General features: G+C 42.5%; 1 long non-coding RNA gene across 1 annotated transcript; it reads right to left on the bottom strand.

The window, feature by feature from the left end:
- Positions 1–16,034: 16,034 nt before the first annotated feature.
- LOC120018325 lies at positions 16,035–40,791 on the bottom strand. Its single transcript, XR_005472211.1, has 3 exons — positions 40,757–40,791; positions 40,343–40,597; positions 16,035–16,072 (listed from the first exon to the last, which is right to left on the bottom strand). It is a non-coding gene; the product is annotated as an uncharacterized LOC120018325 (long non-coding RNA).
- Between the last annotated feature and the right edge of the window lie 31,298 nt (positions 40,792–72,089).

Raw genomic sequence — 72,089 nt, 5'->3', positions numbered from 1 at the left:
TATCGAAAACTATTCATAAACTTGACTAAAAAAATACAAGTTGGACAGCAATTGAAAGACAAATTAGTTCTTAATGCAATCGCTGAATTACATTTTTAAAATTAACCTTACTGCGCAATACAGGGTGCGCTAAAGCGAAGCTACCCAAAAATTAATGGCGGCTTATGCGTTTAACATTTTTCAACAGAACAACGATTTATCAGCATAAATAGTTCTTACTATTAGCTGAGCTTCCATCAGAATCTTGGGCAATGTGTCCTTTCTCCGGTCTAATCGTCTTTTGGTCGAAAGATGTCCTCTTGTCCTGTCGAAATGGCCACTAACGTTTGGCATGTACCGGAAAAGTGTCCAACTCTTGAAAGTGCGTCACAAAGAAATGCCAGAAAATCGCAATAAACGGATATAAATTGCTATAAATCGGTTTAAATTAACTACCTTATGATGTCTTTAACACCTATAACGAATAAAAACATGACCGGGGATATAGAAGTGGCTAAACCAAAGCTTGGAAGGAGGCCAGTCCGACGTCCATTCTGCGTCGAGCGCAAGGCTGAAAAGAAAGGTACTTCCGCACCAGGGTCTAATATAAGGTCCCAGATTGTGCAATCGACTCCATTCAAATTGTCACCACTTACTGACATCTAGAGGAAGGCGTAGGCAGTGTTTGTAGCCCCACAGCGTTCACAGGGACTTATAAACTGACCTGGGAACAGAGGCCGAGATTTCTGAAATCTCACTCCCTGGCAGGAAAAGTGCTGCAGAATGAGTTCTGTTTCACTCAGAGACATAATTCAAACGGTTTTAGAAACTAGAGAGTGTTTTCTATCCAATAGTAATAATAATATGCATATTGTACGAGCAAGAATTGAGTACGAGGCAGTTTAATTTGGAAACACCAAGAAAAAAATAATGCTAACAGCTCCCCCTATTGACAAGAAGTTAATTATAATTGTTTTGCTACCTTACGATTCAAACACTGAGCTGTACTTTACTCACACTTCACATCCATGTTTATGGTCCTAGACCTGTCTGTTCCCATCTCATTCTGGGCCTCACAGTAGTACTCTCCAGTTTCAGATGACTGCTGTGGTCCTGTCATACTTTGATAGTGACCTCCATTCTTCTTGAACCACCAGATGTAACTCTGCACAGGTGGGTTGGCATCACTGCTGCAGGTCAGAGTCACTGAACTGCCCTCCACTATTTCACCAGAGGGACTGACTGACACTGTGGTCTTTGGTTTATCTGATGTAAAAGACCAAACATTTTGTCAAAGTAATATTATCAATGAGTAAAACAATGATTTTGTCTAAAATGATTGATAAAGTAAGACCTTTCTCTTTTGCTTGAATGCATGATTCTTGCTAAGTAGTATACTGTGCTATTGAACTGTACTCACACACTGCAGGAGAGTGGAGATCCTCATGGCCTTTCACAGCACAGAAGTAGCTGTCTACAGCATTAGGGAGGACTGCATAGAGGGACATCTTCTCAGTTACAACCTGTCCGTTCTTGTACCAGATGTAGGTGGGGTTGTCAGTCAGAGTACAGGTGGTGTCTTCTGTCCCTCTGCAGCAGGAGTCACATTCACCTGCAGACCTGAAACAATATGTATAAAACCACATACACCTCTGTGTTAACAGGATGGTCAATTTATTTCTCCTGTAATTCAATATGATATACACTTGTATCATACAGTGTAGTATTACCTATGACAGACAGAGTTGTTGTAACGATCGTCTACTTCGTCCTCCTCCTCAGACGAGGAGAGGGCGAGAAGGATCAGAGGACCAATGCGCAGCGTGATAGTTTGACATAATGATTTATTAATAACAAGACGAAACACTATGAACACTTGAACAAACTACAAAACAATAAACGAAGTCAACAGACCTGAACAAAACGAACTTACATAATAACACGAAGAACGCACGAACAGGAACAGACTACAATACACGAACGAAAGCGAAACAGTCCCGTGTGGTGCGACATACACAGACACGGAAGACAACCACCCACAAAACACACGTGAAATCCCGGCTGCCTTAGTATGATTCTCAATCAGGGACAAACGATCTACAGCTGCCTCTGATTGAGAATCATACCAGGCCGAACACAAAACCCCAACATAGAAAAACACACATAGACAACCCACCCCAACTCACGCCCTGACCAACTAAATAAATAAAAGAAAAAGGAACAATAGGTCAGGAACGTGACAGTTGTTCCTGGGAAACTATGACACCATTCAAAGTTGTCTGTTATAAAAGTGAAGTGATACTCAGCTGAGTCCTCCTCTCTCAGATCTGTGATTCTCAGGGTGAAGGGACCTTCGTCTGTTCCAGTGTACTCCACACGACCTCTATACCCTGGGTCTCTGGTTAGGTCTTCAGGGGTCGTCTTATCACTTCTAAACCAGAATGATGATGTGGTGTAATAATAACCAACATAAGTACAGGATATGTCCACTGTTGACCCCTTTAAGACACAGATTCCCCTCTTGGTGTAAGTCACTCTGTTGCAGCTCTGATCCTGAACACCTGAAACATAAAGAGGGCATTATTTTCACAGTGGAATTGTGAGCTTCAGTAATCCAAAGTAGTTATGCCATCCTGTCTTGTCAAAGTGTTGCAGTTTGGTTAGACAACTGTGAGTGCTGTTTAGCAGACAGAAGAGTTATACTTGAAAAGTTATACTAGAATACTGAGTTAAATTCACACTCACACACTGCAGGAGAGTGGAGATCCTCGTGGCCTTTTACAGCACAGGAGTAACTGTCTTCATAGTTACTGGAGACTGGGTCTTTGTACTGGGGGGAGGTGCTCTCATCTAGATGTTGTCCGTTCTTGTACCAGATGTAGGTGGGTTTGGGGTTACTCAGAGTACAGGTGGTGCTACAGGTAATTGTCACCGAATTTGGCCAAGTTCTAGAAGTTACCTTCACCTGCAGACCTGGAGTAGATCACAACATTAAAACCCTGAATCACCTGTCCTCTTGTTTAATCACATGATGCAAGACTTTCTCAAACTCATTTCATTCTTAAATTTGTTTCATATATACAAATCCAATTTCTAGACCTAAATGGACAGTAGATATCAATTTAACAGACCAGCAGTATAAAGCATGTAACTGTACCTGTTACAGACAGAATGACTCCAGGATCACCATAATATCTCCCTCTGGTCTGATCTGTTATAAATCTGAACTTGTACGTAGCTGAGTCTCTCTCTCAGGTCTGTGATTCTCAGTGTGTGACCATTCTTCTTATATCCATGATACTCCAGACGACCTGCATACTCTGGGTCCTGACCTATGTCTTCAGGTTCTACACCAGTCTCCAATTCAGTGAACCAGAAGGTTGTTGTGACTGTGTAACCTCTGGGATATGTGTAAGAGCAGGACAGCTCCACTGTTGACCCCTTCAAGGTACAGATACTCTGAGTGGTGTATGTCACACTCCAGCCAATCTGGCCCTGTACAACTGAAAATGTCACACAACACAATGGTATCAGAATGAAGACAAGGTCTATTGTCTCACACTGAAGGTAGGATTTGTCCACACTTTGTTGCCATAGTTCCTGATTTGAGTGTGAATGGAAACCACAGATAAGCATCACTCAGTGAGGTGTGAAAGATATAACTATTTAAGTGAAGTGGAAACTCCTAACAGAACACACCAGAATAACATTATGATTCTTATCCTTTTAGAAATGTCTGTAGATTGATAAACAGAGCAACTGAAAGATAAGAATGAGACCATACCTGCTACAGACCAGAGAAAGACCACCAACACACTTCCTGCTGTTCTCAAGGCCATTGCATCTCTCACCCTGCAGTCTTAGAAACATAAACAACAACTCACTCTATAGTTGGTGAATAACTACATACAAACCATCAGGGGCAGCAGGTAGGGCTCTAGTCAAAGTAGTGCACTCTATAGCTGGTGAATAACTACATACAAACCATCAGGGGCAGCAGGTAGGGCTCTAGTCAAAGTAGTGCACTCTATAGCTGGTGAATAACTACATACAAACCATCAGGGGCAGCAGGTAGGGCTCTAGTCAAAGTAGTGCACTCTATAGCTGGTGAATAACTACATACACACCATCAGGGGCAGCAGGTAGGGCTCTAGTCAAAGTAGTGCACTCTATAGCTGGTGAATAACTACATACAAACCATCAGGGGCAGCAGGTAGAGCTCTAGTCAAAGTAGTGCACTCTATAGCTGGTGAATAACTACATACACACCATCAGGGGCAGCAGGTAGGGCTCTAGTCAAAGTAGTGCACTCTATAGCTGGTGAATAACTACATACAAACCATCAGGGGCAGCAGGTAGAGCTCTAGTCAAAGTAGTGCACTCTATAGCTGGTGAATAACTACATACATACCATCAGGGGCAGCAGGTAGGGCTCTAGTCAAAGTAGTGCACTCTATAGCTGGTGAATAACTACATACAAACCATCAGGGGCAGCAGGTAGGGCTCTAGTCAAAGTAGTGCACTCTATAGCTGGTGAATAACTACATACAAACCATCAGGGGCAGCAGGTAGGGCTCTAGTCAAAGTAGTGCACTCTATAGCTGGTGAATAACTACATACAAACCATCAGGGGCAGCAGGTAGGGCTCTAGTCAATGTAGTGCACTCTATAGCTGGTGAATAACTACATACAAACCATCAGGGGTTAGCAGGTAGGGCTCTAGTCAAAGTAGTGCACTCTGTAGCTGGTGAATAACTACATACATACCATCAGGGGCAGCAGGTAGGGCTCTAGTCAAAGTAGTGCACTCTATAGCTGGTGAATAACTACATACAAACCATCAGGGGCAGCAGGTAGGGCTCTAGTCAAAGTAGTGCACTCTACAGCTGGTGAATAACTACATACAAACCATCAGGAGCAGCAGGTAGGGCTCTAGTCAAAGTAGTGCACTCTATAGCTGGTGAATAACTACATACATACCATCAGGGGCAGCAGGTAGGGCTCTAGTCAAAGTAGTGCACTCTATAGCTGGTGAATAACTACATACAAACCATCAGGGGCAGCAGGTAGGGCTCTAGTCAAAGTAGTGCACTCTATAGCAGGTGAATAACTACATACATACCATCAGGGGCAGCAGGTAGGGCTCTAGTCAAAGTAGTGCACTCTATAGCTGGTGAATAACTACATACAAACCATCAGGGGCAGCAGGTAGGGCTCTAGTCAAAGTAGTGCACTCTATAGCTGGTGAATAACTACATACAAACCATCAGGGGCAGCAGGTAGGGCTCTAGTCAAAGTAGTGCACTCTATAGCTGGTGAATAACTACATACAAACCATCAGGGGCAGCAGGTAGGGCTCTAGTCAAAGTAGTGCACTCTATAGCTGGTGAATAACTACATACAAACCATCAGGGGCAGCAGGTAGGGCTCTAGTCAAAGTAGTGCACTCTATAGGGAATATGGTGTCATTTGGGATGCAGATATAACAACACATCATCATCACAGCCTTGAGTGGATGGTGTGTAAATAACATCATAATAGTTTGGTAATATAGAGTGTCAGTGGTATCGGCAGGTAGCCTAGTGGTTAAGAACGTTGGGCCAGTAGGTGAAACATTACTGGTTCAAATCCCAGAGCTGGCAAGGTGAAAAAATCTGCCAATATGAGCAAGGCAGTTACCACCAGCTTGAATGATAACTCCTATCCCCAAGCTGTGAGGACAAACAACACGTCACACATACCTTTTATATCATCATTATATGATAGTGTCTGTATTCACCAAGTGTCTCAAATAGGATCTAGGATTAGTTTTCCCATTTAGATCCTAATTATATGGACCAGGAGGACCTGATCCTAGATCAGCACTCCAAGTCTGAGACCCTTGAGTACATGACTTGTGGCTAAAAACTAAAAACCATATTTCAAGATATCAAGAGTACTTACAGACTGAAGAGGAGAGGTCTTGAACAGTGAGTAAACTGACTGGTAGTGAGTAGGAACTGCTAGTAAGTGTGTGTTCTGTGGTTGATACATATTTAAAGTAGTCAGGACACAAGTAGCTGATGCAGAACTGTCCTTTCCTTCCTCTTTAAGTCATTAACATGCATGACTATCAGAACAGCACATCAGAATAGTGTTTACTGTAGCCTACTATTTGGAATGTTTATAATATATTAGAATGCGTTTACTATAGCCTACGATGTGGAATGTTTATAGTATCTAAGAATGTGTTTACTATAGCCTACTATTTGGAATGTTTATCATATCTAAGAATGTGTTTACTATAGCCTACTATTTTGAATGTTTATCATTGTCACGCCCTGGCCTTAGTATTCTTTGTTTTCTTTATTATTTTAGTTAGGTCAGGGTGTGACATGGGGAATGTTTGTGTTTTGTCGTTTTGGGTGGTTATATGGTAAAGGGGGTGTTGGGTGTAGTGTATGAGTTTGTGTTGAGTGAATGTTTCTAGGTATGTCTATGCTTGAGTGAATGTGTCTAGGTATGTCTATGGTTGCCTGAGTGGTTCTCAATCAGAGACAGATGTCTTTCATTTGTCTCTGATTGGGAGCCATATTTAAGGCAGCCATGGGCATCATGCATTTGTGGGTAATTGTCTATGTCTAAGTGTTTAGTGTCTGCACTTATGTTGAATAGCTTCACGGTCGTCTATTTTGTTGTTTTGTTTAGTTGTATAGTGTTCGTGTCGTTTTCGTCTTCTTTCTTTAATAAAGAAGATGTACTTTCCACCCGCTGCATTTTGGTCCTCACTCTCTTCGCAAGACGATCGTGACAATCATATCTTAGAATGTGTTTACTATAGCCTACTATTTTGAATGTTTATCATATCTAAGAATGTGTTTACTATAGCCTGCTATTTGGAATGTTTATAATATCTTAGAATGTGTTTACTGTAGCCTACTATTTGGAATGTTTATAATATATTAGAATGTGTTTACTATAGCCTACGATGTGGAATGTTTATAGTATCTAAGAATGTGTTTACTATAGCCTACTATTTGGAATGTTTATCATATCTAAGAATGTGTTTACTATAGCCTACTATTTTGAATGTTTATCATATCTAAGAATGTGTTTACTATAGCCTGCTATTTGGAATGTTTATAATATCTTAGAATGTGTTTACTATAGCCTACTATTTGGAATGTTTATAATATCTTAGAATGTGTTTACTATAGCCTACTATTTAGAATGTTTATAATATCTTAGAATGTGTTTACTATAGCCTACTATTTAGAATGTTTATCATATCTAAGAATGTGTTTACTGTAGCCTACTATTTAGCATGTTTATCATATCTTAGAATGTGTTTACTATAGCCTACTATTTGGAACGTTTATCATATCTAAGAATGTGTTTACTATAGCCTTCTATTTGGAATGTTTATAATATCTTTGAATGTGTTTACTATAGCCTACTATTTGGAATGTTTATAATATCTTAGAATGTGTTTACTATAGCCTACTATTTGGAATGTTTATATTATCTAAGAATGTGTTTACTATAGCCTACAATTTAGAATGTTTATAATATCTTAGAACGTGTTGCCTTGCCCCTCTCAGTTCTACATGGAACAGGTCAACGTTCTATATATATATTTATTATTATTTATCAAGCCTTATTTTACCAGGTAAGTTGACTGAGAACACATTCTCATTTACAGCAACAACCTGGGGAATATTTAAAAGGGCGGTGAATGAGTCAATTCAAATCTGGGGATGATTAGGTGGCATGAGGGCCAGATTGTGAATTTTAGCAGTGGACACCAGGGTTAACACCCCTACTCTTACAATAAGTGCCATGTGATCTTTAGTGACCACAGAGAGTCAGGACACCCGTTTAACATCCCATCCAAAAGACAGCACCCTACACAGGGCAATGTCCCCAATCACTACAATGCGGCATTGGGATGTATATTTTTTTAGACCAGAGGAAAGAGTGCCTCCTTCTGGCTCACCAACACCACTTCCAGTAGCTTCTGGTCTCCCATCCAGGGACTGACCAGGTGAACACTGCTTAGCTTCAGAAGCAAGCTAGCAGTGGGATGCAGGGTGGTATGCTGCTAACAGTTGGACAGTTCCATGGACTTGTAAGTAAGCATTTCATGGTAAGGTCTACACCTTCCATTAGATTTCCCCTCTATTCTACAAACCCATTCAATGTACACTCTTTGTCAGCTGCATCAAAGTAGTACTGAAGGTTCCAGTGTTCTAGACTAGAGCTCCACCTACTGGCATCTCAACATTACTGCACCATCCTCATAATAATGTCCTCAATAATGTTGGACTAATAACAACATTACAAACTGACAATACATCAGATAGAATGGTGAAACACAACACTGGCTACTACTTGACAAAGTCACATTTAATCACACAAACACTGATGTCTGTAGTATTACAACATGCCACTATCATATTATGTTACACTGACACCTTAATCCCAATATAGTGCACTACCTTTGACCAGAGCCCTATGGGCCTGGTATGACGTTTGCGTTTGCGTGCCCTCTACTCGTGATTGTTCATCCAACCAATCAGGGCACTTGGATGCGCTGCAGGACACCGCCTCCCCTCACCTTTAGTTAGTGCATGGCATCTTCAGTCTTGAGTTGAAGTGTTGTGTTGCTGACAGACTTTTGACATGCAGTTCCTTACTGAAGTGTGAGACCAGTGAATATAACCACACAATAATATAAAACATCTTCAAATGGAAACAGCTGTGTCTGCATGTATGTGGTGGTGACCATCAAGAGTAGAGTGACGAGCCTCAACACCATGTTCTGACCAGACAGCGCTATAGTGGGCAGCGGGTCTCGGCATTGTCAGCTAACCGCTCAGACGAGATCCAGCTGTTTACACATGTAAAAACGGTCTGGATGACCTCTACTAATCCCTAGGTAGTGACTCAGGAATGTGTGAAGGACCACAGGGACGTCAGAGCAAAGGGTTGTTATTGTGACCACAACAAGTCACTCCGGTTCACTTTGGGTTCTTATACAACAGGGTTTCTAGGAGGAAAGAGATACATGGAAATAGAATGAAACCTTCTCTCCAGCTGCTTCTTACCCGTTGTGCTTTTTGTCCCTTCCTGCCTCCCGTCCAGGATGAGAACATCATGCAGTCCATGCATCTGTTCAACAACGTCATTTAGTGACACTTCCTCTGGGTGTGGCCTATCAGAAGGGACGCCCATATTTACCCCCACTGCCCCCGCCCCATGTTCTATCCCATAATCAGACTCAATGGGGCTGTCAGGAGGGTAAACGATACCTCTCCATTGGATCTCCACTCTCCCATCCACCCCTAACCCCTCTCTTCCTACCTGGGAAAGTTTGACACTAGTTAGGGGGTCAAGAAACATATGACATCACATTCTCACTAAACAATGATGTATTCTATTCTCTAACTACTAGTTGGACAAAATGGTGGATATTCATCTAAGGACAAAGGCTTTAAATCAAGAAATAATCTGAACTTGTTAACTGTGAGATGTAATATTATCAATCATGGAACATTCCGGTATGTTCCATCTTTCTGTGTTCCGGAGTGGAACGCCCTCGCTGGTGGAACTACCTTCAACACTCCAAACATCCATGATATCATATTGTGTCTGCATGATGTGTTTTAAAATGGCAATACATAATATTTCATGTAACAGGACATTGCTCCGTCTGAAAGTGTCTGTGTTTATTTTGTACAGGTGATGATGATGATGATGATGATGATGATGAAGGTGAATAAACGACTATTGCTATACAACCCAATGTAAATGTATTATTTGTAGTTACTATATATACTGTAAAGTACAAGAGGTGAGATGTTGAAAGATTTCCATTTTCTCTCCACTGAAGATACTGTTATAACAAGGTGAAACAATGACAATGAAGTTTATTGTTAAAAGTATATTTTAAAAAATGTCACAACACAGTTTACAAAAAAATATTTGATAAAAGCATTAAGAAACGTTGCATCAAGCAGAACTCTTTCCTGGACATTGAGGCAAAAGTCTCCCAAAGTTTGATGATTGTTTCAGAAACATAAAAAAATACATAACATAACATAAAAAAATACATAATTATATAAAATGCATTCGGAAAGTATTCAGACCCCCTGACTTTTTCAAATTTTGTTACATTATAGCCCTCTTCTAAAATAGATTAAATAAAAATGTATTCTCTATCAACCACACTCTCCACATAATCACAAAAAACAAATAAAGGGTTTTTAGAAAGGTTTGCAAATTTATTAAAAATAAAAAAACAGAAATATCTTTAGATAAGTATTCAGACAATTTTCTTAGAGACCCAAAATTGAACTCAGCTGCATCTTGTTTCTATAAATCATCCTTGAGATGTTTCTACAGCTTGATTGGAGTCCACCTGTGGTAAATTCAATTGACTGGACATGATTTGGTAAAGCACACACCTATCTATATACGGTCCCACAGTTGACAGTGCATGTCAGAGCAAAAATCATGAGGTCGATGGAATTGTTTCTAGAACTCAGAGACAGGGTTGTACTGAGGCACAGATCTGGGGAAGGGTACCAAAACATTTCTGCAGTTTTGAAGGTCCAAGAACACAGTGGCCTCCATCATTCTTAAATAGAAGATGTTTGGAACCACCAAGACTCTTCCTAGACCTGGCCGCCCGGCAAAACTGATCAATCGGGGGAGAAGATCCATGGTCAGCGAGGTGACCAAGAACCCGATGGTGACTCTGACAGAGCTCCAGAGTTCCTCTGTGGAGATGGGAGAGCCTTCCAGAAGGACAGCCAACTTTGCAGCACTCCACCAATCAGGCCTTTATGGTAGAGTGGCCAGACGAAAGCCACTCCTCAGTAGATGGCACATGAAAGCTTGCTTGGAGTTTGCCAAAAGGCACCTAAAGACTCTCAGACCATGAGAAACAAGATTATCTGGTCTGATGAAATCAAGATTAAACTCTTTGGCCTGAATGCCAAGCGTCACGTCTGAAGGAAACCTGGCACCATCCCTACGGTGAAGCACGGTGGTGGCAGCATCATGCTGTGGGGATGTTTTTCAGCGGCAGGGACTGGGAGACTAGTCAGGATAGAGGGAAAGATGAACGGAGAAAAGTACAGAGAGATCCTTGATGAAAACCAGCTCCAGAGGGCTCAGGACCTCAGACTGGGGTGAAGGTTCAACCTTCCAATAGGACAAGGACCCTAAGCACACAGCCAAGACAACGCAGGAGTGGATTTCAGGAGAAATCTCTGAATGTCCTTGAGTGGCCCAGCTAGAGCCCAGACCTGAAAATATCTGTGCAGCGACACTCCCCATCCAACATGACCAAGCTTGAGAGGATCTGCAGATAAGAATGGGAGAAACTCCCTAAATACATGTGTGCCAAGCTTGTAGCATCATACCCAAGAAGACTCAAGGCTGTATTCGCTGCCAAAGGTGCTTTGACAAAGTTCTGATTAACCTCTAGAGGGGGTGGGACGCTAGCATACCACTCGGCCAACATCCAGTGAAATTGCAGAGCTCCAAATTCAAAAACAGAAATACTCATTATAAAAATTACTGAAACATACAAGTGTTATACATTGGTTTAAAGATAAACTTCTTGTTAATTCAACCACGGTGTCAGATTTCAAAAAGACTTTACGGCGAAAGCAAACCATGCGATTATCTGAGAACAGCGCCCAGCAGACAAATCATTACAAACAGTAACCAGCCAAGTAGACGAGTAACACAAGTCAGAAATAGAGATAAAATGAATCACTTACCTTTGATGATCTTCATATGGTTACATTCACAAAACTCCCAGTTACCCAATAAATGTTTGTTTTGTTCGATCATGTCCCTATTTATATCCAAAAACCTCAGTTTTGCTGGTGCGTTTTGTTCAGTAAAACACTGTCTCAAACAACATCCGGTGAAATTGCAGAGCGTGAATCTCAACAAAACAGAAATTCTCATAATAAACATACATAAAAGATACAAATGTTATACACCAGCTTAAAGATAAATTTATTGTTAATCCAACCGCTGTGTCCGATTTCAAAAAGGCTTTATGGTGAAAGCAAACCATGCGATGATCTGAGAACAGCGTCCAGCAGACAAATCATTACAAACAGTTAGCAGCCAAGAAGAGGAGTAACAAAAGTCAGAAATAGTGTTAAAATGTATCACTTACCTTTGATGATCTTCATATGGTTGCCCTCCGAAGACTCCATGTTACACAATAAATGTTCGTTTTGTTCGATAATGTCCCTCTTTATGTCCAAAAACCTCAGTTTTGCTGGTGCGTTTTGTTCAGTATTCCATTGGAACAAAGCGCGGTCACAAAAGACAGACGAAAAATCTAAAAAATACCATAAAGGTTCGTAGAAACATGTCAAACAATGTTTATAATCAATCCTCAAGTTGTTTTTGTCATAAATAATCGATAATATTTCAACCCTACACAAGCTTCATCAATAGAAAAGGAGAAACAAGAAAGGCACGCTCACGGTCATGCGCTGGCTTCATGTCTGGAAATGTCCAATGTCCACTCATTGAAAGTGCTGTTTCTCCTTCATTTTTCAGAGTAAAAGCCTGAAACAATGCCTAAAGACTGGCCACATGTTGTGGAAGACATAGAGATCATGAACTGCATCATAAGTCTTTGTATGGTGGATAGGCTTTCAATGGAAAAACAGGCATTTCAAAATAAAGGCACTTCTTGGATTGATTTTTCTCAGGTTTTTGCCTGCCATATCAGTTCTGTTATACTCACAGACATTATTTTAACAGTTTTGGAAACTTTTGAATGTTTTCTAATTATATGTGTATCCCAGCTTCTAGACCTGAGTAGCAGGCAGTTTACTTTGGCACGCTTTTCATCCAAAATTCCGAATGCTGCCCCCTACCCTAGTGAGGTTAAAGGCTCTGAATATTTATGTAAATGTGATATTGCAGTTTTTTGTATTTATACATTAGCAAAATTTTCTAATAACCTTTTTTGCTTCATCATTATTGGGTTTTGTGTGGAGATTGATGACGAAAGAAAACTACTTCGTCAATTTGAGAATAAGCTTGTCACATCACAAAATGTGGATAAAGTCAAGGGGTCTGAATACTTTACGAATGCACTATAAAATATAACTGGAACTTAAGGTTGCCTACATCAGAAATACAACATTTTTCAACTGAAAAATATATTTAAAAAATGTTAAGGTCCCATTCTTATTCATCATTGTTTCAAAGTCATAACTGACCCTAGATCAGAACTCCTACTCTAAGTTTGAATAGAGTAGTCCTGTGACTCAGTTGGTAGAGCATGGTGCATGGGTTCCATTCCTGCTGGGACTTCCCATACAAAAAGTGTATTCAACCATGACTGTAATGACAGTGAATTTGGATAAAAGTGTCTACTAGATGGCATATATTATTATATACTGTTATAAACTGGGTAGTTTGGTTCATGGATGCTGATTGGCTGAAACAGCATTTCAGAAGTCTATACTGTATATCAGGCAATATACCACGGGTATGACATAAAAATACTTGTTTACTGTTCTATTTATGTTGTTAACCAGTTTAAAATAAGCCGTGGTACAGTATATTGGCCACATACCACAAACCCAGAGGTGCCTTATTTTAAACTGGTTACCAATGTACCAGTAAATAAAAATTTAAATACCCATGGTATACGGTCTGGTATACCACGCCTTTCAGCTAATCAGCATTCACGGTTCAAACAACCCGGTTAATAATGGTCAATATTCCACACCTCCACAGGCATTATATCACTTCTTTTAAATATACAGGTCCAGATATACAAGGTTTTTGTCAAACGTGTTCTGTTCAGGTCTTCTTCTTTCTGGGTTTGTTGTGTTCAGGTCTTCTTGGTTCTGGGTTTGTTGTGTTCAGGTCTTGTTGGTTCAGGGTTTGTTGACTGTACTGTAGAGAACAGAGGAGCCCTCCTCAGCTGCTTGTGCTGCTGAAGAGAGAAACAAAAATGGAACAAAGACAGCGTCCCAAATGGTGGCACCCTATAGGGCTCTGTTTAAAGTAGTGCACTAAATAGGGAATAGGGTGCCAATTGGAACAGAATAACAGTTCCTCAAAACCATCATCACATCACTCCTTCATTATATACATGTCATAGTAATTGTCCAAAGATGTCAATTTTTGGGTTCATAGTTTGGGTTCATAGTGGTCACTTACATGCTGACCAGACCGGACACTTCGCGTGCGCGAGCATCGCAAAATACATTTTGAAATCCATGTTATTCAATTATTGCACCCACACTGCTCGCGCGCACCAACGAGCGTCTGCGATGCCAAGGGCTAAAATAGAACTCCTTTCTATTTCTGACACAGATCGCGCTGAAAGTCCTGCCTCTCCCATCTCCTCATTGGTTTATAGAAGCAGGTATCCACGTGCCATCTCCTCATTGGTTATACCCACGTGGGTGATTGAAAGACGAACTGTTTTGCCGGTCGTCGTGGCAATACTATGAAAGTTTAGATGCAGATCACCATATAAGTTCAAAGATGAAAAAGCCTGGAAGGAGGAGAAATGACTAGAAACGATTCGGTTGGCCGTTTTATGTGTGGATTAATTGTCGGAGTAGAGGACCTTGTGCATTTCAGGTAAAATAACAACTCAATGTTTATATCCCAGGACAAATTAGCTAGCAACAGCAAGCTAGCTAAATAGGACAAATTAGCTAGCAAGTGCAAGCTAACTAGCTAAATTTCCGTACATGTTTAATGCTTTTCGACCTGTTCCCAAATCAATGTAATTGGTTCAGAGTTTGTTTGCTATTTTAACCTGCGTGTCGTGATCATGTTTGGTGTAGTGGGACAAAATAAATGTATGCACGATAGCGCACGATGGCTCACGCGCGCAGCAGGTTTGGATTCCGTGTAATTGTATTGAGATGTCCATTGTTGGGTTCATAGTTTGGGTTCGTAGTGGTCACTAGGAGTCAACTGTTTTGCTTATTGATGACATCTCCTACAATAAACTGCAGCATATGAATGACCTTAATGCAGAATATGCTCACCAGGTGGCATCACTGGGAGGTTGAATTTCAGAGCGGCGTACTGGACATCCTCGTCCTCTTTCTGGGGCTGAGGCACTTGGACGGTGGAGTACAGAGGCACTTCCTGGTTTTTGGAACGAGAGAAGTGGACGCTGGCGTAGTGAACATCATCCTGGTCGTCTGTGGCTGCTGTCTGTGCTGCAGTAGAGGTCATGGCCATGCCTGAGATGTTGTCATACACTGGACTAGAGTCTCCCTGATGGAGGGAAAGGACAGACAACATGAGGAGTAGAAATGTTCCACAAAGCATACACGTTAATCACAGTCATCTTCTGATTCCAACAGACTCACCTGTCCATCGTCTGCTGTATCTTTTGTGTCAGAGGTGGATTTGGAGGCTTTCTTCCTGTTTTGTAAACAAATGAATGAATGAATGAATGAATTAATTAATTATTGAATCTTCTAAAGTGAAATAATAAACAACAAAAACACTCACCTGAACCACATGAAGCCAGAGAAACAGAGGATGAGAACCAGAACAACCACTATGATTCCTACAGCTGCAGTCAGAACTGAGGTCTGTTTCCCTGTAATAAAATATGGATGATATGAGTACACAGCATGTTCTAATGAACTGAATATTATTATAATAATAATATAGAATATCAATGTAATACTTGTTAATACTTGGGGATTTTATAAGCAAACCTGTAGTTATTAACAAAAGTGTAATAATCCAAAGTATAATTATTAATAAGATATATTTTGAAAAGTAATTTTGTATTGAGGTATTAAAGATTAAACTTTACCTGCTACAATGATCATCAGAGCTGTAGAGTTCATAGATCCTCTTCCATTCTGGGCCTCACAGTAATATTCTCCTCTGTCCTCAGAGCTGATGTTAGTGATGCTGTAACTCTGTCCTGATGCTTTTGGTGAGGTTACATTCTTCTTGTACCAGGTGTATTTGTCCACAGGTGGGTTGGCATCACTGCTGCAGGTCAGAGTCACTGAACTGCCCTCCACTATTTCACCAGAGGGACTGACTGACACTGAGGTGTTCTTTGGGCCATCTGGTGGACAATATGTAACACATTGTTCATGCAAAGTGCTTTACATGAGGAGCATCATGGAACTTGGACTTATGATTGAAATAAGTTAAATATGACTTTAAATATGTGTGATTCTCTGAACAAAAGAAGAGAAGGTTAGGTGTATTTACACTCAATGTCCACAGACACAGAAGAAGAGTTGAGACTCCCATATATACTCTCAGCCTCACAGTAGTATTCTCCACTGTCCTCAGAGATAATGTTGGTGATGAGGAAGGTGTTTTCAGATCCTTTCAGTGAAGCTCCATTCTTCTTGTACCAGGTGTATTTGTCCACAGGTGGGTTGGCATCACTGCTGCAGGTCAGAGTCACTGAACTGCCCTCCACTATTTCACCAGAGGGACTGACTGACACTGAGGTGTTCTTTGGAGCATCTAGTAAAGGAGAATATGTCAGAGGGTCAGGACTGTAGTATACTACCTCAAATGACGTCATGTCAAAAATAAATTATATCTAGAGTCAGAGAACTATCACTTACACAAAACATGAACAAGAATACATGTGGAGATACTTTAGGACTTGAGTGTCTACTAAACTATGCTTCAACTGTTTGAGGTACTGAACATTCTAACTATAGACATGCATACATCTGTGACATTGTCTGTAATTTCTATGTAATGATGAATATTGATAGATAAAGCAGTAATACTCTTCTCATTGATATTAAATGATTGATACTTTCTAAGTAGAATAGTAGTTTAATTCATACTCACACACTGCAGGAGAGTGGAGAGCCTCTTGGTGTTCTACAGTACAGGAGTAACTCTCCACAGAATGACCCAACACTACTTGGGTATTACTAGAGTATTGTTGGGAAGTGGGCTCATCTAGACGTTGTCCGTTCTTGTACCAGATGTAGGTGGGGTTGTCAGTCAGAGTACAGGTGGTGCTACAGGTCAGTGTCTTCTGTCCCTCTGCAGCAGGAGTCACCTTCACCTGCAGAACTGAAACAATATGTATAAAACCACAAACCTGTGTTAACAGGATGGTTAATTTATTTTCTCCTGTAATTCAATATGATTTACAGTTGTATCATACAGGGTAGTATTACCTGTGACAGACAGAGTTGTTCCTGGGAAACTATGACCCCATTCAAAGTTGTGAGTTTTAAAAGTGAAGCGATACTCAGCTGAGTCCTCCTCTCTCAGATCTGTGATTCTCAGGGTGAAGGGACCGTTGTATGTTCCAGTGTACTCCACACGACCTGGTTAGGTCTTCAGGGGTCAACTTATCACTTCTAAACCAGAATGTTGATGTGGTGGAATAATAACCAACATACGTACAGGATATGTCCACTGTTGACCCCTTCAAGACACAGATTCTCCTCTTGGTGTAAGTCACTCTGCTGCAGCTCTGACCCTGAACACCTGAAACACAGTGACATACTAAGAGGTCAACTGGATTATATTCTCAGTTCTTTCTAGAAATGCTAACAGTTCTCATATTACATAGTGAAACCAACACAGAAACACATTGTATACAGTTTTACAGTGATGTATTAGTGACAGATCTGTTTAGTTTTTGCTATGGGGAGGATTGTGTGGTTTTTTACATTCCGTCCAGGACCTCCACATCCGGCTTTTTCACCTGCGGGATCATCTGAGAACAGCCACCCAGACAGCTGATGAAACTGAGGAGTATTTCTGTCTGTGATAAAACCCTTTTGTTGGGAAAAACTCAGTCTGATTGGCTGGGCCTGGCTCCTCAGTGGTTGGGCCTATGCCCACCCAAGCCCACCTATGGTTGTGACCCTGCCCAGTCATGTGAAATCCATAGATTAGGGCCTAATGAATTTATTTCAACTGACTGATTTCCTTTTATGAACTGTAACTCAGTAAAATGGTTGAAATTGTTGCACGTTGCGTTTATATTTTTGTTCAGTATAATTGTATATGTATTTATGTAAAACATAGGGACCACAATGGAATTAAGTCCCTGACTTTATTGTACAATCCTTTAAAACAACAATCCTGTTCACTTAAAAAATATTGTTTATATTTGTATTTTTTTAACAGACAAATAAAATTAATCGGTCAATCAATCCAAACTGAGCTGCAAACATTTGATGAACGGAAAGAGACATCTGTTACAAAACACCAACAAGTTGACATTCAGAGATTGTCAAGCCTTCAATACTGGGTAAGACTACAAGGTAGGGAGGGATGTGTTCTCTGTCAAGCCTTCAATACTGGGTAAGACTACAAGGTAGGGAGGGATGTGTTCTCTGTCAAGCCTTCAATACTGGGTAAGACTACAAGGTAGGGAGGGATGTGTTCTCTGTCAAGCCTTCAATACTGGGTAAGACTACAAGGTAGGGAGGGATGTGTTCTCTGTCAAGCCTTCAATACTGGGTAAGACTACAAGGTAGGGCGGGATGTGTTCTCTGTCAAGCCTTCAATACTGGGTAAGACTACAAGGTAGGGAGGGATGTGTTCTCTGTCAAGCCTTCAATACTGGGTAAGACTACAAGGTAGGGAGGGATGTGTTCTCTGTCAAGCCTTCAATACTGGGTAAGACTACAAGGTAGGGAGGGATGTGTTCTCTGTCAAGCCTTCAATACTGGGTAAGACTACAAGGTAGGGAGGGATGTGTTCTCTGTCAAGCCTTCAATACTGGGTAAGACTACAAGGTAGGGAGGGATGTGTTCTCTGTCAAGCCTTCAATACTGGGTAAGACTACAAGGTAGGGAGGGATGTGTTCTCTGTCAAGCCTTCAATACTGGGTAAGACTACAAGGTAGGGAGGGATGTGTTCTCTGTCAAGCCTTCAATACTGGGTAAGACTACAAGGTAGGGAGGAATGTGTTCTCTGTCAAGCCTTCAATACTGGGTAAGACTACAAGGTAGGGAGGGATGTGTTCTCTGTCAAGCCTTCAATACTGGGTAAGACTACAAGGTAGGGAGGATGTGTTCTCTGTCAAGCCTTCAATACTGGGTAAGACTACAAGGTAGGGAGGGATGTGTTCTCTGTCAAGCCTTCAATACTGGGTAAGACTACAAGGTAGGGAGGGATATGTTCTCTGTCAAGCCTTCAATACTGGGTAAGACTACAAGGTAGGGAGGGATGTGTTCTCTGTCAAGCCTTCAATACTGGGTAAGACTACAAGGTAGGGAGGGATATGTTCTCTGTCAAGCCTTCAATACTGGGTAAGACTACAAGGTAAGGAGGGGTGTGTTCTCTGTCCAGATCTACATTGTCTGTTTATTGTGGTGTTGAAAACACAAACCATGACATTGAAGTGACCGAAGTTGGTCTGCTTTGTTTATTGGTTGTGTGCTGCATTGGCACAGAAACCTGTTGGTGGAAAATGTGTTTCATATATTTTGTATATTATCGTAGTGTAATGGAACAGGCAGGCAGGGCGAGCTTGTCTGTGGTGGTCGGGAACCCTCAAACGTCTGGCCCGTAGCCCTGCGTGGCATTGACTGTGCCACAAAAGCAGGCTGAAGTGACAAAGTCGTTATTCACATTTATAAAGGCAGGGTCGCTACAGTTATTCTTATTTGTGGTCGGTAACATTCTTTTGAGTTAATTTTATGAGGGGGGAGGGTGTTCAATTTATTTTACAGTACATGGGGAGGGTCATTCTGTCCCTTAATAAATAAACACTCACAAACTGCAGGAGAGTGGAGATCCTCATGGCCTTTTACAGCACAGGAGTAGCTGTCTACATAGTTACTGGACACTGGGTCTTTGTACTGGGGGGAGGTGCTCTCATCTAGATGTTGTCCGTTCTTGTACCAGATGTAGGTGGGGTTACCAGTCAGAGTACAGGTGGTGCTGCAGGTCAGTGTCTTCCTATTACTTGTGTATGTTACCTCAACCTGCAGTTCTGAATGCAGAGAGTGTATTAAAACACAACTGAACAATCCGCTCTAGATTAATACAATTGTACTGTTCTCATTGGGCCTAGTCCTAATTTGAGACAAACATGTGTAAATCTGTGTGCCATAAATCATGTAATCTATTGATTTAAGTTAACATATTACTGTGGATCTGTTGTGTCACAAGTTAAGATGAATCTTTTGTGGAGAATTAATATAATATGTGTAATTTGAAGTGGTGCGTTATTCTATGTACAATATCACAATACCTGTAATAATGAGAGTGACATAGTCATTGCGAGGAGTCCATGAGTTGGACGTTGTTGTAAACGTGAAATAATATGTTGCAGCATCACTCCATTTCAGGTCTGTGATTCTCAGGGTGCAGTCATTCTCCTTGTTCCCTCGGTACTCCATACGGCCCTCATTATTATCTTGGATGTCAGAAGTATACCCAGCATCACTCCATTTCAGGTCTGTGATTCTCAGGGTGCAGTCATTCTCCTTGTTCCCTCGGTACTCCATACAGACCTCATTCTTATCTTGGATGTCAGAAGTATACCCAACACCACTCCTCCAGGTATACCATGTGGTTGTTGTGACTTTACGACCTCTGGGATATGTGTAAGATCAGGACAGATCCACTGTTGACCCATTCAAGGCACAGATACTATTCTTGGTGTAGGTCACACTCCAGTCATAGTGACATAGTACCACTGAAACAGTCACACCACACAACGGTATCAGAATTAGGAAAGGTCTATTGGCTCGCACTGACAGTAGGGTTTATCCACACTTTGTTGCCATAGTTGCTGAGTTGAGTGTGATTGGAAACCACAGATAAGCATTACTGAATGTAAAAAGATAACTATTTAAGTGAAGTGGAGACGCCTGACAGAACACACCAGAATAGCATTATGATTCTTATCCTTTTAGAAATGTCTGTAGATTGATAAACAGAGCAACTAAAAGATAAGAATGAGACCATACCTGCTACAGACCAGAGAAAGACCACCAACACACTTCCTGCTGTTCTCAAGGCCATTGTTGCATCTCCCACCCTGCAGTCTTAGAAACATAAACAACAACTCACTTTATAGCTGGTGAATAACTACAAACAAACCATCAGGGGCAGCAGGTAGGGCTCTAGTCAAAGTAGTGCACTCTATAGCTGGTGAATAACTACATACAAACCATCAGGGGCAGCAGGTAGGGCTCTAGTCAAAGTAGTGCACTCTATAGCTGGTGAATAACTACATACAAACCATCAGGGGCAGCAGGTAGGGCTCTAGTCAAAGTAGTGCACTCTATAGCTGGTGAATAACTACATACAAACCATCAGGGGCAGCAGGTAGGGCTCTAGTCAAAGTAGTGCACTCTATAGCTGGTGAATAACTACATACAAACCATCAGGGGCAGCAGGTAGGGCTCTAGTCAAAGTAGTGCACTCTATAGCTGGTGAATAACTACATACATACCATCAGGGGCAGCAGGTAGGGCTCTAGTCAAAGTAGTGCACTCTATAGCTGGTGAATAACTACATACAAACCATCAGGGGCAGCAGGTAGGGCTCTAGTCAAAGTAGTGCACTCTATAGCTGGTGAATAACTACATACATACCATCAGGGGCAGCAGGTAGGGCTCTAGTCAAAGTAGTGCACTCTATAGCTGGTGAATAACTACATACAAACCATCAGGGGCAGCAGGTAGGGCTCTAGTCAAAGTAGTGCACTCTATAGCTGGTGAATAACTACATACATACCATCAGGGGCAGCAGGTAGGGCTCTAGTCAAAGTAGTGCACTCTATAGCTGGTGAATAACTACATACAAACCATCAGGGGCAGCAGGTAGGGCTCTAGTCAAAGTAGTGCACTCTATAGCTGGTGAATAACTACATACAAACCATCAGGGGCAGCAGGTAGGGCTCTAGTCAAAGTAGTGCACTCTATAGCTGGTGAATAACTACATACATACCATCAGGGGCAGCAGGTAGGGCTCTAGTCAAAGTAGTGCACTCTATAGCTGGTGAATAACTACATACAAACCATCAGGGGCAGCAGGTAGGGCTCTAGTCAAAGTAGTGCACTCTATAGCTGGTGAATAACTACATACAAACCATCAGGGGCAGCAGGTAGGGTTCTAGTCAAAGTAGTGCACTCTATAGCTGGTGAATAACTACATACAAACCATCAGGGGCAGCAGGTAGGGCTCTAGTCAAAGTAGTGCACTCTATAGCAGGTGAATAACTACATACAAACCATCAGGGGCAGCAGGTAGGGTTCTAGTCAAAGTAGTGCACTCTATAGCTGGTGAATAACTACATACAAACCATCAGGGGCAGCAGGTAGGGTTCTAGTCAAAGTAGTGCACTCTATAGCTGGTGAATAACTACATACAAACCATCAGGGGCAGCAGGTAGGGCTCTAGTCAAAGTAGTGCACTCTATAGCTGGTGAATAACTACATACAAACCATCAGGGGCAGCAGGTAGGGTTCTAGTCAAAGTAGTGCACTCTATAGCTGGTGAATAACTACATACAAACCATCAGGGGCAGCAGGTAGGGCTCTAGTCAAAGTAGTGCACTCTGTAGCTGGTGAATAACTACATACATACCATCAGGGGCAGCAGGTAGGGCTCTAGTCAAAGTAGTGCACTCTATAGCTGGTGAATAACTACATACAAACCATCAGGGGCAGCAGGTAGGGCTCTAGTCAAAGTAGTGCACTCTATAGCTGGTGAATAACTACATACATACCATCAGGGGCAGCAGGTAGGGCTCTAGTCAAAGTAGTGCACTCTATAGCTGGTGAATAACTAAAATACATACCATCAGGGGCAGCAGGTAGGGCTCTAGTCAAAGTAGTGCACTCTATAGCTGGTGAATAACTACATACATACCATCAGGGGCAGCAGGTAGGGCTCTAGTCAAAGTAGTGCACTCTATAGCTGGTGAATAACTACATACATACCATCAGGGGCAGAAGGTAGGGCTCTAGTCAAAGTAGTGCACTCTATAGCTGGTGAATAACTACATACATACCATCAGGGGCAGCAGGTAGGGCTCTAGTCAAAGTAGTGCACTCTATAGCTGGTGAATAACTACATACATACCATCAGGGGCAGCAGGTAGGGCTCTAGTCAAAGTAGTGCACTCTATAGCTGGTGAATAACTACATACATACCATCAGGGGCAGCAGGTAGGGCTCTAGTCAAAGTAGTGCACTCTATAGCTGGTGAATAACTACATACATACCATCAGGGGCAGCAGGTAGGGCTCTAGTCAAAGTAGTGCACACTATAGCTGGTGAATAACTACATACATACCATCAGGGGCAGCAGGTAGGGCTCTAGTCAAAGTAGTGCACTCTATAGCTGGTGAATAACTACATACATACCATCAGGGGCAGCAGGTAGGGCTCTAGTCAAAGTAGTGCACTCTGTAGCTGGTGAATAACTACATACCATCAGGGGCAGCAGGTAGGGCTCTAGTCAAAGTAGTGCACTCTATAGCTGGTGAATAACTACATACAAACCATCAGGGGCAGCAGGTAGGGCTCTAGTCAAAGTAGTGCACTCTATAGCTGGTGAATAACTACATACAAACCATCAGGGGCAGCAGGTAGGGCTCTAGTCAAAGTAGTGCACTCTATAGCTGGTGAATAACTACATACAAACCATCAGGGGCAGCAGGTACGGCTCTAGTCAAAGTAGTGCACTCTATAGCTGGTGAATAACTACATACATACCATCAGGGGCAGCAGGTAGGGCTCTAGTCAAAGTAGTGCACTCTATAGCTGGTGAATAACTACATACATACCATCAGGGGCAGCAGGTAGGGCTCTAGTCAAAGTATTGCACTCTATAGCTGGTGAATAACTACATACATACCATCAAGGGCAGCAGGTAGGGCTCTAGTCAAAGTAGTGCACTCTATAGCTGGTGAATAACTACATACAAACCATCAGGGGCAGCAGGTAGGGCTCTAGTCAAAGTAGTGCACTCTATAGCTGGTGAATAACTACATACAAACCATCAGGGGCAGCAGGTAGGGCTCTAGTCAAATGTAGTGCACTCTATAGCTGGTGAATAACTACATACAAACCATCAGGGGCAGCAGGTAGGGCTCTAGTCAAAGTAGTGCACTCTATAGCTGGTGAATAACTACATACATACCATCAGGGGCAGCAGGTAGGGCTCTAGTCAAAGTAGTGCACTCTATAGCTGGTGAATAACTACATACAAACCATCAGGGGCAGCAGGTAGGGCTCTAGTCAAAGTAGTGCACTCTATAGCTGGTGAATAACTACATACATACCATCAGGGGCAGCAGGTAGGGCTCTAGTCAAAGTAGTGCACTCTATAGCTGGTGAATAACTACATACAAACCATCAGGGCAGCAGGTAGGGCTCTAGTCAAAGTAGTGCACTCTATAGCTGGTGAATAACTACATACATACCATCAGGGGCAGCAGGTAGGGCTCTAGTCAAAGTAGTGCACTCTATAGCTGGTGAATAACTACATACATACCATCAGGGGCAGCAGGTAGGGCTCTAGTCAAAGTAGTGCACACTATAGCTGGTGAATAACTACATACATACCATCAGGGGCAGCAGGTAGGGCTCTAGTCAAAGTAGTGCACTCTATAGCTGGTGAATAACTACATACATACCATCAGGGGCAGCAGGTAGGGCTCTAGTCAAAGTAGTGCACTCTGTAGCTGGTGAATAACTACATACCATCAGGGGCAGCAGGTAGGGCTCTAGTCAAAGTAGTGCACTCTATAGCTGGTGAATAACTACATACAAACCATCAGGGGCAGCAGGTAGGGCTCTAGTCAAAGTAGTGCACTCTATAGCTGGTGAATAACTACATACAAACCATCAGGGGCAGCAGGTAGGGCTCTAGTCAAAGTAGTGCACTCTATAGCTGGTGAATAACTACATACATACCATCAGGGGCAGCAGGTAGGGCTCTAGTCAAAGTAGTGCACTCTATAGCTGGTGAATAACTACATACATACCATCAGGGGCAGCAGGTAGGGCTCTAGTCAAAGTATTGCACTCTATAGCTGGTGAATAACTACATACATACCATCAAGGGCAGCAGGTAGGGCTCTAGTCAAAGTAGTGCACTCTATAGCTGGTGAATAACTACATACAAACCATCAGGGGCAGCAGGTAGGGCTCTAGTCAAAGTAGTGCACTCTATAGCTGGTGAATAACTACATACAAACCATCAGGGGCAGCAGGTAGGGCTCTAGTCAAATGTAGTGCACTCTATCGCTGGTGAATAACTACATACAAACCATCAGGGGCAGCAGGTAGGGCTCTAGTCAAAGTAGTGCACTCTATAGCTGGTGAATAACTACATACATACCATCAGGGGCAGCAGGTAGGGCTCTAGTCAAAGTAGTGCACTCTATAGCTGGTGAATAACTACATACAAACCATCAGGGGCAGCAGGTAGGGCTCTAGTCAAAGTAGTGCACTCTATAGCTGGTGAATAACTACATACATACCATCAGGGGCAGCAGGTAGGGCTCTAGTCAAAGTAGTGCACTCTATAGCTGGTGAATAACTACATACAAACCATCAGGGCAGCAGGTAGGGCTCTAGTCAAAGTAGTGCACTCTATAGCTGGTGAATAACTACATACAAACCATCAGGGCAGCAGGTAGGGCTCTAGTCAAAGTAGTGCACTCTATAGCTGGTGAATAACTACATACATACCATCAGGGGCAGCAGGTAGGGCTCTAGTCAAAGTAGTGCACTCTATAGCTGGTGAATAACTACATACATACCATCAGGGGCAGCAGGTAGGGCTCTAGTCAAAGTAGTGCACTCTATAGCTGGTGAATAACTACATACATACCATCAGGGGCAGCAGGTAGGGCTCTAGTCAAAGTAGTGCACTCTATAGCTGGTGAATAACTACATACAAACCATCAGGGGCAGCAGGTAGGGCTCTAGTCAAAGTAGTGCACTCTATAGCTGGTGAATAACTACATACAAACCATCAGGGGAGCAGGTAGGGCTCTAGTCAAAGTAGTGCACACTATAGCTGGTGAATAACTACATACATACCATCAGGGGCAGCAGGTAGGGCTCTAGTCAAAGTAGTGCACTCTATAGCTGGTGAATAACTACATACAAACCATCAGGGGAGCAGGTAGGGCTCTAGTCAAAGTAGTGCACACTATAGCTGGTGAATAACTACATACATACCATCAGGGGCAGCAGGTAGGGCTCTAGTCAAAGTAGTGCACTCTGTAGCTGGTGAATAACTACATACATACCATCAGGGGCAGCAGGTAGGGCTCTAGTCAAAGTAGTGCACTCTATAGCTGGTGAATAACTACATACAAACCATCAGGGGCAGCAGGTAGGGTTCTAGTCAAAGTAGTGCACTCTATAGCTGGTGAATAACTACATACATACCATCAGGGGCAGCAGGTAGGGCTCTAGTCAAAGTAGTGCACTCTATAGCTGGTGAATAACTACATACATACCATCAGGGGCAGCAGGTAGGGCTCTAGTCAAAGTAGTGCACTCTATAGCTGGTGAATAACTACATACATACCATCAGGGGCAGCAGGTAGGGCTCTAGTCAAAGTAGTGCACACTATAGCTGGTGAATAACTACATACAAACCATCAGGGGCAGCAGGTAGGGCTCTAGTCAAAGTAGTGCACTCTGTAGCTGGTGAATAACTACATACATACCATCAGGGGCAGCAGGTAGGGCTCTAGTCAAAGTAGTGCACTCTATAGCTGGTGAATAACTACATACATACCATCAGGGGCAGCAGGTAGGGCTCTAGTCAAAGTAGTGCACTCTATAGCAGGTGAATAACTACATACAAACCATCAAGGGCAGCAGGTAGGGCTCTAGTCAAAGTAGTGCACTCTATAGCTGGTGAATAACTACATACAAACCATCAGGGGCAGCAGGTAGGGCTCTAGTCAAAGTAGTGCACTCTATAGCTGGTGAATAACTACATACAAACCATCAGGGGCAGCAGGTAGGGCTCTAGTCAAATGTAGTGCACTCTATAGCTGGTGAATAACTACATACAAACCATCAGGGGCAGCAGGTAGGGCTCTAGTCAAAGTAGTGCACCCTATAGCTGGTGAATAACTACATACATACCATCAGGGGCAGCAGGTAGGGCTCTAGTCAAAGTAGTGCACTCTATAGCTGGTGAATAACTACATACAAACCATCAGGGGCAGCAGGTAGGGCTCTAGTCAAAGTAGTGCACTCTATAGCTGGTGAATAACTACATACATACCATCAGGGGCAGCAGGTAGGGCTCTAGTCAAAGTAGTGCACTCTATAGCTGGTGAATAACTACATACAAACCATCAGGGCAGCAGGTAGGGCTCTAGTCAAAGTAGTGCACTCTATAGCTGGTGAATAACTACATACAAACCATCAGGGCAGCAGGTAGGGCTCTAGTCAAAGTAGTGCACTCTATAGCTGGTGAATAACTACATACATACCATCAGGGGCAGCAGGTAGGGCTCTAGTCAAAGTAGTGCACTCTATAGCTGGTGAATAACTACATACATACCATCAGGGGCAGCAGGTAGGGCTCTAGTCAAAGTAGTGCACTCTATAGCTGGTGAATAACTACATACATACCATCAGGGGCAGCAGGTAGGGCTCTAGTCAAAGTAGTGCACTCTATAGCTGGTGAATAACTACATACAAACCATCATGGGCAGCAGGTAGGGCTCTAGTCAAAGTAGTGCACTCTATAGCTGGTGAATAACTACATACAAACCATCAGGGGAGCAGGTAGGGCTCTAGTCAAAGTAGTGCACACTATAGCTGGTGAATAACTACATACATACCATCAGGGGCAGCAGGTAGGGCTCTAGTCAAAGTAGTGCACTCTATAGCTGGTGAATAACTACATACAAACCATCAGGGGAGCAGGTAGGGCTCTAGTCAAAGTAGTGCACACTATAGCTGGTGAATAACTACATACATACCATCAGGGGCAGCAGGTAGGGCTCTAGTCAAAGTAGTGCACTCTGTAGCTGGTGAATAACTACATACATACCATCAGGGGCAGCAGGTAGGGCTCTAGTCAAAGTAGTGCACTCTATAGCTGGTGAATAACTACATACAAACCATCAGGGGCAGCAGGTAGGGTTCTAGTCAAAGTAGTGCACTCTATAGCTGGTGAATAACTACATACATACCATCAGGGGCAGCAGGTAGGGCTCTAGTCAAAGTAGTGCACTCTATAGCTGGTGAATAACTACATACATACCATCAGGGGCAGCAGGTAGGGCTCTAGTCAAAGTAGTGCACTCTATAGCTGGTGAATAACTACATACATACCATCAGGGGCAGCAGGTAGGGCTCTAGTCAAAGTAGTGCACACTATAGCTGGTGAATAACTACATACAAACCATCAGGGGCAGCAGGTAGGGCTCTAGTCAAAGTAGTGCACTCTGTAGCTGGTGAATAACTACATACATACCATCAGGGGCAGCAGGTAGGGCTCTAGTCAAAGTAGTGCACTCTATAGCTGGTGAATAACTACATACATACCATCAGGGGCAGCAGGTAGGGCTCTAGTCAAAGTAGTGCACTCTGTAGCTGGTGAATAACTACATACAAACCATCAGGGGCAGCAGGTAGGGCTCTAGTCAAAGTAGTGCACACTATAGCTGGTGAATAACTACATACAAACCATCAGGGGCAGCAGGTAGGGCTCTAGTCAAAGTAGTGCACTCTATAGCTGGTGAATAACTACATACAAACCATCAGGGGCAGCAGGTAGGGTTCTAGTCAAAGTAGTGCACTCTATAGCTGGTGAATAACTACATACAAACCATCAGGGGCAGCAGGTAGGGCTCTAGTCAAAGTAGTGCACTCTATAGCTGGTGAATAACTACATACAAACCATCAGGGGCAGCAGGTAGGGTTCTAGTCAAAGTAGTGCACTCTATAGCTGGTGAATAACTACATACAAACCATCAGGGGCAGCAGGTAGGGCTCTAGTCAAAGTAGTGCACTCTGTAGCTGGTGAATAACTACATACACACCATCAGGGGCAGCAGGTAGGGCTCTAGTCAAAGTAGTGCACTCTATAGCTGGTGAATAACTACATACAAACCATCAGGGGCAGCAGGTAGGGCTCTAGTCAAAGTAGTGCACTCTGTAGCTGGTGAATAACTACATACATACCATCAGGGGCAGCAGGTAGGGCTCTAGTCAAAGTAGTGCACTCTATAGCTGGTGAATAACTACATACATACCATCAGGGGCAGCAGGTAGGGCTCTAGTCAAAGTAGTGCACTCTATAGCTGGTGAATAACTACATACATACCATCAGGGGCAGCAGGTAGGGCTCTAGTCAAAGTAGTGCACTCTATAGCTGGTGAATAACTACATACATACCATCAGGGGCAGAAGGTAGGGCTCTAGTCAAAGTAGTGCACTCTATAGCTGGTGAATAACTACATACATACCATCAGGAGCAGCAGGTAGGGCTCTAGTCAAAGTAGTGCACTCTATAGCTGGTGAATAACTACATACATACCATCAGGGGCAGCAGGTAGGGCTCTAGTCAAAGTAATGCACTCTATAGCTGGTGAATAACTACATACAAACCACCAGGGGCAGCAGGTAGGGCTCTAGTCAAAGTAGTGCACTCTATAGCTGGTGAATAACTACATACAAACCATCAGGGGCAGCAGGTAGGGCTCTAGTCAAAGTAGTGCACTCTATAGCTGGTGAATAACTACATACATACCATCAGGGGCAGCAGGTAGGGCTCTAGTCAAAGTAGTGCACTCTATAGCTGGTGAATAACTACATACATACCATCAGGGGCAGCAGGTAGGGCTCTAGTCAAAGTATTGCACTCTATAGCTGGTGAATAACTACATACATACCATCAAGGGCAGCAGGTAGGGCTCTAGTCAAAGTAGTGCACTCTATAGCTGGTGAATAACTACATACAAACCATCAGGGGCAGCAGGTAGGGCTCTAGTCAAAGTAGTGCACTCTATAGCTGGTGAATAACTACATACATACCATCAGGGGCAGCAGGTAGGGCTCTAGTCAAAGTAGTGCACTCTATAGCTGGTGAATAACTACATACAAACCATCAGGGGCAGCAGGTAGGGCTCTAGTCAAAGTAGTGCACTCTATAGCTGGTGAATAACTACATACATACCATCAGGGGCAGCAGGTAGGGCTCTAGTCAAAGTAGTGCACTCTATAGCTGGTGAATAACTACATACAAACCATCAGGGCAGCAGGTAGGGCTCTAGTCAAAGTAGTGCACTCTATAGCTGGTGAATAACTACATACAAACCATCAGGGCAGCAGGTAGGGCTCTAGTCAAAGTAGTGCACTCTATAGCTGGTGAATAACTACATACATACCATCAGGGGCAGCAGGTAGGGCTCTAGTCAAAGTAGTGCACTCTATAGCTGGTGAATAACTACATACATACCATCAGGGGCAGCAGGTAGGGCTCTAGTCAAAGTAGTGCACTCTATAGCTGGTGAATAACTACATACATACCATCAGGGGCAGCAGGTAGGGCCCTAGTCAAAGTAGTGCACTCTATAGCTGGTGAATAACTACATACAAACCATCAGGGGCAGCAGGTAGGGCTCTAGTCAAAGTAGTGCACTCTATAGCTGGTGAATAACTACATACAAACCATCAGGGGAGCAGGTAGGGCTCTAGTCAAAGTAGTGCACACTATAGCTGGTGAATAACTACATACATACCATCAGGGGCAGCAGGTAGGGCTCTAGTCAAAGTAGTGCACTCTATAGCTGGTGAATAACTACATACAAACCATCAGGGGCAGCAGGTAGGGTTCTAGTCAAAGTAGTGCACTCTATAGCTGGTGAATAACTACATACATACCATCAGGGGCAGCAGGTAGGGCTCTAGTCAAAGTAGTGCACTCTATAGCTGGTGAATAACTACATACATACCATCAGGGGCAGCAGGTAGGGCTCTAGTCAAAGTAGTGCACTCTATAGCTGGTGAATAACTACATACATACCATCAGGGGCAGCAGGTAGGGCTCTAGTCAAAGTAGTGCACACTATAGCTGGTGAATAACTACATACAAACCATCAGGGGCAGCAGGTAGGGCTCTAGTCAAAGTAGTGCACTCTGTAGCTGGTGAATAACTACATACATACCATCAGGGGCAGCAGGTAGGGCTCTAGTCAAAGTAGTGCACTCTATAGCTGGTGAATAACTACATACATACCATCAGGGGCAGCAGGTAGGGCTCTAGTCAAAGTAGTGCACTCTATAGCTGGTGAATAACTACATACATACCATCAGGGGCAGCAGGTAGGGCTCTAGTCAAAGTAGTGCACTCTATAGCTGATGAATAACTACATACAAACCATCAGGGGCAGCAGGTAGGGCTCTAGTCAAAGTAGTGCACTCTATAGCTGGTGAATAACTACATACATACCATCAGGGGCAGCAGGTAGGGCTCTAGTCAAAGTAGTGCACTCTATAGCTGGTGAATAACTACATACATACCATCAGGGGCAGCAGGTAGGGCTCTAGTCAAAGTAGTGCACTCTATAGCTGGTGAATAACTACATACAAACCATCAGGGGCAGCAGGTAGGGCTCTAGTCAAAGTAGTGCACTCTATAGCTGGTGAATAACTACATACAAACCATCAGGGGAGCAGGTAGGGCTCTAGTCAAAGTAGTGCACACTATAGCTGGTGAATAACTACATACATACCATCAGGGGCAGCAGGTAGGGCTCTAGTCAAAGTAGTGCACTCTATAGCTGGTGAATAACTACATACAAACCATCAGGGGAGCAGGTAGGGCTCTAGTCAAAGTAGTGCACACTATAGCTGGTGAATAACTACATACATACCATCAGGGGCAGCAGGTAGGGCTCTAGTCAAAGTAGTGCACTCTATAGCTGGTGAATAACTACATACATACCATCAGGGGCAGCAGGTAGGGCTCTAGTCAAAGTAGTGCACTCTATAGCTGGTGAATAACTACATACAAACCATCAGGGGCAGCAGGTAGGGCTCTAGTCAAAGTAGTGCACTCTATAGCTGGTGAATAACTACATACAAACCATCAGGGGCAGCAGGTAGGGCTCTAGTCAAAGTAGTGCACACTATAGCTGGTGAATAACTACATACATACCATCAGGGGCAGCAGGTAGGGCTCTAGTCAAAGTAGTGCACACTATAGCTGGTGAATAACTACATACATACCATCAGGGGCAGCAGGTAGGGCTCTAGTCAAAGTAGTGCACACTATAGCTGGTGAATAACTACATACTTACCATCAGGGGCAGCAGGTAGGGCTCTAGTCAAAGTAGTGCACACTATAGCTGGTGAATAACTACATACAAACCATCAGGGGCAGCAGGTAGGGCTCTAGTCAAAGTAGTGCACTCTATAGGGAATATGGTGTAATTTGGGATGCAGATATAACAACACATCATCATCACAGCCTTGAGTGGATGGTGTGTAAATAACATCATAATAGTTTGGTAATATGGAGAGTGTCAGCGGTATCGGCAGGTAGCCTAGTGGTTAAGAACGTTGGCCCAGTAACTGAAACATTACTGGTTCAAATCCCAGAGCTGGCAAGGTGGAAAAATCTGCCAATATGAGCAAGGCAGTTACCACCAGCTTGAATGATAACTCCTATCCCCAAGCTATGAGGATAAACAGCGAGTCACACATATCTTTTATATCATCATTATATGATAGTGTCTGTATTCACCAAGTGTCTCAGAGTAGGATCTAGGATTAGTTATCCCATTTAGATCATAATTATATGGACCAGGAGGACCTGATCCTAGATCAGCACTCCAAGTCTGAGACCCTTGAGTACATGACTTGTGACTAAAAACTAAAAACCATATTTCAAGATATCAAGAGTACTTACAGACTGAAGGGGAGAGGTCTTGTACAGTGAGTCAACTGACTGGTAGTGAGTGGGAACTGCTAGTAAGTGTCAGTTCTGTGGTTGATACATATTTAAAGTAGTCAGAACACAAGTAGCTGATGCAGAACTGTCCTTTCCTTCCTCTTTAAGTCATTAACATGCATGACTTCCAGAACAGCACATCAGAATAGTGTTTACTATAACCTACTATTTGTAATGTTTATAATATCTTAGAATGTGTTTACTATAGCCTACTATTTGTAATGTTTATAATATCTAAGAATGTGTTTACTTTAACCTACTATTTGGAATGTTTATAATATCTAAGAATGTGTTTACTATAACCTACTATTTGGAATGTTTATAATATATTATAATATGTTTACTATAACCTACTATTTGGAATGTTTATAATATCTAAGAATGTGTTTACTCTAGCCTACTATTTAGAATGTTTATAATATCTTAGAATGTGTTTACTTTAACCTACTATTTGGAATGTTTATAATATCTAAGAATGTGTTTACTATAACCTACTATTTGGAATGTTTATAATATCTAAGAATGTGTTTACTATAACCTACTATTTGGAATGTTTATAATATCTTAGAATGTGTTTACTATAGTCTACTATTTAGAATGTTTATAATATCTAAGAATGTGTTTACTATAGTCTACTATTTAGAATGTTTATAATATCTAAGAATGTGTTTACTATAGCCTTCTATTTAGAATGTTTATAATATATTAGAATGTGTTTACTATAGTCTACTATTTGGAATGTTTATAATATCTAAGAATGTGTTGCCTTGCCCCTCTCAGTTCTACATGGAACAGGTCAAAGTTCTATATATATATATTTATTATTATTTATCTAAGACTTATTTTACCAGGTAAGCTGACTGAGAACACATTCTCATTTACAGCAACAACCTGGGGAATATTTAAAAGGGGGATGAATGAGTCAATTCAAATCTGGGGATGATTAGGTGGCATGAGGGCCAGATTGTGAATATTAGCAGTGGACACCAGGGTTAACACCCCTACTCTTACAATAAGTGCCATGGGATCTTTAGTGACCACAGAGAGTCAGGACACCCGTTTAACATCCCATCCAAAAGACAGCACCCTACACAGGGCAATGTCCCCAATCACTACCATGGGGCATTGGGATGTATATATTTTTAAACCAAAGGAAAGAGTGCCTCCTTCTGGCTCTCCAACACCACTTCCAGTAGCTTCTGGTCTCCCATCCAGGTCCTGACCAGGGTGAACACTGCTTAGCTTCAGAAGCAAGCTAGCAGTGGGATGCAGGGTGGTATGATGCTAACAGTTGGCTGGTTCCATGGACTTGTAAGTAAGCATTTAATGGTAAGGTCTACACCTTCCATTAGATTTTCAACTCTATTCTACAAACCCATTCAATTTACACTCCTCATCAGCTGCATCAAAGTGGTACTGAAGGTTCCAGTGTTCTAGACTAGAGCTCCACCTACTGGCATCTCAACATTACTGCACCATCCTAATAATAATGTCCTCAATAATGTTGGGCTAATAACAACATTACAAACTGATAATACATCAGATAGAATGGTGAAACACAACACTGTCTAGTACTTGACAAAGTCACATTTAATAAGCACACAAACACGTGTTGTGAAATCCTGCATGGAGTCTTCACCGTACACTTTAAGAGCGCAGCAGCAGTCAGGAAGGAGGAAATCAAGACGTCTCTTCCGGCTCAGTGTCGGAGCTCTCGATTGGCGGGGCAGTTTTGACGGTTGTGTTCAACTCCGCTTACGTCTTGTTTGGTTTCAGCTTGCTTAGTTTATAACATTTCTAAGTGTGATCGCTGTTGTTATCGCGCTATACTCCTGACGAGTTGGAAGCGTTCTGGCCTCTGATCTCATCGATTACGAGCAACATTGTTGCAAGCTTTTGTCAAACGAACAACCAAGGATTGTGTCGGACGGACAAATACGCGTTCAAGCCTGGACACAACAGCTAAGCCCATCTCTCTCTCTATCTCCTTCTTCAGTGAAATATGTTCTCTCTTTGTGCTGCTCTCTCTTCATGTTCAGTGCCTTTAGTAAACTAATAATGCACTGTAGGACTGTTTGACATTTTAGTTAAAGGGAGGTTGGGTGAGTGTTTTGAACTTTATTGATTTTGTGTGGGACAACAGACATTTCGAAATGTTTAAGTCCTTTTTTGTCTATGAACACACCTACACACACCCATTCATACCCCTCCCTCCTCCACTTGGAGGTAATACAGAATATTGCAAATTCTCTACGTTTTATGACTCCGCTCTTTCTTGTCCATTGTTTCTAGGAAGTTGCCTTTGAATTGCTTTGCCATTAATCTTGTATGAGTTATTATTGGTTAGGTTACCCCTGTGCTGTGACTTGTCTTCTCCTTTCTCCTCACTGGCTATCTGGCCAACAGGCTAACCTATAGGCAGTCTCTTCTGCTCATGTGTCTGGTAGTGGTTCTCTATCTATCCTACTCTTTTCAGTTCAGCAGGTTAATACCTGTCTGGTACTGGTTCTCTATCTATCCTACTCTTTTCAGTTCAACAGGTTAATACCTGTCTGGTAGTGGTTCTCTATATATCCCACTCTTTTCAGTTCAACAGGGTTAATACCTGTCTGGTAGTGGTTCTCTATCTATCCTACTCTTTTCAGTTCAGCAGGTTAACACCTGTCTGGTAGTGGTTCTCTATCTATCCTACTCTTTTCAGTTCAGCAGGTTAATACCTGTCTGGTACTGGTTCTCTATCTATCCTACTCTTTTCAGTTCAACAGGTTAATACCTGTCTGGTACTGGTTCTCTATCTATCCTACTCTTTTCAGTTCAGCAGGTTAATACCTGTCTGGTAGTGGTTCTCTATCTATCCTACTCTTTTCAGTTCAACAGGTTAATACCTGTCTGGTACTGGTTCTCTATCTATCCTACTCTATCTATCCTAGGTCAAATAGAGGTTACTTATATTTGTCCTGTTTCAGATGTAAGTGTGTAACCTGTACAGTGTGTGTGGTGTGAAATGGAAATAGTTTGTTGCATATCCCACTCCTCCTGAGACACCCTCGGGGAAGAGAAAGGGTTACATATTCAACTGTTTCTCTGTTAGAAAATGGACAAGAACAAAGATGGTGTGGTCACCATTGAGGAATTTCTGGACAGGGTGCCCATATTTAGCCCACAGCCTCCACCCCTAGCTCTCCTCTATCCCCAAACACAGACTCATTAGGGCTGTCAGGGGGGTAAAATGTACCCCCTCCATGGATCTCCACTCTCCCATCCGGCCCAATTTCTAGTGTTTGTTTACGGAATTCTGTGTGATTATTTAGTTAGAAAATATATAAGCCAATTTGTATATTGCTGATTCATTATGGAAACCAGAGTTCGTGCAGATAACCAATAATTTTAAGACGTTCAGATGAGACTGAATGAGGTAAAGAATAATTGATGACTGAAATGTAAGAGATTTAGATCTGTAAGTTCATTCAGAAGACGGAACTCCTTTAAATAATATTCTCCGTGGTGCCCCAGGTTATTACTGAGGTAATTGTTGCATGATTTAATTCAATCACGTAATCAGTTAAACGTTAGGTAATCGATTTAATAAAATAGCATGTCATCACAGACAGTCAATGACACTACAAAGTGATAAGAAACGTTGCATCAGAACATTGAGGCAAAATACTACCATAACTTTGTCATAAAACCAATAATAAATGTATATGAAAATATAAAAAAAACATATATTATGTATCATCTAACAGTACTTTATACTGTAATAGTACAGGACTGTATACTTTAATAGAATAGTACTGTATGCTGTAATAGAATAGTACTGTATGCTGTAATAGAATAGTACTGTATGCTGTAATAGAATAGTACTGTATGCTGTAATAGAATAGTACTGTATGCTGTAATAGAATAGTACTGTATGCTGTAATAGAATAGTACTGTATGCTGTAATAGAATAGTACTGTATGCTGTAATAGAACAGTACTGTATGCTGTAATAGAATAGTACTGTAGAATGTAATAGAATAGTACTGTATACTGTAATAGAATAGTACTGTAGAATGTAATAGAATAGTACTGTAGAATGTAATAGGACTGTAGAATGTAATAGTACAGGACTGTAGAATGTAATAGAATAGAAACAGTACTGTATACTGTAATAGAATAGTACTGTAATAGAATATAAACAGTACTGTAATAGAATAGTACTGTATAATGTAATAGAATAGTACTGTAATAGTACAGTACTGTAATAGAATTTGACTGTATAACATACAAGAATAGTACAGTATACTGGAATAGTACTGAAGAATGTACCGTAATAGAATAGTACAGTACTGTAGAATGTATCAGAATATTACTGTAGAATGTAATATAATAGTACAGTACTGTAGAATATAAGTATTGTTCCTGTGAGCGAACATCAAGAAGAAATCAAAACATATATTTATAAGGTTCTCAGCCTTCATATAAAATATAACTGGACATCGAGGCTACTTCAGAAATGCGAAGTTATAGTGTTCAGATTCTGTTCCATGTTACTTAAAAAATGAGTGGAAAAATATTTAACATAAAAATTATTTACAAGGTTCCCCCTCTTATTCATCATTGTTTAAAAGTCAAAACTGACCCTAGATCAGCACTCCAACTAAGTGTGAATACAGTAGTCCTGTGTCTCAGTTGGTAGAGCCTGGTGTATGGGTTCAATTCCCAATGGGGCCACCGGCATGACAGATGGATCCACACAGAATAAGTCTCTTTGTATAAAAGTGCTTCTAAATGGCATATCATGATATATTATTATAACACTTAGTTGGACTAGACAGGTCCGGATATACAGGGTTTCTGTCAAACTTGTGTTCAGGTCTTCTTGGTTCTGGGCTTGTTGTGTTCAGGTCTTCTGGGTTTGTTGTGTTCAGGTCTTCTGGGTTTGTTGTGTTCAGGTCTTGGTTCTGGGTTTGTTGTGTTCAGGTATTGGTTCTGGGTTTGTTGTATTCAGGTGTTCTGGGTTTGTTGTCTTCTGGGTTTGTTGTGTTCAGGTCTTGGTTCTGGGTTTGTTGTGTTCAGGTCTTCTGGGTTTGTTCACTCTACTATAGATCTCAGAGGAGTCCTCAGCTGCTTGTGCTGCCGTGGGTCTGAAGAGAGAGAAACAGAAATTAAACAGAATCTGCATCCCCTCAAAAAACCTTCATATACTCTTTATAGTGCATTACTTTGACCAAGGCCTATATGGCTCTGGTGAAAAGTAGTGCACTAAATAGGGAATAGGGTTCCATTTGGAACACAGGACAGTTCCTCAAAACCACCACTCTCTCATTATATTGTTGGGTTTGTAAGGAAATGCCGTCACTAGTGGCCACTAGGGGTCAACTCTTTTGCTTATTAATGATGTCATGGTCTTCTCCTCCAATAAGCAGCAGCATATGAATGAGCTGTAATCAAGAATAAAGCTTGTTTACAACCAAATCTAAAAACATATGTAACTGGAATGTTATAGGAGGGTCATATTTTCTTTGTGAATTCACTTGTTTTTGAGAAACTATCCCCAAGCATCTAATCACTTCCTCATCCTCGTTGTTCAGTAAGTGGCTCCAAAAACACCCAAAACATCCTTTTAGAAACTAAAAGCTCTAAGTAGTCTGTAGTGATGCAGGTCTTTACATGTTGTACACATGAAATCTGTCATTCAGAACTTAATCCACAACGTTATGTTCCATGTTGTTGAGACTTGAACGATGCTTCTCGTCCGTTCTAGCAGCATGATACACTGAGAATGGAACAGTTGGACGGGGAAACAGCACGAGTCACAAAACGGAATATAACGTTGTGGATAAAGTTTGGAATGACACTTTCATGTGTACAACTGTTACATCTAAAGTCCTGCATCACTATACTGAGAGCTTTCTGTTTCTGAAAGACAGATTGTGTTTTTGGAGCATTTGTTCATGTTTTTCAGAGCCTCTACTGCACAACGAGGATGAGGAAGTGAATTGCTGGTTGGGGAAAGTTTCTCTAAAACAAGTGAAGTCAGAATAAAAGGTGTCTGGACCCTTCTATAACATGGCATTTTACATACAAAATAGAAATTTGGTTGTAAAAAAAAAAGCCAACTTCTCCTTTAATGTGGTGTATCCACAATGCTCTAGAATTGTCTCTGTTGTTGTAATGGCAGAATATGCTCACCGGTTGGCAGCACTGGGCCAGTTGAATTTCACAGCATCGTACTGGACATCCTCTTCCTGTTTCTGGCGTTGAGGCAGCTGGATGGTGGAGTACAGAGTCACTTCCTGTATTTTGGAGTGAGTGAAGTGGACGCTGGCATAGTGAACGTCATCTTGGTTGACGGTGGCTGCTGTCTGTGCTGCAGTAGGGGTCATGGTCATGCCTGAGATGTTGTCATACACTGGACTAGAGTCTCCCTGATGGAGAGAGAGGACAGACAACATAAATAGACCTGGGGACAGATAGCATGAGGAGAGGAAATGTCCCACAAAGTAATAAAACTGATCTTACATCTGTTTCAACAGACTCACCTGTCCGTTGTCTGCCGTGTGTCTTGTGTCAGAGGTGGTTTTGGAGACCTTCTTCCTGTTTTGTAAATGAATGAGTGAATGAATATATTAATAAAGTAATGAAGATAATAAAGTGAAATAATCTTTAAAATAAGCATTTTCACTCACCTGAACCAGATGAAGCCAGAGAGACTTGAAGCCAGTATGACACCCAGAACAACCACTATGATTCCTACAGCTGCAGTTATAACTGAGGTTTGTTTCCCTAAAAGATAATATAAATGACACGAGTACATGTTATTATGAAGTGAAAATGAATATACAGCAACACAGGACATTAATGCAATACTTGTAAGTAGAAGACTATGTATAGTTATAAACCAAAGTGTCATAAGGCAAACGAGAAGAAGATTACCTTGAAAAACAATTAGTTATTGAACATAACTTTACCTGCTACAATGATCATCAGAGCTGTAGAGTTCATAGATCCTCTTCCATTCTGGGCCTCACAGTAATATTCTCCTCTGTCCTCAGAGCTGATGTTAGTGATGCTGTAACTCTGTCCTGATGCTTTTGGTGAGGTTACATTCTTCTTGTACCAGGTGTATTTCTCCACAGGTGGGTTGGCATCACTGCTGCAGGTCAGAGTCACTGAACTGTCCTCCACTATTTCACCAGAGGGACTGACTGACACTGAGGTGTTCTTTGGTCCATCTGATGTAAAAGACAGTGGATTTAAAAATAGTACAAATTAGATCAGGTAAAAATATTACACAAACTTTCCACAAATGTACTTTTCCACACAATGACTTTTAGATCCATCCTCTTATTGAAGATGATCAATTCAAGTATCATGTGGAGCCAATATCTGTCACTACAATGTTACTGTAATATACTGAACTAAAGATTTAAACCCCTTGTACTTACATGTGACAGTGAGAGTCTCTTCAGCAGAGGGGAGATCCTCATGGCCTTCTACAGCACAGGAGTATCTGCCTGTATCCTCACTGCTGACTGAGAACAGGATATAGACAGGAGAGTAGGTGTTGCTGTTTGGTATAGGCTGTCCATTCTTATACCAACTGTAGGCTGTGATGGGGTCCAGTGTACATTTGGTTCTACATGTCAGTGTGACATTCTCCCTCTCTGACACAGATGTAGGATCCATCTCCAACACAACATCTAGAGTAAAAGGAAACAAATCATTATTATCCTCCTATATATGTTTCTTATGTGAAATACTACATTTGATATTTTTCCGTCACATACCACAATTATGTCTGTATGACTTCCCTGAATAAGGTAATTACAGTAATAGATGTGAGATGAGTGACAGATTACCTGTGACAGTCAGGGAGACAGGTGAGCCAGAAAACTCTCCTGCAGATGTTATGAATCTGAACCTGTACCCAGCAGAGTCACTCAATCTCAGGTCTGTGATTCTCAGGGTACAGTTACTCTCCTTATCCCCAAGGTACTCTATATGACCCTCATACCCTGGCGCTGAGCTCAGATCTTCAGCCTCCATACCAGACTCCCATTTAGTAAACCAGAAAGCTTGTTTGATCTCATGATAACTGGGATATGTGTAAGAGCAGGATATGTTCACTGTTGACCCCTTCAAAGCACAGATACTCTGATGGGTGTAAGTCACAATCCAACACTTCTGACCTGAAATACAAGACAATATAACACCTTTATAAAATTCTTAATTACAATATCTACTGTATACACTTATGCTGTTACGTTCCCCAGCAAGAAAACCTAACATGTAACCAAAACAAAAGTGGGAATTAATAAAAGAGTCACTGACAAAGACAAAAATGAGACCAGTGGGTTCTGAAAGACACTCATGGGGGTGTCCATTGAAAATTGACTATCAACAACAACTGGAACCAAAAAGACATGAGCGCTCCCACAAGATTTGCCCAAGAAGAGGCAAACAAAATAAAACTCCACATGCCAGCACAGTTGTAACACATACTGACTAACGAGTGACGCCAATCGGGGCACCCCACCTCCAAATATAAATGGAAAAAAAATCAACAATGTTTAAATCAAATGCTGTGAAAGTAACCAGGAAGTGACTATCCCCTCAGCTTTGTAGTTTTTAAACTTTGGTCGTTTTTTTTTTCATGGGTCTTCAGTGCTCAAAAAGTAGTGCAATGGTGTACAAGTGCAAAAACATAATGAAAGGTATCTGGTAGAAGTAAATTCATCCATTGACTGCATTTTCATGAATTTGATTATATATCTTGAAGCTCGTTCAACACTGCGTGGCAAAGCATACGCAACTAAAGCAGAAGTGGACGTCACATTCACAGCAAATTAAATAATGATTGTCTGACAACCTGAAACAAATGTTGTATGTAAAAGTCCACACTTACACACTGCAGGAGAGTGGAGATTCTCATGGCCTTTTACAACACAGGAGTAACTGTCTGCATCACTAAAGGAGTCTGAGTACAGGCTGGAAGTGTCCTCCTTTACTTTGTGTCCGTTCTTGTACCAGATGTAGGTGGGGTTGTCAGTCAGAGTACAGGTGGTGCTACAGGTCAGTGTCCTCTTCCCTGCCTCTGTGGCAGGAGTCACCTTCACCTGCAGGTCTGAATACAGAGTCATTGACAATAACATAATTAAACCAATAGTGTATTATGGATAAAAAATATATAATTAAACATCAAATAGAAATGTATGTATAAACATGATCCTGTGTTACCTGTGACAGTCAGAGTTGTTCCAGGGAAACTGTATCCCCATCCTGAGGTTTCTGTGTTGAATATGAACTTGTACTCAGCAGAGTCCTCCTCTCTCAGATCTGTGATTCTCAGGGTGGAGCGACCTCTCTCCTTCTCTCCAGCATACTCCACACGACCTGCATACCCTGGGTCTGTGGTTAGGTCCTCAGGGATCAATTTATTACTCCAGCTGTCACTCTGATTAGTGCTAAACCAGAGTGATGATGTGACAGTATCATAACCACTGCCATAAGTACAGGATATGTCCACTGTTGACCCCTTCAAGGCACAGATTGTCCTCTTGGTGTAAGTCACTCTGTTGCAGCACTGACCCTGGCCACCTAAAACATAATGGAATCACATGAGTACATTATACAGTATTTTCAGTTATTTTCATAAAAGCCAAGCCCTATCAAATTACAGAGTGAGATCAAAATGACGTAGTACAAACATTCTGTATAAATTCTGTATTAGATTCCATATTAGATTCCCACTCACACACTGCAGGAGAGCGGAGATCCTCATGGCCTTTTACAGCACAGGAGTAGCCATCTTCATAGATACTGGAGACTGGGTCTTTGTACTGGGGGGAGGTGCTCTCATCTAGATGTTGTCCGTTCTTGTACCAGATGTAGGTGGGGTTGTCAGTCAGAGTACAGGTGGTGATACAGGTCAGTGTCTTATCCTGATGTCCACCAGTCACCTTCACCTGAAGACCTGGAGAAAAAACAATATCACTGTATATCCCTTTATCACTGACTTATCACTCTAATACAAAGATGGAAGAAATCCTATGTTATACAGACATAAATACAAACCAAGACATTTATCCTGAACTAAATGGAATTCAACAGTTTAACTATATTGAATGTACCTGTGACAGACAGAGTCAATCCAGGATTGCCAGTATATCTCCATTTTCCAGTCTGATCTGTAAATCTGAATTTGTATGTAGCTGAGTCACTCTCTCTCAGGTCTGTGATTGACAGGGTGTGATCATTCTCTTTATCCTTACGGTATGTGACACGTCCTTTGTAGTCTGGGTCATCACTCAAACTTACAGGACCAACAGCATCATCATTTTTGAACCAGAAGGTTGTTGTGACAGTTTCATGTGTACGAGATATGTTCACTGTTGACCCCTTCAAGGTACAGATACTCTGATTGGTGTATGTAACACTCCAGCCATCCTGACCCAGTACCACTGAAACACACAGTCACACAACACAATGGTATCAGAATTAAGCCAAGGCCAATTGACTCACACTGAAAGTAGGGTTTGTCCACACTTTGTTGCCATAGTTGCTGAGTGTGAATGGAAACCGTAGAAAAGCATCACTCAGTGAGGTGTGAAAGATAACTATTTAAAGTGAAGTGGAGACTCTTAACAGAACACACCAGAATATCATTATGATTCTTATCCTTTTAGAAATGTCTATAGATTGATAAACAGAGAACTAAAAGATAAGAATGAGACCATACCTGCTACAGACCAGAGAAAGACCACCAACACACTTCCTGCTGTTCTCAAGGACATTGTTGCATCTCCCACCCTGCAGTCTTAGAAACATAAACAACAACTCACTCTATAGCTGGTGAATAACTCCACCTGATACATTGAAGTAGAAACTGTAAATGGGGTACAGGGCCTCATTACTGAAAATGAACCAGGCTCATATTGTGTTGTGTTGTATTGTGCTATATGGTTGTCTATGTGAATACTGTCTGTCTGTAAGTCTATATCACTATGTATGTAATGTGTGTCATGTGTTGCATGTCTGTCTATTTAAACTGACAAGATGCAAAATCTATTTCCTAATGGATACAATAAAATCATCATCAACAACAACAATAACTTATTGAACAGATCTGTAGTACTGTAAACACATATTTCTATATCGATTGTTCTGAAGCTGTTTTAGTCTCAGAACCCCAAATATAGGAGGATAAATGTTCCATCCTTTACGGTCCGTCAAGCTGTACAGCAGCCTAAAGACTGACCACCAGGTTGAAGGATAGCTGCTATCACCAAGCTGTGAGGATAAACAGCAAGTGACTCACACTCACACACTTTTTTAAGGGGGTAGCTCAGCTTCAATATTGCAGATAGATTGTGGCTTCCATCAATGTAACTGTCTGAATCATTTCCAATTCCCTATTTATAATTTTTGTAAATATATACAATATATATCAAATATAAATATATATACATTATTGTCACGATCGTCTTGACGTGGAAGAGAGGACCAAAACGCAGCGTGTGAAAAGTACATCTTTTAATAGATGACGAAACACGAAACACTCTTACAAAACAATAAACGACCGTGAAGCTATAAACGAAAGTGCACACACAAGCTACTAACGTTCAACATAGACAATTACCCACAAACACCTAAAGCCTATGGCTGCCTTAAATATGGCTCCCAATCAGAGACAACAATAAACAGCTGTCTCTGATTGAGAACCAAACCAAGGCAACCATAGACTTTCCTAAACACCTACACTGAACACAACCCCATACATTCTACAAAACCCCCTAAACAATACACACACCCTAAACTAGACAAAACACACAAACATCCCCCATGTCACACCCTGAGCTAACTAAACTAATAAAGAAAATCAATATAACAAAGGCCAGGGTGTGACAATTATATTTAATATATATTAATATATATATATACAGGATATATCATATATATAAATATATATATATACAGTATACATCATATATGTCATATAAACTCAGCAAAAAAAGAAAAGTCCCTTTTTCAGGACCCTGTCTTCCAAAGATAATTTGTAAAAATGCTAATAACTTCACAGATCTTCATTGTAAAGGGTTTAAACACTGTTTCCCATGCTTGTTCAATGAACCATAAACAATTAATGAACATGCACCTGCGGAACGGTCGTTAAGACACTAACAGCTTACATACTATAAGCAATTAAGGTCACAGTTATGAAAACTTAGGACACTAAAGAGGCCTTTCTACTGACTCTAAAAAACACCAAAATAAAGATGCCCAGGGTTCCTGCTCATCTGCGTGAACGTGCCTTAGGCATGCTGCAAGGAGGCATGAGGACTGCAGAGGTGGCCAGGGCAATAAATTGCAATGTCCTTATTGTGAGACGCCTAAGACAGCGCTACAGGAAGACAGGACGGACAGCTGATCATCCTCGCAGTGGCAGACCATGTGTAACAACACCTACACAGGATCGGTACAACCGAACATCACAACTGTGGGACAGGTAAAGGATGGCAACAACTGCCCGAGTTACACCAGGAATGCACAATCCCTCCATCAGTGCTCAGACTGTCCGCAATAGGCTGAGAGAGGCTGGACTGAGGGCTTGTAGGCCTGTTGTAAGGCAGGTCCTCACCAGACATCACCGGCAACAACGTCGCCTATGGGCACAAACCCACCGTCTCTGGACCAAACAGGACTGGCAAAAAGAGCTCATCACTGACGAGTCGCGTTTTTGTATCACCAGGGGTGATGGTCGGATTCGCGTTCATCGTCGAAGGACTGAGCTTTACACCGAGGCCTGTACTCTGGAGCGGGATCGATTTGGAGGTGGAGGGTCCGTCATGGTCTGGGGCGGTGTGTCACTGAATCATTGGACTGAGCTTGTTGTCATTGCAGGCAATCTCAACGCTGCACGTTTCAGGGAAGACATCCTCCTCCCTCATGTGGTACCCTTCCTGCAGGCTCATCCTGACATGACCCTCCAGCATGACAATGCCACCAGCCATACTGCTCTTTCTTGTGTGATTTCCTGCAAGACAGGAATGTCAGTGTTCTGCCATGGCCAGCGATGAGCCCGGATCTCAATCCCAATGAGCACGTTGGGACCTGTTGGATCGGAGGGTGAGGGCTAGGGCCATTCCCCCCAGAAATGTCTAGGAACTTGCAGGTGCCTTGGTGGAAGAGTGAGGTAACATCTCACAGCAATATCTGGCCAATCTGGTGCAGTCCATGTGGAGGAGATGCACTGCAGTAGTTAATGCAGCTGGTGGCCACATCAGATACTGACTGTTACTTTTGATTTTGACACCCCCCTTTTGTTCAGGGTCACATTATTCCCTTTCTGTTCGTCACATATCTGTGGAACTTGTTCAGTTTATGTCTCAGTTGTTGAATCTTGTTATCTTCATACAAATATTTACACATGTTAAGTTTGCTGAAGATAAACACAGTTGACAGTGAGAGGCCGTTTCTTTTTTTGCTCAGTTTTTATATATATATATTTTGTAAATATATTTTCCACTCAATGATCATGCTGCTGCTCCCCTTATGGTCATTCCACCCCACCCCCTCTACAGTCTTTACTCTGCCTCCACCCCAATGGTCATTATTCATCACTGCCAGAGTTATTATCTATATAGTGCTAGTTCTATTTCTATTGTTTTATTACCATTTTTCATCATTTTATTTCACTAGTCCTGCATGTTGGAGCTCGAAGCCTAAGATGTTCACTGTACCCTGCAATCACACCTGCAACCCTGTGCATGTGACTATTAAACAGTCTGAATCTTTATTATTTTCCACTAACCCTACTTCCCCTCCTCTAATTGGAGTAAACTAATGACAAACAACACAGACAAAATGTTGTGTTACTATCCTGGACCAAAACATTTATTCCCATTCAAAATATGTTTTTCCTAACCACTAACCCTAATCTTAATCCTAACCCCTAAACCTAAATCTAACTCGTAATCCTAACCCTCAACCAAAAATAGCCTTTTTCCTTGTTTTTCTGTCCTTGTGAGGACTTCTGGTCCACACAAGGATAGTAAAACCATACACACACACACACACACACACACACACACACACACACACACACACACACACACACACACACACACACACACACACACACACACCACAAAAAAGTCAGCACAGTTATATTTCTTATCATTTGGGTGTCACGCCCTGACCTTAGAGAGCCTTTTTATTCTCTATTTTGGTTAGGTCAGGGTGTGACTAGGGTGCGTACTCTAGTTTTTTGTATTTCTATGTTGGCCTGGTATGTTTCCCAATCAGAGGCAGCTGTCTATCATTGTCTCTGATTGGGGATCATATTTAGGCAGCCTTTTCCCACATGTTGTTTGTGGGATCTTGTTTTTGTATTGTTGCTTTTGAGCCCTACAAAGCTGCACGTTCATTTTGTTTACTCTTTATTGTTTTGTTGCTGGTTATCATTAATGAAAATGATTAACCTACCCCACGCTGCATCTTGGTCCTACCATCCTTACAACGACGAGCGGTACATTGGGACACAACCACTGTTGGTCATTGTGTACAGTACCGGTACCTAATAATAATGTCCTCAAACATTTTGGGTCAATAACAACATAACAAACTAAGGAAACACAGCACTGGCTAGTACTTGACCAAGTCACATTTAAGCACACAAGCACTGATGTCTATAGTAGTATAAGCCACTATCATATTATGTTACAATGTTGGCCCTTATGTACAGCAGAGGAGGCTGGTGATAGAAGGAGATGGTGCTGCAGTGGATGCTAATTTGTGTTTTTTATGCTGGTCTTAACTTTTTTTTGTTCTTAATGTCTCTGCCATCATTTTGTAATAGGTCTGGGTGTAGCTGGTGCAGAGGAGTCAGGCGCAGGACAGCAGAGATGAGTAATACACGTACTTTTACTCAAGACTTAAAAATACAAGACGATAATACCTAGCTCACAATACGGACCGTAAATACAACAAACAATCACTCACAAACAAACATGGGGGAACAGAGGGTTAAATAATGAATAAGTAATTCTGGGAGTGAAACCAGGTGTGTAAGACAAGGACAAAACAAATGGAAAATGAAAAGTGGATCGGTGATGGCTAGAAGGCCGGTGACGTCGACCGCCAAACGCCGGCCGAACAAGGAGAGGGACTGACTTCGGTGGAAGTCGTGACACATTTCTGGCGTACAGAAAGCTGGCGTACAGCTTCTAAACATCAGAACAGGGATCACTAAACTTGATTTGGACGAAAATTTCAACTTCAACAAGTCTGCAACAAGCGAGAAGCATGTGGCTGGACTTGCAAACTATCTGTCACGTTCCTGACCTATTTCTGTTAGTTTGTTGTATGTGTTAGTTGGTCAGGACGTGAGTTTGGGTGGGCATTCTATGTTTTCTGTTTCTATGTTGGTTTAAGGGTTGCCTGGTATGGCTCTTAATTAGAGGCAGGTGTTTTGCGTTCCTCTAATTGAGAGTCATATTTAGGTAGGTTGTTTCACAGTGTTCGTTGTGGGTGGTTGTCTCCTGTGTCAGTGTTTGTCGCACCATACGGGACTGTTCGGTTTGTTTTTGTACATCGTCATTTTGTGTAGTCTATTTTCCCTGTTCGTGCGTTCTTCGTGTTTATGTAAGTTCGTCGTCCAGGTCTGTCTACTCCGTTTGTTGTTTTGTTAGTTATTTGTGAAGTTCGTGTTTTTTCGTCTTGTCTTTAAATAAATTATGTGTTCACAACCCGCTGCGCCTTGGTTCCATCACTACTCCTCCTTTTCGGATGAAAAGGAGGAGAACAACCGTTACAGAACCACCCACCAATCCAGAATCAAGCAGCGGTGTAATCAGAGGAAGGGACAGCGCAAGAAGGAGGAATGGACTTGGGAGGATGTATTAGACGGTAAAGGTTGCTACACATGGGAGGAGATCCTGGCTGGAAGGGATCGCCTCCCATGGGAACAGCTGGAGGCACTGAGGAGAGCAGAGGCAATCGGAGAAGGGAACCGGCGTTATGAGGGGACGCGTCTTGCACGGAAGCCCGAAAAGCCCGTGAGTACTACCCAAAAATTTCTTGGGGGGGGGGCTAAGAGGTAGTGGGCCAAGGGCAGGTAGGAGACCTGCGCCCACTTCCCAGGCTAACCGTGGAGAGCGGGAGTACGGGCAGACACCGTGTTACGCAGTAGAGCGCACGGTGTCTCCTGTACGTGTGCATAGCCCAGTGCGGGTTATTCCACCTCCCCGCACTGGTAGGGCTAGATGGAGCATTGAGCCAAGCGCCATGAAGCCGGCTCTACATATCTGGCCACCAGTACGTCTCCTTGGGCCGGCTTACATGGCACCAGCCTTACGCATGGTGTCCCCGGTTCGCCTACATAGCCCGGTGCGGGTTATTCCACCTCCCCGCACTGGTCGGGCGACGGGGAGCATTCAGCCAGGTAAGGTTGGGCAGGCTCAGTGCTCAAGGGAGCCAATACGCCTGCACGGTCCGGTATTTCCGGCGCTACCTCCCCGCCCCAGCCCAGTACCACCAGTGCCTACACCACGCACCAGGCTTCCAGTGCGTTTCCAGAGCCCTGTTCCTCCTCCACGCACTCTCTCTATGGTGCGTGTCTCCAGTCCGGTGCCTCCAGTTCCGGCACCACGCACTAAGCCACCTGTGCGTCTCCAGAGCCCTGTACACACTGTTCCTTCTCCCCGTACTCGTCCTGAGGTGCGTGCACTCAGCCCGGTGCCACCAGTGCCGGTACCACGCACCAGGCATATAGTACGTTTTGAGAGTCCAGTGTGCCCTGTCCCTGCTCCCCGCACTAGGCTTGAAGTGCGTGTCTCCAGTCCGGTGCCTCCAGTTCCGGCACCACGCACCAGGCCTACAGTGCGTCTCAGCCGGCCAGAGTCTGCCGTCTGCCCAACGGCGCCTGAACTGTCCGTCTGCCAAGCGCCGCATGAACTGCCCGTCTGCCATGAGCCTACAGAGCCTTCCGCCAGACAGGAGCAGCCAAAGCCTTCCGCCAGACAGGATCAGTCTGAGCCATCCGTCTCCGCAGCGCCATCTGAGCCATCCGTCTCCGCAGCGCCATCTGAGCCATCCGTCTCCTCAGCGCCATCTGAGCCATCCGTCTCCCCAGCGCCATCTGAGCCATCCGTCTCCCCAGCGCCGTCTGAGCCATCCGTCTGTCCCGAGCCATTAGAGCCGCCCGTCTGTCCCGAGCCGTCAGAGCCGTTAGTCAGTCAGGAGCCGCTAGAGCCAGTCATCAGTCAGGATCTGCCAGAGCCGCCAACCAGACAGGATCTGCCAGAGCCGCCAACCAGACAGGATCTGCCAGGGCCGCCAACCAGACAGGATCTGCCAGAGCCGCCAACCAGACAGGATCTGCCAGAGCCGCCAACCAGACAGGATCTGCCAGAGCCGTCAGTGAGCCATGAGCGTCCAGAGCCATCAGTCAGCCATGAGCGTCCAGAGCCGTCAGCCAGCCATGAGCGTCCAGAGCCGTCAGCCAGCCATGAGCGTCCAGAGCCGTCAGCCAGCCATGAGCGTCCAGAGCCGTCAGCCAGCCATGAGCGTCCAGAGCCGTCAGCCAGTCATGAGCTGTCCCTCAGCCCAGAGTGGCTATTTGTCCAGAACTGCCCCTCAGTCCAGAGCTGTCTCTCTGTCCGGAGCTGCCTTTCAGTCCGGAGTTGCCCCTCTATCCTGAGCTACCTCTCTATCCTGAGCTACCTCTCTATCCTGAGCTATCCCTATGTCCTGAGCTATCCCTCTGTCCTGAGCTATCCCTCTATCCCGGTGCTGCCCCTTGTCTCGATGTTACCCAAAAGATTAAGTGGGTGTAATATGAGGGTGGTCATTTGTAGGGGGAGATGTAAGCTGGGATTGACTATGGTGGGGTGGGGACCTCGCCCTGAGCCTGAGCCACCACCGTGGTCAGATGCCCACCCAGACCCTCCCCTAGACTTTGTGCTGGTGCGCCCGGAGTTCGCACCTTAAGGGGGGGGTTATGTCACGTTCCTGACCTATTTCTGTTAGTTTGTTGTATGTGTTAGTTGGTCAGGACGTGAGTTTGGGTGGGCATTCTATGTTTTCTGTTTCTATGTTGGTTTAAGGGTTGCCTGGTATGGCTCTTAATTAGAGGCAGGTGTTTTGCGTTCCTCTAATTGAGAGTCATATTTAGGTAGGTTGTTTCACAGTGTTCGTTGTGGGTGGTTGTCTCCTGTGTCAGTGTTTGTCGCACCATACGGGACTGTTCGGTTTGTTTTTGTACATCGTCATTTTGTGTAGTCTATTTTCCCTGTTCGTGCGTTCTTCGTGTTTATGTAAGTTCGTCGTCCAGGTCTGTCTACTCCGTTTGTTGTTTTGTTAGTTATTTGTGAAGTTCGTGTTTTTTCGTCTTGTCTTTAAATAAATTATGTGTTCACAACCCGCTGCGCCTTGGTTCCATCACTACTCCTCCTTTTCGGATGAAAAGGAGGAGAACAACCGTTACACTATCATGGATTACAAAGGGAAATCCAGCCGCGAGCTGCTCAGTGACACAAGTACACCAGATGAGCTACAGTAAATTACATCTATGCTCACTTAGTCTATTATCTATCCTGATGCCTAGTAACTTTACCCCTACCTATGGGGCAGCAGGTAGCCTAGCGGTTAAGAGCGTTGGGCCAGTAAAGGTTGCTGTTTTGACTTCCTGAAGTGGCAAAAGTAGTAAATTCTGCAGTTCTGCCCTTGAGCAAGGCAGTTAACCCTCAACAACAACTGCCCCCGGGCATCGATTACGTACATTAAGACAGCCCCACGCACCTCTCTGATTCAGAGGGGTTAAATGTAGAAGTCACATTTCAGTTGAATGCATTCAGTTTTGCAACTGACTAGGTATCCACATACCCTTATATGTATGTACATAAACACCTCAATTACCTCATACCCCTGCACATCGACTCGGTACTGTGAAACAGACATGTTATTTTTACTCGTTATTGCTATTCGTTATTCACTCTGTATTTATTCCTTGTGTCACTATTTCCCCCAAAACATTTATACAGTGTAAGTATTCAGACCTCTTTACCTATTTCGACATTTTGTTACGTTACAGCCTTATTCTAAAATGGAATAAATAAACAATTTCCCTCATCATTCTACACACGATACCCCATAAAGACAAAGCAAAAAACGTTTTTTTTTTAATTTACACAAGTATTCATAACCTTTGTTATGAGATTCGAAATTGAGCTCAAGTGTATCATGTTTCCATTGATCATCCTTAAAATGTGATTGGAGTCCACCTGTGGTAAATTCCTGTCTATATAAGGTCCCACAGTTGACTATGCATGTCAGAGCAAAAACCAAGCCATGACCTCGAAGGAATTGTCTGTAGAGCTCCGAGACAGGATTGGGTCTAGGCAAAGATTTGGGGAAGGATTCCAAAAAATGTCTGCAGCATTGAAGGTCCACAAGAACACAGTGGCCTCCATCATTCTTAAATGGAAGAACGGAGCAATCGGAGGAGAAGGGCCTTGGTCAGGTAGGTGACCAAGAACCCGATGGTCACTCTGACAGAGCTCCAGTGTTCCTCTGTGGAGATGGGAGAACCTTCCAGATGGAGAACCATCTCTGCAGCACTCCACCAATCAGGCCTTTATGGTAGAGTCGCCAGACGGAAGCCACTCCTCAGTAAAAGGCAGATGACAGCCAGCTTGAACTTTGCCAAAAGGCACCTAAATGAGATTCTCTGGTCTGATGAAACCTAGATGGAACTCTTTGGCCTCAATAGCCAAGTGTCACGTCTGGAGGTTACCTGGCAAATCCCTACGATGAAGCATGGTGGTGACAGCATAATGGTGTGGGGTTGTTTTTCAGCTGCAGGGACTGGGAGACTAGTCAGGATTGAGGGAAAGATGAGAAAAGTACAGAGAGTTCCTTGATGAAAACCTGCTCCAGAGCGCTCAGGACCTCCCAACAGGACAACGACCCTAAGCGCACAGCCAAGACAACGCAGGAGTGGCTTCGGGACAAGTCTCTGAATGTCCTTCAGTGGCCCAGCCAGAGGCAGGACAAACCCGATCAAACATCTCTGGAGAGACCTGAAAATAGCTGTGCAGCGATGCTCCCCATCCAACCTGACAGAGCTTGAGAGGATCTGCAGAGAAGAATGAGAGAAACTCACCAAATACAGGTTTGCCAAGCTTGTTGCATAAAACCAAAAATGACTCGAGGCTGTAATTGCTGCCAAGGTGCTGCAACAAAGTACTGAATAAAAGGTCTTAATACTTATGTAAATGTGATATTTCAGTTTAAATTTTTTCAAAAATCTTCAAAAATGTATAAAAAACTGTTTTTGCATTTATTATTATGGAGTATTGTGTGTAGATTGATGAGGGGGAAAAAACAATTGAATCCATTTTAGAATAAGGCTGTAACGTAACAAAATATGGAATAAGTCTAGGGGTCTGAATACTTTCCGAATGCACTGTATTTTTATCTTTAACTCTGCATTGTTGGAAAGGACACGTTAGTTAGCATTTCAATCCACCGTCACTGTGTCTCATGTTAATACTACTCCTCAACACAACCCACCATCACTGTGTCTCATGTTAATACTACTCCTAAACACAACCCACCGTCACTGTGTCTCATGTTAATACTACTCCTAAACACAACCCACCATCACTGTGTCTCATGTAAATACTACTCCTAAACACAACCCACCATCACTGTGTCTCATGTTAATACTACTCCTAAACACAACCCACAGTCACTGTGTCTCATGTTAATACTTCTCCTAAACACAACCCACAGTCACTGTGTCTCATGTTAATACTACTCCTAAACACAACCCACCATCACTGTGTCTCATGTTAATACTACTCCTAAACACAACCCACAGTCACTGTGTCTCATGTTAATACTACTCCTAAACACAACCCACCATCACTGTGTCTCATGTTAATACTTCTCCTAAACACAACCCACAGTCACTGTGTCTCCTGTTAATACTTCTCCTAAATCTCTTATGAAGCATCCACTATTACTCTGACTCTTTCTTTAGGCCATTTTCAAACAAGTCTCCACAACAATCTATTGCTCTCAGAGTCCTTAAAATAGCCTGCAAAAGTATTATATGTGAAATCCCATGTACAATACTGTATCAGATTAATATGCAAAAATATATCTACAGAGCATACTGTACATAACAGAAAAATAAAACAACATACATTCCAATTGCATCGCCATGCACATAACAGGATACAGAAATTCATGTTTACAAACAAATTAAAAAAGATACATATTTCAAGATATCGTCAAGCATACTTACAGAGTGAAGGGTAGACGTGTTGTAAGTCAACTTACTGTCAGTCTAAATAAACACACTGAGTGTGAAGTTTGAGATCTGTGGTTGATAAAACTTTGAATGAGTCAGTGTCCATAGAGTTTAATAGAGGGCGTATTTATTTCAAATCCTGTTTTAGCATGGCTAAAGCAATTGAATACACCGTTTCAGTTGGTTTGCCAACTGTCATTAAACTTATGGAAGTGGAAGAAGAAGACATTAACTTCCTTAAAATCGAAATATCCCTCAATGGCACTTCCCATTCTGTTACAGAAGCTGTAATGACAAAGATGCATAGATGTACCCTCTATCCAATTCTATGTTAGGGACCAAGAAGCTTATGCAGAGAGGGCTTCCTTCCTCAGTCACACAGACAGTGTTCGAGAGCATCAAAACTGTGATGTATCATGGGTAAATTGTGACTGACTGATCTATAAATAATATTGAGTAGTTATGTATCATGCAAGGTGATTTGTAGATCTCGACTCGCCTATAAAGTCAGCTGCAATGTTGAACACTCCCACATTTACAAAAATCCCATTCAAGTCACGGTACTGATATTAAGATTTCACATAAGAACATTCTCACATCATGTTCAAATCATCTGTAAGTGACATTGTTGAGCTTCACAATTAATTTTTTTAAACTTTTGAATGATTTCGAAATTACGTGTGAGAAATGCCGCTTATCAGTCACATGACGAATGGGATTTGTGCCACGAATGCTAAAACGTTAGCAAGTGGAAACAGTGCCAGGGGACAATAAACCAAAGCATGGATTCCTGTTACACCATGTTCATAGACTGCTAAAAGGGTAGGGAAACCAATGTGTCATTTTGTAATTTGGGTGAACCTTCAAGATATGATAACAATATATTAGCAAGAGAATAGAGGTGTAAGGTCTAGATTTGGTTTGGTGCCATAGCTCTTCAGTCCATGTTCTGTGGTGGTTCTCTTCAGTTCATGTTCTGTGATGGTTCTCTTTAGTCCAGGTTCTGTGGTGGTTCTCTTCTCTCCAGGTTCGGTGGTGGTTCTCTTCCCTCCAGGTTCTGTGGTGGTCGTATCAGTCCAGGTTCTGTGGTGGTTCTCTTCAGTCTAGGTTCGGTGGTAGTTCTCTTCCCTCTAGGTTCTGTGGTGGTCGTATCAGTCCAGGTTCTGTGGTGGTTCTATCAGTCCAGGTTCTGTAATGGTTCTATCAGTCCAGGTTCTGGGATGGTTCTCTTAAGTCCATGTTCTGTGATGGTTCTCTTTAGTCCAGGTTCTGTGGTGGTTCTCTTCAGTCTAGGTCCTGTGGTGGTTCTCTTCTCTCCAGGTTCGGTGGTGGTTCTCTTCCCTCCAGGTTCTGTGATGGTCGTATCAGTCCAGGTTCTGTGGTGGTTCTCTTCAGTCTAGGTTCTGTGATGGTTCTCTTTAGTCCATGTTCTGTGATGGTTCTCTTCAGTCTAGGTTCTGTGGTGGTTCTCTTCAGTCTAGGTTCTGTGATGGTTCTCTTTAGTCCATGTTCTGTGATGGTTCTCTTCAGTCTAGGTTCTGTGGTGGTTCTCTTCAGTCTAGGTTCTGTGATGGTTCTCTTCCCTCCAGGTTCTGTGGTGGTTCTATCAGTCCAGGTTCTGTGGTGGTTCTCTTCCCTCCAGGTTCTGTGGTGGTTCTCTTCAGTCCAGGTTCTGTGGTGGTTCTATCAGTCCAGGTTCTGTGTTGGTTCTATCAGTCCAGGTTCTGTGGTGTTTTTTTCCCCTGGATGGTCTGATACACGGAGGGCTGAGCGTCTCTCTGAAAAGATGTGAACGTGTCACTGGGGGAGATTTTCACACTCAGAGAGAGACAGCGACACAGGAAACACAGTATGATCACTTTACACACTGCTCTATAGCATTCTCTCTCACTTCTACTTTCTGTGTTCATCTCTCTCCTCTGTCTCTGTCTTTCTCTCACTCACCCACTTACCCACTTACCCACTGACACAAACAAACACAAAAACTGTATACATAATAAACACATTAATGAATATGTTATAACATACTTACTGCCAGAGTGTCTGGTCCTCATTTTCAGTGGTGTGTGTGTCCCAGTTAGGGTCAGGATGGACACTGTGGACAGAGAGCTGTGTCAAGTTAACAGTGAAAATAGTAGAAGGACTAAAAAAAAGCAGTAACTTATCAACAGGAAGTTTGTTGATAGAATGACCATCTGTAGAGCATCTATCCAGACCATCCAAATAAAGTGTGACTAAAAAACTATATCACTGTAAATCCCTTTATCACTTAGTTATCACTCTAATACAGAGATGGAAGAAATCCTATGTTATACAGATGTAAATACAAACCAAGACAATTTTCCTGAAATAAATGGAATTCAACAGTTTAGCTTAATTGAATGTAACTGTACCTGTGACAATCAGAGTGACTCCAGGATCACCACTATATTTCCTTACGGTCTGATCTGTTATAAATCTAAACTTGTAAGTAGCTGAGTCACACTCTCTCAGATCTCTGATCGTCAGGGTGTGACCATTCTTCTTGTTGCTACAGTACATCACATGACCAGTGTAGTCTGGTTCATCACTCAGAGTCACAGGATTCCCCTCAGCATCATGTTTAGTGAACCAGAAGGTTGTTGTTACTGTACCACTGGGATATGTGTAAGAGCAGGACAGCTCCACTGTTGACCCCTTCAAGGTACAGATACTCTGAGTGATGTACGTAACATCCTGACCCAGTACCACTGCAACACAATCACACATTATAGTGTTTATACAATACAGACCCATTTCCTCACACTAACAGCATTTGTCCATACCTTGTTGCCGTACTCTACTTGCTGAGTGTGAATGGAAACCACAGAAAGGGCCTAAGTGTTAGTCAGTGAGGTGTGAAAGACAACTATTCCAGAAAAGAAGAAGCCCCTAACAGACAATGTCACTGAACACACCAGAATAACATTAAGATAACATTACGAAAACAGTTATGAATGAGACCATACCTGCTAGAGACCAGAGAAAGACCACCAAAACACTTCCTGCTGTTCTCAAGGCCATTGTTGCATCTCCCACCCTGCAGTCTTAGAAACATAAACAACAACTCACTCTATAGCTGGTGAATAACTCCACCTGATACATTAAAACAGTCCAGGGTCCATATTCACAAAGTGTCTCAGAGTAGGAGAGCTGATCTAGGATCAGTTTAGACTTTTAGATCATCATTATATGGACCGGTAGGACCTGATCCTACATCAGCACTCCTACTCTGAGACACTTAATGAATACCGGCCCTGATGTCAAAACCAAAACTATAGGTCAAAAATGTAAGTAAAAGTAAAATGATACAGTACACACACATATATATATATATATATATATACACTGCTCAAAAAAATAAAGGGAACACTTAAACAACACAATGTAACTCCAAGTCAATCACACTTCTGTGAAATCAAACTGTTCACTTAGGAAGCAACACTGATTGACAATAAATTTCACATGCTGTTGTGCAAATGGAATAGACAACAGGTGGAAATTATAGGCAATTAGCAAGACACCCCCAATAAAGGAGTGGTTCTGCAGGTAGTGACCACAGACCACTTCTCAGTTCCTATGCTTCCTGGCTGATGTTTTGGTCACTTTTGAATGCTGGCGGTGCTTTCACTCTAGTGGTAGCATGAGACGGAGTCTACAACCCACACAAGTGGCTCAGGTAGTGCAGCTCATCCAGGATGGCACATCAATGCGAGCTGTGGCAAGAAGGTTTGCTGTGTCTGTCAGCGTAGTGTCCAGAGCATGGAGGCGCTACCAGGAGACAGGCCAGTACATCAGGAGACGTGGAGGAGGCCGTAGGAGGGCAACAACCCAGCAGCAGGACCGCTACCTCCGCCTTTGTGCAAGGAGGAGCAGGAGGAGCACTGCCAGAGCCCTGCAAAATGACCTCCAGCAGGCCACAAATGTGCATGTGTCTGCTCAAACGGTCAGAAACAGACTCCATGAGGGTGGTATGAGGGCCCGACGTCCACAGGTGGGGGTTATGCTTACAGCCCAACACCATGCAGGATGTTTGGCATTTGCCAGAGAACACCAAGATTGGCAAATTCGCCACTGGCGCCCTGTGCTCTTCACAGATGAAAGCAGGTTCACACTGAGCACATGTGACAGACGTGACAGAGTCTGGAGACGCCGTGGAGAACGTTCTGCTGCCTGCAACATCCTCCAGCATGACCGGTTTGGCGGTGGGTCAGTCATGGTGTGGGATGGCATTTCTTTGGGGGGCCGCACAGCCCTCCATGTGCTCGCCAGAGGTAGCCTGACTGCCATTAGGTACCGAGATGAGATCCTCAGACCCCTTGTGAGACCATATGCTGGTGCGTTTGGCCCTGGGTTCCTCCTAATGCAAGACAATGCTAGACTTCATGTGGCTGGAGTGTGTCAGCAGTTCCTGCAAGAGGAAGGCATTGATGCTATGGACTGGCCCGCCCGTTCCTGTCACGTTCTGACCATAGTTCTTGTGTGTTTTGCTTGTTTTAGTGTTGGTCAGGGCGTGAGCTGGGTGGGCATTCTATGTTGTGTGTCTAGTTTGTCTGTTTCTATGTTTGGCCTAATATGGTTCCCAATCAGAGGCAGGTGTTTTGTGTTGTCTCTGATTGGGAATCATATTTAGGTGGCTTGTTTTGTGTTGGGGATTGTGGGTGGTTGTTTCCTGTCTCTGTGTTTTCTCTGCACCAGCTAGGACTGTATCGGTTTGCCACATTTTGTTATTTTTGTATTGTTGTAGTGTTCACAGTTCGTATTATTAAATATGTTGAGCACCAACTACGCTGCGTCTTGGTCCGATCCCTGCTACACCTCCTCTTCAGACGAAGAGGAGGAAGGCTGCCGTTACAGTTCCCCAGACCTGAATCCAATTGAGCACATCTGGGACATCATGTCTCGCTCCATCCACCAACGCCACGTTGCACCACAGACTGTCCAGGAGTTGGCGGATGCTTTAGTCCAGGTCTGGGAGGAGATCCCTCAGGATACCATCCGCCACCTCATCAGGAGCATGCCCAGGCGTTGTAGGGAGGTCATACAGGTACGTGAAGGCCACACACACTACTGAGCCTCATTTTGACTTGTTTTAAGGACATTACATCAAAGTTGGATCAACCTGTAGTGTGGTTTTCCACTTTAATTTTGAGTGTGACTCCAAATCCAGACCTCCATGGGTTGATAAGTTTGATTTCCATTGATAATTTTTGTGTGATTTTGTTATCAGCACATTCAACTTTGTAAAGAAAAAAGTATTTAATAAGAATATTTCATTCATTCAGATCTAGGATGTGTTATTTTAGTGTTCCCTTAATTTTTTTGAGCAGTGTATATTTAATGATCTCGTCAACTTACATAGTGAAGGGGAAAGATCTTGTACAGTGAGTCAACTTACCGTCGTAGCAGTGCATAGAAACAAGAAGTGTGATTTTAGTGATTGACACATTTTGAAAGTAGCCTAGTCAGGGATTTAAGACAATCACATGCATCAACAGCATGTCAGAAAGGGATGTACTGGATGTACTGCTAAAGACCACATAGCTATTTACATTTCTTCATTTGAGGAGTGAGACTACATTTTGCCTAAATGCAGCCCATTTTCACTGTAGTATTTTCTTTAAATACAGATCCACAACAAAGTGTTGACTGTTCTATATGGTTTCTTAATGTGTTTCCTCACATAATGTGACCCATCCCTCCTCATCATCTGCATCAAAGTGGTACTGAAGGTTCCAGTGTTCTAGACTAGAGCTCCACCTACTGGCATCTCAACATTACTGCAGCCTTCTGTCTCTCTTCAAATGTCACAATCATGTCCTCATCCACTTGGATCAATAACAAAATAACAAACTGGTAACAAGATGCCTGAGAATGAGATCCCTTTCACAAGAGTGCAAGTTCACTCTTCCCGTCATGGATTTAAAAGTATGAGACTGGTGTGAACATTGGAGTTTCCATATTTGTTAGCTGAATCCATATCAGTGGAACAGGCGAAGCTGAAGTCTTTGCCCTATACACAGTCTATGTCTTTGCCAGGGGCCAGGGAAACGGACGAGGGATTCACATTTTCTCAAAATGTATTTTCATCCATGTTTTTTTTTTCTGTGATTGACACTCGACTAGTGAATTCAGACAATCCGATCAGAGAGCGAAACATGCAAATCTACGATGCTCACAAGGTCTACTTTGGGGAAGAAGTGGGCGGATTCAGGGGATACCAGCGGAGGATTCAAACAGAAGATGGCATCAGATAAAGATACAAATGAAAATACACAAAATAAAATGTCAAATAACATTTGAAAATGTAAAAAAATCGATACAGAATGAACCACGCATGTAAAGATATCGTGTTATTAAGAGTTGACATGGAACTGGCATATGAATTCAGTGAACTAGCTATCTCAGCTGGCTTGTTAGATACATGAAGCAGACGTTGTTCAGTGAACTAGCTATCTCAGCTGGCTTGTTAGCTACATGAAGCAGACGTTGTTCAGTGAACTAGCTATCTCAGCTGGCTTGTTAGATACATGAAGCAGACGTTGTTCAGTGAAGTAGCTCTCTCAGCTGGCTTGTTAGCTACATGAAGCAGACGTTGTTCAGTGAAGTAGCTCTCTCAGCTGGCTTGTTAGCTACATGAAGCAGACGTTGTTCAGTGAAACCGAAAGCTAGCCAGCTAGAAATTAACTCTGTTACCTCTGACAATCAAGTGATGTGACTTCCATAAACTGGCATTTTTGTGCATCACACAGCTGCTCTGAACAAAGTGGATTGTGAACTATACGGCACGTTGCCGCTGAATTACAGCGGCATGTTTATGATTTGTTTACGATTTGTTTACACTTCACACTTTAGTAATGTTTTGATAAAAGTAATAAGAAACATTGCATCAAGCAGAACTACTTCCTGAATTTTGTGGCAAAATTGTGCTCTAACTTTGTCATAAAAACATTTAAACAAATATTTGAAAAAATCTAGCAAACTATATATAAAGTGTATAGAAACTAATGTAATTTATTTGGGTAACAGACAACAAAATGTACTTGCTGTAAAAAAAATGTTTAAGCTGGTAGCATGATACCCAAGAAAGACTCGCTGCCAATGGTGCTTTAACAAAGTACTGAGTAAAGAGTCTGAATACTTACGTAATGTGATACTTCAATTCTGTATTTTTAATCCATTTGCAAACCTTTCTAAAAACCTGTTTTTGCTTTGTCATTATGGGGTATTGTGTGTAGATTGATGAGGGGGAAAAAAACGATTTAATTAATTTTAGAATAAGGCTGTAACGTAACAAAATGTGTAAAAAGTCAAGGGGTCTGAATACTTTCTGAATGCACTGTATATTATTAGATACTATTATTAACCAGGTAGTCTGTGTCCTGGATGCTGATTGGCTGAATAAGCATTTAATTTCATGGTCTGTATATCAGACAATAGAACACTGGTATGACACAAAAATATTTGTTTACTTTCTATTTATGTTGGTAACCAGTTTATAATAGCAATAAGGCCCTCGGGCTTGTAGTATATGGTCATATACCACGGCTAAGGGCTGTATCAAGGCACTCTGCGTTGTGTTGTGCGAAAGAACAGTCATTACAGTATATTGGCCAATATACCACACCCCCTCTGACCTTATTGCTTAATTATACCACTAGTTTGAATATAAAGGTCCAGATATACAAGGTCTTCTTGGTTCTGGGTTTGTTGTGTTCAGGTCTTCTTGGTTCTGGGTTTGTTGACTGTGCTGTAAAGAACAGAGGAGTCCTCCTCAGCTGCTTGTTCCACCGTGGGCCTGGAGTAAGAAACACCCATTAAACTGAATGTGAGTCCCAAACCCCTACTCCCTTTTTGCATAAACTACTTTAGACCAGTAGTGAACTAAATAGGGAATAGGGTGCCATTTGGAATGCAAGCAGAACAGTTACTCAAAACCATCATCACATCACATCACTCCTTCATTATAGACATGTCATAGTAACTGTCTTGAGATGTATATTGTAGAGTTTGTAGTTTCAGGAAATGCCATTTGGCCTGAAGAAAACCCCTGGAAACTTTCAGACATTAAAACTGTGACTTTTCAAAATGTCCACTGTTACACCATAGTATGCCCCTAGAGTTCACCATATAGTTCAATGAAATGCCATTTGGCCTGAAGAAAACCCCTGGAACCTTTTAGACATTAAAACTGTGACTTTTCAAAATGTCCACTGTTACACCATAGTATGAGTTCAATGAAATGTCATATGACATGAAGATTTCTCCTTCAACCCTTCAGATAGTGATGGAGGGAGTTCTCAGGGAGCAATGAGGGGTCACTAGGGGTCAACTGTTTTGCTTATTTTAATGACATCATTGTCCTCCAATAAGCAGCAGCATATGAATGACCTTGATGCTGTCTGTGTGTTCACAATGTTCTATATAGTATAGACTCTATGTTGTTGTAATGGCAGAATATGCTCACTGGGTGTCAGAACTGGGGAGGTTGAATTTCACAGCAGCGTATTGGACATCTTGGTACTGTTTCTGGGGTTGATGCAGATGGACGGTGGAGTACAGAGGCACTTCCTGGTTTTTGGAGCGAGAGAAGTGGACGCTGGCGTAGTGAACATCATCCTGGTCGTCTGTGGCTGCTGTCTGTGCTGCAGTAGAGGTCATGGCCATGCCTGAGATGTTGTCATACACTGGACTAGAGTCTCCCTGATGAGAAGAGGACAGACAACATGAGGAGTGGAAATGTTCCACAAAACATACACAGTCATCACAGTCATCTTCGGATTCCAACAGACTCACCTGTCCATCATCTGCTGTGTCTCTTGTGTTGCAGGTGGATGTGGAGACCTTCTTTCTGTTTTGTACATTAATTAATGTATGAAGATATCAATCAATCAATTAAGAAATTAAGTAACTTTTTTTTTCTTTTAAATGCACCTTTATTTAACTAGGCAAGTCAGTTAAGAACAAATTCAAATTTACAATGACTGAAGTGAAATGATATAAAACATATGCAATCTCACTCACCTGGACCACATGAAGCCAGAGAGACAGAGGATGAGAACCAGAACAACCACTATGATTCCTACAGCTGCAGTCACAACTGATGTCTGTTTCCCTATAATAAAATATGGATGATATGAGTACATGGCATGTTCTTATAATCTAAAATCTAACACATTATAGAATATCAACACAATGCATGTTAATATTTTGGGATCTTGTAATACTGGTGACATCATAAACCAACACATAATTATAAACCAAAGTGGAATCAGTCAAAACACAATGATTAAGATCAGCTTGAAACCTGTCAATTTGTATTGAAGTATTGAAGATGTAACTTTACCTGCTACAATGATCATCAGAGCTGTAGAGTTCATAGATCCTCTTCCATTCTGGGCCTCACAGTAATATTCTCCTCTGTCCTCAGAGATGATGTTAGTGATGCTGTAACTCTGTCCTGATGCTTTTGGTGAGGTTACGTTCTTCTTGTACCAGGTGTATTTGTTCACAGGTGGGTTGGCATCACTGCTGCAGGTCAGAGTCACTGAACTGCCCTCCACTATTTCACCAGAGGGACTGACTGACACTGAGGTGTTCCTTGGACCATCTGGTGTTGAAGATGACAGAAATATTAACAACTCATATAACATGTAAGACACCAAGAGATTATGTAAATTAGTATAGATTAGTATATTACACTGACATGTAGAACCATTTATTACAGAGATGATGTAAATTAGTATAGATTAGTATATTACACTGACATGTAGAACCATGTATTACAGAGATGATGTAAATTAGTATAGATTAGTATATTACACTGACATGTAGAACCATGTATTACAGAGATGATGTAAATTAGTATAGATTAGTATATTACACTGACATGTAGAACCATGTTTTACAGAGATGATGTAAATTAGTATAGATTAGTATGTTACACTGACATGTAGAAACATGTATTACAGAGATGATGTAAATTAGTATAGATTTGTATGTTACAGTGACATGTAGAACCATGTATTACAGAGATGATGTAAATTAGTATAGATTAGTATATTACACTGACATGTAGAACCATGTATTACAGAGATGATATCAATGACTTTCACTGTAGATATATCAACACCCCATGTACTCACATCTGACAGTGAGAGTCTCTTCTGGAGAGAGGATTCTCTCTAAGCCTTCGACAGCACAGGAGTAGTTCCCTGCATCCTCACTGCTGACTGGGTGTAGGATCAGACTGTTATAACTGGTGACTGGGTCTAGGATCAGACTGTTATAACTGGTGACTGGGTCTAGGATCAGGCTGTTATAACTGGTGACTGGGTCTAGGATCAGGCTGTTATAACTGGTGACTGGGTTTAGGATCAGACTGTTATAACTGGTGACTGGGCTGGTTAGATGTTGTCTGTTCTTGTACCAGATGTAGGTGGGGTTGAGACCGACTGTACATTTGGTTCTACATGTCAGTGTGACTCTCTCCCCCTCTGACACAGACGTAGGATCCATCTCCAACAGGATATCTAAGAGGAAACATCAGTCATATGTGACTGCAGACAGACTTGTCATGTGATTAGACTTGTTCTATTACAGTACTAACTGTAGGTGGACTATTACCTGTGACAGTCAACATCACACCAGGAAGGCCAGAACTTCTCCCCTCATCTGTTGTTAGTAATCTGAATTTGTATTCAGCCGAGTCTTTCTCTGTCAGGTGTGTTATTGTCATGATGTGGTGGTTCTCTGTGTTTCTATTGTACTCCACACGACCTATATACTCTGGATATGAACTGAGATCTACAGAGTGTTTCTGTGTGAACCAGAATGAACCTTGTTCTATATAACTAGTGGGATGAGTGTAAGAGCAGGATATGTCCACTGTGGAGCCCTTCAACACACAGATTCTCCTCTTGGTGTAAGTCACCCTCCAGCAGTTTGAACTATGAACACCTGAAACATTATGAAGATATCTGTTAGTTTTGAAATATTTCTGTTTACTTTTGTTGTAGTAAACTACTTGACCATTTTCAGTATTTTGTAAATCAATAACAATTTTAGCTGTAATTTGATATTGTGAAATTATAACTAAATGAATCTACACTCACACACTGCAGGAGAGCGGAGATCCTCATGGCCTTTTACAGCACAGGAGTAGCTGTCTACATCCTTCCTGTAGACATATTTAGAGTATATAGAGGAAGTCCTCTGCTCTAGATATTGTCCGTTCTTGTACCAGATGTAGGTGGGGTTGAGACCGACTGTACATTTGGTTCTACATCTCAGTGTGACTCTCTCCCCCTCTGACACAGACGTAGGATCCATCTCCAACAGGATATCTAAGAGGAAACATCAGTCATATTTGACTCCAGACAGACTTGTCATGTGATTAGACTTGTTCTATTACAGTACTAACTGTAGGTGGACTATTACCTGTGACAGTCAACATCACACCAGGAAGGCCAGAAAATCTCCCCTCATCTTTTGTTAGTAATCTGAATTTGTATTCAGCCGAGTCCTTCTCTGTCAGGTGTGTTATTGTCATGATGTGGTGGTTCTCTGTGTTTCTATTGTACTCCACACGACCTACATACTCTGGATCTGAACTGAGATCTACAGGGTGTTTCTGTGTAAACCAGAATGAACCTCGTTCTATATAACTAGTGGGATGAGTGTAAGAGCAGGATATGTCCACTGTGGAGCCCTTCAAGACACAGATTCTCCTCTTGGTGTAAGTCACCCTCCAGCAGTTGTGACCCTGAGCACCTGAAACATAAAGAGGCTCTCTGTTAATAGTTTTATCTTTTCATGTCTTGTTTCTTCAGGTGCAAAGTAAAGAAGTAAACTGTTAATTTCAAGTCGTTTCAGTATAAATCATAACCATTTGAGCTGTTGGTTTTGCTAGAGTGAAACACTGTGTTTGAATCAACACTTTTTTCCCCACTCACAGACTGCAGGAGATCGGAGATCCTCATGGCCTTTTACAGCACAGGAGAAGCTGTCTTCATAGTTACTGGAGACTGGGTCTTTGTACTGGGGGGAGGTGCTCTCATCTAGATGTTGTCTGTTCTTGTACCAGATGTATGTGGGGTTACCAGTCAGAGTACAAGTGGTTTTACAGGTCAGTGTGTTGTCATATATCCTCTCCACCTTTAGATCTGAAGGGAGAGGATATGAAACAATAATGGAGGAAGTCTGTCAGTCACCACCATTTCACTGTTCTCATAGAACATTTAATAAATAACTTGACTTGTACTATACTATTTATTCAGTACCTGTGAGACTGAGAGTGAATCCATATGAGCCATATTTCCATTCTGAATACTGGTTTGTTTTATATCTGAAGTAATATGTTGTTATGTCTCTCTGTCTCAGGTCTGTGATTCTCAGGATGCAGTCCTTCTCTGTAGTTCCATGGTACTCCACACGACCTTCATAATTAGGGTCCCATCTCAGATCATAAGGCTTACCATTCAACCGTTTGTTATACCAGACTATCTCTGTGACTTGGGTCACACTGGGAATAGGACAGCGCATGTCCACTGATGACCCCTTTAAGGCACAGACACTTCTCACAGTATTTTGTCCCAGAACACCTGAAACACAGTGTCACAGGACTCAACCATGAGAGAACTTCATTTGTGACGTCAAGATTATAAAAAAACAGACATTACAATATTACATCCAAATGCATGTAAACATGTGCAAGATACTGTAGTACATCTACTCTAATATACATTCCCTTATATCATTCTAGTATTCATTTCAATATACATCATGGAAGTAAAAAGCACTGGTGGCCAGGGTTGGGGTCAATCCCGTTTAAATTCGAGTCAATTCAGAAAGTAAACCAAATTCCAATTGCACAATTTCTAAATGTTCCTAATTGAAAAGCATTGGAAATAATTGGAATTGGAATTTCAGTCTACTTCCTGAATTGAGTGGAATTGAGATGGAATTGACCCCAACTCTGCTGGTGGTTGACAACATTCTTATTCTGCTACTGCTGCTGATGTGCAGAAGTGTGAATGGAAACCAGAGATAAGCATCACTCAGTGAGGTGTGAAGTATGACTATTTAATGGTGGAGACACCTAACAGAACACACCAGCATAACATTACAATAGTTATGCTTTTAGAAATGTCTTTAGATTGATAAACAGAGCAAATAAAACATTATGAATGAGACCATACCTGCTACAGACCAGAGAAAGACCACCAACACACTTCCTGCTGTTCTCAAGGACATTGTTGCATCTCCCACCCTGCAGTCTTAGAAACATAAACAACAACTCACTCTATAGCTGGTGAATAACTCCACCTGATACATTGGAGTAGAAACTGTAAATGGGGTACAGGGCCTCATTACTGAAAATGAACCAGGCTCATATTGTGTTGTGTTGTATTGTGCTGTATGGTTGTCTATGTGAATACTGTGTGGCGAAATCCTGCACGGAGCCTTCACCGTGCGCTGCCACTTTAAGAGCGCATGAGCAGTAAGGAAGGAGGAAATAAAAGAGAGCTCATTCAGCTCTTTGGGGAGGAGCTCTTGGGTGGCGCGACAGTTTGATTGTGTGTGCTATGCTGCAAAAGTTTTGTTTGTTTTCAGCGTATGTAGTTTATAACATATTTAACTCAATCATCGGTCTGATCGCTCTACTGCTTGGTTGTTTTCGTTTGGGACCGCGCCGGTTATGGATCGCATGGATTAGGAGCAACATTGTTGCGAAACTTTAACCTACAAACCATTGGACAGTCAGACAGTAACGCCTGAAGACCACAGCTAAGATCTCTCTTGTTCCCTTTCTCTCTTTCTCTTCCCTCCATCATTCCAGTGCTTTACCCTGAAACAGACTCTCTATTGTCCTAATGCACTTCCCAGTGAAGTTCATTGGAGCTGGACTATTATTGTCCTGCCAGAAGTATTTGGGTGGACATTTTAGTTAAAAGGTAGATTGCTTTAAAGTGTGTATTATTATTATTATTATTATTATTATTTGAACTGTGTTGAGGTGGGTGTACTACGGACATGTGGCAGAGAAGATTGTGGACATCTTTAAGGCCTTTGTGTATATGAACACCCCACATTCATACCCTCTGCACTCCTCCACTGGAAGATAATACAGATTATTGCAAATCCTCTGATGATGACTGGGTTCTTTCTTGTATGAAGTTGCTGTTTAATTGCTCTGCCATTATTATTATTGTATGAGGTATGCTTGGTGGGGTTACCAAGAATTGTGGAAGGACTGTGCTGTGATGTGGGTTTTATAGGGTGTGTATTCTCTTTTCTCTCCGCTGGCTATCTGGTAAACAGGCTACACTCTAGGCAGTCTCTTCTGCTGATGTGTGTGGGTCTGGTAGTGGTACTCTCTATGTTCTACTCTTTTCCTTTCGACATGGTTAATACCTGCCTGGACCCCGAACAAAATCTTTTTTTACCCCTCTCTAATAAATATCGCTACAACTGTCTGTCTGTAAGTCTATTGCACTATGTATGTAATGTGTGTGACGTGTAGCATGTCTGTCTACATCTCTCTATTTAAGATGACATGTCGTATGATGCAATAATAAATTCCTAATGGATACAATAAAGTCATCACCAACAACAACTTATTGAACAGATCTGTAGAACTGTAAACACATATTTCTACATTGATTGTTGTGAAGCTGTTTTATTCTCAGAACCCCAAATATAGGAGGATAAATGTTCAATCCTCTACTGTCCGTCAAGCTGTACAGCAGCCTGAAGACTGAACACCAGGTTAAATGATAGCGCCTATCCCCAAGCTGTGAGGATAAACAGCAAGTCACACACACACACACACACACAGCATCTCGAAGTCCCAAAATGCCCATGGAGTCTGTATCAAAGTCTAGAGAGCTGGTTATGGATGTAGAAAAGTTAAAACACACATCCTACACAGTAGACTAGTACATGTCTGTTCAGTGGACTAGTACATGTCTGTTCAGCCCTTCAGTCTGGTCCTGAAGGGCTGTCAGCTAAATCAACTGTTTCACTCACATCAGAAGTGTGTAAAAGTGGTACTGAAGGTTCCAGTGTTCTAGACTAGAGCTCCACCTACTGGCATCTCAACATTACTGCAGTGTTCTAGACTAGAGTTCTCCCTACTGGCATCTCAACATTACTGCACCATCCTAATAATAATGTCCTCAATAATGTTGGACTAATAACAACATTACAAACTGACAATACATCAGATAGAATGGTGAAACACAACACTGGCTACTTGACTAAGTCATATTTAATCACACAAACACTGATGTCTGTAGTAGTACAACATGCCACTATCATATGTTACACTGTAGACCCTTGTGTACAGTACTGGTAGTAGCATTAGTTAGCAGAGACATCAGTATCACCATAATCTGCTGTATTGACTCCTGCTGTCCATATACTGTATAGTCTAATGTAGCCTGTTATCCATATATAGTGTAATGTAGCGTGCTATCCATATGTAGTCTAATGTAGCCTGATATCCATATATAGTCTATTGTAGACTGTTATCCATTTCTAGTCTAATATAGCCTGTTGTCCATATATAGTCTAATGTAGAATGTTGTTCATATTCTATTCTGTGAATATAAAGTGCTAATGAAATACATACAGTAAAATGTCCATATAAAGAACTCTGATATGGTTCAGACTGTAGAGGTCTATGGATGACAGGAAGGTGATGCTGAGTCAGTTAATCTAAACCAACAACACTTACTGGCAGTGCAGAGAAACAGAAACAGGCCCGACCCCCGTGATCTGCATGAAGAGGAGGCGGAGAAAGAGAGGCCGGAGAGCGGGCTGCCTTCTGAGGATTCGTAGGCAATCGAATAAACCGCCACTACCCTCAATTCTGCTAGCAAACATGCAATCATTGGACAATGAAATAGACGAGTTACGGGGAAGATTAAACTACCAACGGGATATTTAAAACTGTAACATCTTATGCTTCACGGAGTCGTGGCTGAATGACGACAATATCAACATACAGCTGGCTGGTTAAACGATGTACCGGCAGGATAGAACAGGAGCATCAGTGAAGACAAGGGGCGACGGACTATGTATTTTTGTAAATAACAGCTGGTGCACTTTATCTAAGGAATTCTCGGGCTATTCTTCGTTTGAGTATATCATGATAAGCTGTAGACCACACTACCTACCAAGAGAGTTCTCATCTGTATTCTTCATAGCTGTTTACATACCACCTCAGACAGAGGCTGGCACTAAGACAGCATTGAATGAGCTGTATTCCATCATAAGCAAACAAGAAAACGCTCCTTGGCGGCACTCCTCGTAGTTGGGGACTTTAACACAGGGAAACTTAAATCAGTTTTACCAAATTTCTATCAGCATGTTAAATGTGCAACCAGAGGGAAAATAACTCTGGACCACATATACTCCACACACAGAGACGCATACAAAGCTCTCCCTCGCCCTCCATTTGGCAAATCGGACCATAATTCCATCCTCCTGATTCCTGCTTACAAGGAAAAATTAAAGCAGGAACGACCAGTGACTAGATCAATAAAAAAGTTGTCAGATGAAGCAGATGCTAAGCTACAGGACTGTTTTGCTAGCACAGACTGGATTATGTTCCGGGATTCCTCCAATGGCATTGAGGAGTACACCACATCTGTCATTGGCTTCATCAATTAGTGTATCGATGACGTCGTCCCCACAGTGACCGTACGTACATACCCCAACCAGAAGCCATGGATTACAGGCAGCATACACTCTGAGCTAAAGGCTAAAGCTGCCGCCTTTAGGGAACTGGACTCTATCCCGCAAGCATATAAGAACTCCCGCTATGCCATCCGACGAACCATCAAACAGGCAAAGCTTCAATACAGGACTTAGATCGAGTCGTACTACACCGGCTCCGACACTCGCAGCATGTGGCAGGGCTTGCAAACCATTACAGATTGCAAAGGGAAGCACAACGGAGAGCTGCTCAGTTACACAAGCCTACCAGAGAGCTAAATAACTTCTATGTTCGCTTCGAGGCAAGTAATACTGAAACATGCATGAAAGCATCAGCTGTTCCGGACGATTGTGTGATCACGCTCTCCGTAGCCGATGTGAGAAAAACCTTTAAACAGGTCAACATTCACAAGGCCGCAGGGTCAGACGGATTAACAGGACGTGTACTCTGAGCATGCGCTGACCAACTGGCAAGTGTCTTCACTGACAATTTCAACCTTTCCCTGTCCGAGTCTAATACCAACATGTTTTAAGCAGACCACCATGTGCCTGTGCCCAAGAACACTAAGGTAACCTGCCTAAATGACTACCGACCCGTAACACTCACGTCTGTAGCCATTAAGTGCTTTGAAAGTCTGGTCATGGCTCACATCAATACCATCATCCCAGAAACCCTAGACCAACTTAATTTGCATACCGCCCCAAAAGATCCAGAGATGATGCAATCTCTATTGACCTCCACACTCCCCTTTCCCACCTGGACAAAGGAACACCTATGTGAGAATGCTTTTAGTTGACTACAGCTCAGCGTTCAACACCATAGTGCCCTCAAAGGTCATCAATAAGCTAAGGACCCTGGGACTTAACACCTACCTCTGCAACTGGATCCTGGACTTTCTGACGGGCCGCCCCCCAGGTGGTAAGGGTGGGTAATAACACATCCGCCACGCTGATCCTCATCAAAGGGGCCCCTCAGGTGCAATCTGAGCCCCTCCTGTACTCCCTGTTCACTTATGACTGCACGGCCAGGTACGACTCCAACACCATCATTCAATTTGCCGATGACACAACAATGGTAGGCCTGATTACCTACAACAACGAGACAGCGTATAGGGAGGAGGTCAGATACCTGGCAG

The sequence above is a fragment of the Salvelinus namaycush genome, chromosome 2 (assembly GCF_016432855.1).
Source record: "Salvelinus namaycush isolate Seneca chromosome 2, SaNama_1.0, whole genome shotgun sequence".
Taxonomy (NCBI): domain Eukaryota; kingdom Metazoa; phylum Chordata; class Actinopteri; order Salmoniformes; family Salmonidae; genus Salvelinus; species Salvelinus namaycush.
Note: the sequence above shows the minus strand (reverse complement) of the source record. Positions and strands in the feature narration are given on the sequence as shown.